Source organism: Coffea arabica, chromosome 11e (assembly GCF_036785885.1).
Source record: "Coffea arabica cultivar ET-39 chromosome 11e, Coffea Arabica ET-39 HiFi, whole genome shotgun sequence".
NCBI classification, from domain to species: domain Eukaryota; kingdom Viridiplantae; phylum Streptophyta; class Magnoliopsida; order Gentianales; family Rubiaceae; genus Coffea; species Coffea arabica.
In genome coordinates, this window is record NC_092331.1 from 48029793 (window position 1) to 48090740 (window position 60948).

General features: G+C 39.6%; 2 protein-coding genes and 1 non-coding gene across 3 annotated transcripts; 2 read left to right on the forward strand and 1 right to left on the reverse strand.

The window, feature by feature from the left end:
• Nucleotides 1-42070: 42070 nt before the first annotated feature.
• On the forward strand, nt 42071-43306 carry LOC113693049 (uncharacterized). The gene has a single exon (XM_027211634.2). The coding sequence runs from the start codon at nt 42071-42073 to the stop codon at nt 43304-43306; it is 1236 nt and encodes a 411-aa protein (XP_027067435.2).
• Nucleotides 42584-42690, reverse strand: LOC113694437 (small nucleolar RNA R71). Its single transcript, XR_003449387.1, has one exon. It is a non-coding gene; the product is annotated as a small nucleolar RNA R71 (small nucleolar RNA).
• Nucleotides 43307-47082: 3776 nt separating the features above from the next.
• On the forward strand, nt 47083-47472 carry LOC113693048 (uncharacterized). The gene is made up of 2 exons (XM_027211633.1): nt 47083-47278; nt 47342-47472. The coding sequence occupies exons 1-2, from the start codon at nt 47083-47085 to the stop codon at nt 47470-47472; spliced, it is 327 nt and encodes a 108-aa protein (XP_027067434.1).
• Nucleotides 47473-60948: the final 13476 nt, after the last annotated feature.

A 60948-nucleotide genomic window follows, 5' to 3' on the forward strand; every position in this document is an offset into this window, starting at 1 on the left:
GCCAAAATCGGCCGGATTCTGGCTATAATCTTCAACCTCAAACACACATCACTCACTAAAACACCACTTTTCACCATTTAATCTTCAAATAACCTTCACCAAATCACTTTCTCCCATCCTCTAGAGTGAATTTCATAGTTCATAGTTTTTCAAAAACAACTCTGAAGTGGTTTCAAGCATACCAATAGTTAGGGTTGCACTTTATTGAATCACTCAATTGAGGTCAAATTGGAGTAAGTTTCTTGGGGGTTTTCACATCATATTCATCTCTGAACATCACCAAACCACCTTGAGGTAACAAATCTTCACCTAACTTTGTTATTTGCATTTTGCCATGATTAAATATTTTCTATTTTTAGGCAATTTTTAATATGTGAAGTTAGGTGCATTAATTTGAGCTTATTGATGCTATTGGTGATTGTTAATGATAAATATATTTTGTGATTTGCATTTATTGTATTTATTTGGTGAATTCTTGATAGTTTTATGCTTAATTTGGTTTGGTAACAAAGTTACATATTAAGTAGCCAAAAGTAGCATTTTAATTAGCTTAGTGGGAGTTTTTGAAATTTATGTGAGTAACTTAGATTACCTAATGAATGAAAAGGTGCTTGATTGAATGATTTCTTGAATTTTTAGGTAATTCTAAAAGAAGAGGTGAATTGTGACAGCCCCACCTCCCCCTAAGGCGAACCAAAGGGTTCGGCGGACCGCCTGCCCAGTTCTCGCCGGGACTCAGTCGTTCACTTCCATCCTCAATCAAAACCAGCACAAACCCATAAGAATAAACATAACAACGATCCAAAACTTAAACAAAACTTATATACATTGCTATCTCAAAAGGAAGTACAACCATCGAATATACAAAGGTTCTCAATTCACCAAACAACCAGCCCGTGCCAAGCACTAGGGCGAGAATCATTACAGAAACCAAGAGCTAGACCAAGCCAGTCTATACAGAGCTCTCGTCCTTGCTCGCCTTCCCCTGTTAAGGAAAACAAAACAAAAGGGATGAGCTAAAGCTCAGTGAGGTTCCGAACACATAATCAAACAATCAATCCACTACATTAAACATAGAGCATCAATAACTCAGGAAATATTTACAATGGAAAGCTATAATAACACATTCATTAAAAGGATACGGGCTCACAGGGAGCCATTCGTTCTCCTGTCATTTCCCCTTATTCCTCCAATCATTTGAAAATGCATTTTTGTAAGTAAAACCCTCGTTCGTTCATTCATTTCATTCACCCCCTTCCTGGACGTTGGCCAGGCTCCACCAGAATTCAAGGTAATACTCGAGTATACCACTTTTACACCCAGGGTCACCATATCGCCCGACCGAGTCCGCTTCTGGCTCGAGACGATCGGTAACGAAGGGCAGGGCCCAGTTCAGCCAAAAGGCTTATAGGAGCATGTGCGGAAATGAAGGTTGAGTCAAGAAACAAAAGACAGATTTGACGTTGTTTTGCGTAACGGACACAACCGAAGCTACGCTTGTAGGATTGGGGTGAAATTTATACCGTTTCGAAACTAAGACAATGGCCTACAACTTTAATGAAGACCACTCAGTCCAGTTTATAGTGTATCTAAGTCAAAATCTCAAATAATAGAACCAGCATCTCACATTCGGGCTTGTTGACCGCCTTATGCGTAAATGACAATAACTCAGACTACCGAAGTCCAAACGAGGTGATTCTAGGGGAGTTGGAAATATAAGACATATACCTACATTTCTTATGAAGACCTCCAAAGCCAAATCATGCATTTTTATGGTCAAAAATCGAAAACTCCACGAAAACAAAAATCTGGGCGCGAAACAGGGTTCATGGGTATTTCAGTCATTTCACATGGTACAGTGCTCGGATTAAGCTGAAATTTTGTAGGAATCTTGTTAACACCATTTAGTACAACTTTCATGTTTTAACCTAAGCCTTATTTGGCCTCTAACATGCTCAAATAAATCCGGTCAGAACAGGGCAGATTAAACCCTAAAACTGAAATTTGACTACACAAACTGAAATTTTTCATAGGAAATCACATCTAGCATATACAAGCTTCACTTCACACACAACAAGGCTATCAATCCATGGCATATGCTTAAGCATCAAATAAGGGCAGAAAATTCCCATAAAATTGAAAAATTACCATAATACTACTTTAAACCATGAAATCTTCCACAAAACTACCTATTTAACACTATAAACCACTACTATGCAATTATAAAAAAAATAAAGTGAGGTTTTCTTGGAACCTTACCTTAGAACACTAGAAAGATGGTAACTTAGTATCTTTCCTCCCAAATTGACTCCACTAAAACCTTTAATCCTTCCTAGCAAGAAGTTTTTATGGAGTAATTTACAATTTTGATGGTTGGAAATCAAGATTGGAGAAAGAAATTGATGTACAAGATGATGGATTTTCTCTCTTCTCTCCGCTCTATGGTTCGGCCAAGCAAGCAAAAGAATGAAGGAAATTTTGGTCAATTTTGATGTTTAGTAAAGGTAAAGAAGGTTTGGTCAAAGTCCACACCCAATAGGTTCATGACACTTGGCTCCTTTAATGTTTAAGCTTATCTTCTTGTCTCTCCATACTAATTAATCTAGCTAACCTCTAATTGTCTCCTAGCACCTTGTAAAATAATATCACTTAATACAAAACTCCAATGAGTTGTCAAAAATATATTGCACTTAGCACACTAGCGGGTCCCACATCCATAATACACTTCAAATTTAATATGAACTAACTTAAACTAGGAAAATGATTTGAAAACTCAAAAATCTCTGGAAAATCAATATAATAGGGTATAATGAAGAAAATGCATGCGAGAAAATAAAATAAAAATATTATGAAATAAGGAAGATTTACGGTCCTCACACTCTCTCCCCCTTAAGAAATTTCGTCCTCGAAATTTTACCTTCAGTTGCTTCAGACGAGTCCGGAACTGTTTGGTTATCCAACGCATAGGCTTTTGCCGGTACACTAGTTCGTTTCCCTCTTTCGTTCGCTTGTTTTGATTTGGCTCCATCCAGTCGCGGAGTACTACCTTCACGTGACTGTCTACTCGGACAGTTGCTAACTTGATGATCCCCATTTCTGCAAATCAAACACTTCCGCCCTTTTCGCCAACAATCGGTCTTGGTGTGATTGGCATTTCCACAGTAGCCACAAGTCAAGTGAGAAGCCATCTTTTGGCTTTCTTGAGAAATTTCCTCAGGTCCGATTTGGCTCCCTTTTGTAGACCTTTCATCTACTGCCCCTAATGTCCATGGTGGCCGGGTGAACGGTTTCACTTTCTGCACTTTAGAGGGTGTTATCGATTCACCCGGTTCCTCAACCACACTGGCCGCGGCACTTCTTTTCCGGGTTTGGGAGGCTTTTACCTGTGCCTTTGCATTCTCGATTCGTTGGGCTTTCTCAAGGGCCTCTGTAAACGTATTCACTTGAACCGCCGCTAGAGCTTCTTGAATTTCCAAATTCAATCCCTGTATAAACCGTCTCACTCTTCTCGGTTCCGTGGCTAATAATTCGGAAGCAAACTTGGATAGTTTGGTGAATTTCGTTTCGTATTCAGCCACACTTAAGGTCCCCTGGCGTAGTCCAATAAATTCATCATCCCTCCTTTCTTGGACTAAAGGTGGGAGGTACTTCTCGTTAAATTCTCTTACAAAGTTCACCCACGTCCATACAGTCCGTTCTCTTTTCCACTTTGCTCTAATCACATTCCACCATGCGCGAGCCGGCCCTTCAAACTGAAACACTGCAAAGCTCACTTGTCTCTGTTCAGTTTAGTTCAAAGCTGTGAATATATTCACCATGGCCTCTAACCACTGTTCAGCGATATCCGGATCAGGCCCTCCAGCGAATTTTGGAGGTGCAAACTTTTCAAACCTCTCAAGAGCCCGATCTTCTCCTATTTCAGGGTTTTGGGGTTGATTCACGGGCATTTGACCTTGTTGGTCCACCAACCTCGCTAAAATGTTTGTCATTTGTTGAATTGTCGTTGCCATTTGGTCTCTGGCTTCAACCCTGGGTCCTTGTACTGGTTCAGCTGTTGTTTCCCTTTCTTCTATTGGCTCTTGGACTCGCTTAGTCCCACGGCCACGATCACGTCCGCGACTACGTCTTCCCTCCATATATATTTTCCCCCTCTTTTTTTTTCTTTTCCCAAAAAGATAATTTAGTGAATAAATGCAGTAAATGGACGAAAGTAATCAAATTCTAGCACACCAATACACAAATAGACATGTACACACATAACACACCAGATATCAAGAAGACAGACGATCAAATACATAAATTCATATCAAATTAGACAGATGATCATATGCACAAATACTCAAACCAATGTCATGTCATAACGGTATAAGGGCAAATCAAAAGTAAAGGCGATATCGTCCCAGTCTCAGTTAAATACCCCGTCTGGTCTCTCACGTCACTTACTATCCAAACTAGATATCCATTGACCTCTTGTACTCATTCTAGCCAGACAAAGCCTATTCATGGTCCCAAAATGAAAATCTCAAATACTTAACACCGTCTCAACTCTGGAGTACTCGGGCACAAGAATCTGAAATAAGACAATTCACATCTCGAGCTGGCCAGTTCCAAGAGTAAACTATCTACAATCGAGATTCCTACCTGACGTACCTATCTATGATCCTCAGATACCACGAAAAAGATTTAAAGCCTATAACATTCACAATTCAGAGCTTATGCTCGAACGAGCACTTAATCTTTCATACTTATTCACCACTTAATCCAGGCTCACTCCGCGCAGAGACCACGCGAACCTGGCTCTGATACCAACTGTGACAGCCCCACCTCCCTCTAAGGCGAACCAAAGGGTTCGGCGAACCGCCTGCCCAACTCTCGCCAGGACTCAGTCGTTCACTTCCATCCTCAATCAAAACCAGCACAAACCCATAAGAATAAACATAACAACGATCCAAAACTTAAACAAAACTTATATACATTGCTATCTCAAAAGGAAGTACAACCATCAAATATACAAAGGTTCTCAATTCGCCACACAACCAGCTCGTGCCAAGCATTAGGGCGAGAACCATTACAGAAACCAAGAGCTAGACCAAGCTAGTCTATACAGAGCTCTCGTCCTTGCTCGCCTTCCCCTGTTAAGGAAAACAAAAAAAAAAGGGATGAGCTAAAAGCTCAGTGAGGTTCCAAACACATAATCAAACAATCAATCCACTACATTAAACATAGAGCATCAATAACTCAGGAAATATTTACAATGGAGAGCTATAATAACACATTCATTAAAAGGATACGAGCTCACAGGGAGCCATTCATTCGTTCGTTCATTCGTTCTCCTGTCATTTCCCCTTATTTCTCCAATCATTTGAAAATGCATTTTTGCAAGTAAAACCCTCGTTCGTTCATTCATTTCATTCACCCCCTTCCTGGACGTTGGTCAGACTCCACCAGAATTTAAGGTAATACTCGAGCATACCACTTTTACACCTAGGGTCACCATATCGCCCGACCGAGTCCGCTTCTGGCTCGAGACGATCGGTAACGAAGGGCAGGGCCCAGTTCAGCCAAAAGGCTTACATCATGCACAACTAACGTTTCAATGATTAAATCATTGAAATTTCACATTCATTTAGGTCGAGTGCGATAAAGTACACACTCGCCTAGAAAACTCGTTTAAAATCATTGAGAGCACTTAACACTTTATCAAACAATAACATAAATCATGAAGTGAATGAAAATATAACAAACAGGGAACTCACCTATTTAAGCAAAATAACGTCCAAAGTTTCCTTCCGGATACACCCTCAAGCACCAAGGTATCCTAATATAATCAAATGAACACATTATGCTTCAACCATCAAAGATGTAAGTGAGTCAAAGACAAGTCAAATACGTACTAGTACAAAGTATAAAGATGGCTTTGGTAGTGAAAAGAGTACATTGAAACCAAAGGACATAAGTAAAATATTTGTAAAACTTAGACTCACTTGTTAAAACTTTAAAATCGCTATTTGAGTCGAAGTGGCAAAGAAAACGTAAATACCCTAGATGGTTCGCGTGGTATACTCTCTCAAGCCTTACTCAAGTCGCAAGTATATAGACCTAGTTCTCGAGCGTAAATTTGGGCAGCACGCCCTTTGTATTTACCTATTTTTCAGTCATTTATGGCTTTATTCTTTTCCTCAATCAAATCCAAAGTCATACACAAAATCATCTCATTTCAATAGCCATTCCATAGGCTCCAAGTCATACAAGTACAAAATCAAGCTAGGACCATGTGCGGAAATGAAGGTTGAGTCAAGAAACAAAAGACAGATTTGACGTTGTTTTGCGTAACGGATACAATCGAAGCTACGCTTATCGGATTGGGGTGAAATTTATATGGTTTCGAAGCTAAGACAAAGGCCTACAACTTTGATGAAGACCACTCAGTCCAGTTTGTAGCGTATCTAAGTCAAAATCTCAAATAACAGAACCAGCATCTCACATTCGGGCTTGTTGACCGCCTTATGCGTAAATGACAATAACTCAGACTACCGAAGTCCAAACGAGGTGATTCTAGTGGAGTTAGAAAGATAAGACATATACCTACATTTCTTATGAAGACCTCCAAAGCCAAATCATGCATTTTCATGGTCAAAAATGGAAAACTCCACGAAAACAAAAATCTGGGCGCGAAACAGGGTTCATGGGTATTTCAGTCATTTCACATGGTACAGTGCTCGGATTAAGCTGAAATTTTGTAGGAATCTTGTTAACACCATTTAGTACAACTTTCATGTTTTAACCTAAGCCTTATTTGGCCTCTAACATGCTCAAATAAATCCGGTCAGAACAGGGCAGATTAAACCCTAAAACTGAAATTTGACTACACAAACTGAAATTTTTCATAGGAAATCACATCTAGCATATACAAGCTTCACTTCACACACAACAAGGCTATCAATCCATGGCATATGCTTAAGCATCAAATAAGGGCAGAAAATTCCCATAAAATTGAAAAATTACCACAATACTACTTTAAACCATGAAATCTTCCACAAAACTACCTATTTAACACTATAAACCACTACTATGCAATTATAAAAAAAATAAAGTGAGGTTTTCTTGGAACCTTACCTTAGAACACTAGAAAGATGGTAACTTAGTATCTTTCCTCCCAAATTGACTCCACTAAAACCTTTAATCCTTCCTAGCAAGAAGTTTTTATGGAGTAATTTACAATTTTGATGGTTGGAAATCAAGATTGGAGAAAGAAATTGATGTACAAGATGATGGATTTTCTCTCTTCTCTCCGCTCTATGGTTCGGCCAAGCAAGCAAAAGAATGAAGGAAATTTTGGTCAATTTTGATGTTTAGTAAAGGTAAAGAAGGTTTGGTCAAAGTCCACACCCAATAGGTTCATGACACTTGGCTCCTTTAATGTTTAAGCTTATCTTCTTGTCTCTCCATACTAATTAATCTAGCTAACCTCTAATTGTCTCCTAGCACCTTGTAAAATAATATCACTTAATACAAAACTCCAATGAGTTGTCAAAAATATATTGTACTTAGCACACTAGCGGGTCCCACATCCATAATACACTTCAAATTTAATATGAACTAACTTAAACTAGGAAAATGATTTGAAAACTCAAAAATTTGTGAAAAATCAATATAATAGGGTATAATGAAGAAAATGCATGCGAGAAAATAAAATAAAAATATTATGAAATAAGGAAGATTTACGGTCCTCACACTCTCTCCCCCTTAAGAAATTTCGTCCTCGAAATTTTACCTTCAGTTGCTACAGACGAGTCCGGAACTGTTTGGTTATCCAACGCATAGGCTTTTGCCGGTACACTAGTTCGTTTCCCTCTTTCGTTCGCTTGTTTTGATTTGGCTCCATCCAGTCGCGGAGTACTACCTTCACGTGACTGTCTACTCGTACAGTTGCTAACTTGATGATCCCCATTTCTGCAAATCAAACACTTCCGCCCTTTTCGCCAACAATCGGTCTTGGTGTGATTGGCATTTCCACAGTAGCCACAAGTCAAGTGAGAAGCCATCTTTTGGCTTTCTTGAGAAATTTCCTCAGGTCCGATTTGGCTCCCTTTTGTAGACCTTTCATCTACTGCCCCTAATGTCCATGGTGGCCGGGTGAACGGTTTCACTTTCTGCACTTTAGAGGGTGTTATCGATTCACCCGGTTCCTCAACCACACTGGCCGCGGCACTTCTTTTCCGGGTTTGGGAGGCTTTTACCTGTGCCTTTGCATTCTCGATTCGTTGGGCTTTCTCAAGGGCCTCTGTAAACGTATTCACTTGAACCGCCGCTAGAGCTTCTTGAATTTCCAAATTCAATCCCTGTATAAACCGTCTCACTCTTCTCGGTTCCGTGGCTAATAATTCGGAAGCAAACTTGGATAGTTTGGTGAATTTCGTTTCGTATTCAGCCACACTTAAGGTCCCCTGGCGTAGTCCAATAAATTCATCATCCCTCCTTTCTTGGACTAGAGGTGGGAGGTACTTCTCGTTAAATTCTCTTACAAAGTTCACCCACGTCCATACAGTCCGTTCTCTTTTCCACTTTGCTCTAATCACATTCCACCATGCGCGAGCCGGCCCTTCAAACTGAAACACTGCAAAGCTCACTTGTCTCTGTTCAGTTTAGTTCAAAGCTGTGAATATATTCACCATGGCCTCTAACCACTGTTCAGCGATATCCGGATCAGGCCCTCCAGCGAATTTTGGAGGTGCAAACTTTTCAAACCTCTCAAGAGCCCGATCTTCTCCTATTTCAGGGTTTTGGGGTTGATTCACGGGCATTTGACCTTGTTGGTCCACCAACCTCGCTAAAATGTTTGTCATTTGTTGAATTGTCATTGCCATTTGGTCTCTGGCTTCAACCCTGGGTCCTTGTACTGGTTCAGCTGTTGTTTCCCTTTCTTCTATTGGCTCTTGGACTCGCTTAGTCCCACGGCCACGATCACGTCCGCGACTACGTCTTCCCTCCATATATATTTTCCCCCTCTTTTTTTTTCTTTTCCCAAAAAGATAATTTAGTGAATAAATGCAGTAAATGGACGAAAGTAATCAAATTCTAGCACACCAATACACAAATAGACATGTACACACATAACACACCAGATATCAAGAAGACAGACGATCAAATACATAAATTCATATCAAATTAGACAGATGATCATATGCACAAATACTCAAACCAACGTCATGTCATAACGGTATAAGGGCAAATCAAAAGTAAAGGCGATATCGTCCCAGTCTCAGTTAAATACCCCGTCTGGTCTCTCACGTCACTTACTATCCAAACTAGATATCCATTGACCTCTTGTACTCATTCTAGCCAGACAAAGCCTATTCATGGTCCCAAAATGAAAATCTCAAATACTTAACACCGTCTCAACTCTGGAGTACTCGGGCACAAGAATCTGAAATAAGACAATTCACATCTCGAGCTGGCCAGTTCCAAGAGTAAACTATCTACAATCGAGATTCCTACCTGACGTACCTATCTATGATCCTCAGATACCACGAAAAAGATTTAAAGCCTATAACATTCACAATTCAGAGCTTATGCTCGAACGAGCACTTAATCTTTCATACTTATTCACCACTTAATCCAGGCTCACTCCGCGCAGAGACCACGCGAACCTGGCTCTGATACCAACTGTGACAGCCCCACCTCCCTCTAAGGCGAACCAAAGGGTTCGGCGAACCGCCTGCCCAACTCTCGCCAGGACTCAGTCGTTCACTTCCATCCTCAATCAAAACCAGCACAAACCCATAAGAATAAACATAACAACGATCCAAAACTTAAACAAAACTTATATACATTGCTATCTCAAAAGGAAGTACAACCATCAAATATACAAAGGTTCTCAATTCGCCACACAACCAGCTCGTGCCAAGCATTAGGGCGAGAACCATTACAGAAACCAAGAGCTAGACCAAGCTAGTCTATACAGAGCTCTCGTCCTTGCTCGCCTTCCCCTGTTAAGGAAAACAAAAAAAAAAGGGATGAGCTAAAAGCTCAGTGAGGTTCCAAACACATAATCAAACAATCAATCCACTACATTAAACATAGAGCATCAATAACTCAGGAAATATTTACAATGGAGAGCTATAATAACACATTCATTAAAAGGATACGAGCTCACAGGGAGCCATTCATTCGTTCGTTCATTCGTTCTCCTGTCATTTCCCCTTATTTCTCCAATCATTTGAAAATGCATTTTTGCAAGTAAAACCCTCGTTCGTTCATTCATTTCATTCACCCCCTTCCTGGACGTTGGTCAGACTCCACCAGAATTTAAGGTAATACTCGAGCATACCACTTTTACACCTAGGGTCACCATATCGCCCGACCGAGTCCGCTTCTGGCTCGAGACGATCGGTAACGAAGGGCAGGGCCCAGTTCAGCCAAAAGGCTTACATCATGCACAACTAACGTTTCAATGATTAAATCATTGAAATTTCACATTCATTTAGGTCGAGTGCGATAAAGTACACACTCGCCTAGAAAACTCGTTTAAAATCATTGAGAGCACTTAACACTTTATCAAACAATAACATAAATCATGAAGTGAATGAAAATATAACAAACAGGGAACTCACCTATTTAAGCAAAATAACGTCCAAAGTTTCCTTCCGGATACACCCTCAAGCACCAAGGTATCCTAATATAATCAAATGAACACATTATGCTTCAACCATCAAAGATGTAAGTGAGTCAAAGACAAGTCAAATACGTACTAGTACAAAGTATAAAGATGGCTTTGGTAGTGAAAAGAGTACATTGAAACCAAAGGACATAAGTAAAATATTTGTAAAACTTAGACTCACTTGTTAAAACTTTAAAATCGCTATTTGAGTCGAAGTGGCAAAGAAAACGTAAATACCCTAGATGGTTCGCGTGGTATACTCTCTCAAGCCTTACTCAAGTCGCAAGTATATAGACCTAGTTCTCGAGCGTAAATTTGGGCAGCACGCCCTTTGTATTTACCTATTTTTCAGTCATTTATGGCTTTATTCTTTTCCTCAATCAAATCCAAAGTCATACACAAAATCATCTCATTTCAATAGCCATTCCATAGGCTCCAAGTCATACAAGTACAAAATCAAGCTAGGACCATGTGCGGAAATGAAGGTTGAGTCAAGAAACAAAAGACAGATTTGACGTTGTTTTGCGTAACGGATACAATCGAAGCTACGCTTATCGGATTGGGGTGAAATTTATATGGTTTCGAAGCTAAGACAAAGGCCTACAACTTTGATGAAGACCACTCAGTCCAGTTTGTAGCGTATCTAAGTCAAAATCTCAAATAACAGAACCAGCATCTCACATTCGGGCTTGTTGACCGCCTTATGCGTAAATGACAATAACTCAGACTACCGAAGTCCAAACGAGGTGATTCTAGTGGAGTTAGAAAGATAAGACATATACCTACATTTCTTATGAAGACCTCCAAAGCCAAATCATGCATTTTCATGGTCAAAAATGGAAAACTCCACGAAAACAAAAATCTGGGCGCGAAACAGGGTTCATGGGTATTTCAGTCATTTCACATGGTACAGTGCTCGGATTAAGCTGAAATTTTGTAGGAATCTTGTTAACACCATTTAGTACAACTTTCATGTTTTAACCTAAGCCTTATTTGGCCTCTAACATGCTCAAATAAATCCGGTCAGAACAGGGCAGATTAAACCCTAAAACTGAAATTTGACTACACAAACTGAAATTTTTCATAGGAAATCACATCTAGCATATACAAGCTTCACTTCACACACAACAAGGCTATCAATCCATGGCATATGCTTAAGCATCAAATAAGGGCAGAAAATTCCCATAAAATTGAAAAATTACCACAATACTACTTTAAACCATGAAATCTTCCACAAAACTACCTATTTAACACTATAAACCACTACTATGCAATTATAAAAAAAATAAAGTGAGGTTTTCTTGGAACCTTACCTTAGAACACTAGAAAGATGGTAACTTAGTATCTTTCCTCCCAAATTGACTCCACTAAAACCTTTAATCCTTCCTAGCAAGAAGTTTTTATGGAGTAATTTACAATTTTGATGGTTGGAAATCAAGATTGGAGAAAGAAATTGATGTACAAGATGATGGATTTTCTCTCTTCTCTCCGCTCTATGGTTCGGCCAAGCAAGCAAAAGAATGAAGGAAATTTTGGTCAATTTTGATGTTTAGTAAAGGTAAAGAAGGTTTGGTCAAAGTCCACACCCAATAGGTTCATGACACTTGGCTCCTTTAATGTTTAAGCTTATCTTCTTGTCTCTCCATACTAATTAATCTAGCTAACCTCTAATTGTCTCCTAGCACCTTGTAAAATAATATCACTTAATACAAAACTCCAATGAGTTGTCAAAAATATATTGTACTTAGCACACTAGCGGGTCCCACATCCATAATACACTTCAAATTTAATATGAACTAACTTAAACTAGGAAAATGATTTGAAAACTCAAAAATTTGTGAAAAATCAATATAATAGGGTATAATGAAGAAAATGCATGCGAGAAAATAAAATAAAAATATTATGAAATAAGGAAGATTTACGGTCCTCACACTCTCTCCCCCTTAAGAAATTTCGTCCTCGAAATTTTACCTTCAGTTGCTACAGACGAGTCCGGAACTGTTTGGTTATCCAACGCATAGGCTTTTGCCGGTACACTAGTTCGTTTCCCTCTTTCGTTCGCTTGTTTTGATTTGGCTCCATCCAGTCGCGGAGTACTACCTTCACGTGACTGTCTACTCGTACAGTTGCTAACTTGATGATCCCCATTTCTGCAAATCAAACACTTCCGCCCTTTTCGCCAACAATCGGTCTTGGTGTGATTGGCATTTCCACAGTAGCCACAAGTCAAGTGAGAAGCCATCTTTTGGCTTTCTTGAGAAATTTCCTCAGGTCCGATTTGGCTCCCTTTTGTAGACCTTTCATCTACTGCCCCTAATGTCCATGGTGGCCGGGTGAACGGTTTCACTTTCTGCACTTTAGAGGGTGTTATCGATTCACCCGGTTCCTCAACCACACTGGCCGCGGCACTTCTTTTCCGGGTTTGGGAGGCTTTTACCTGTGCCTTTGCATTCTCGATTCGTTGGGCTTTCTCAAGGGCCTCTGTAAACGTATTCACTTGAACCGCCGCTAGAGCTTCTTGAATTTCCAAATTCAATCCCTGTATAAACCGTCTCACTCTTCTCGGTTCCGTGGCTAATAATTCGGAAGCAAACTTGGATAGTTTGGTGAATTTCGTTTCGTATTCAGCCACACTTAAGGTCCCCTGGCGTAGTCCAATAAATTCATCATCCCTCCTTTCTTGGACTAGAGGTGGGAGGTACTTCTCGTTAAATTCTCTTACAAAGTTCACCCACGTCCATACAGTCCGTTCTCTTTTCCACTTTGCTCTAATCACATTCCACCATGCGCGAGCCGGCCCTTCAAACTGAAACACTGCAAAGCTCACTTGTCTCTGTTCAGTTTAGTTCAAAGCTGTGAATATATTCACCATGGCCTCTAACCACTGTTCAGCGATATCCGGATCAGGCCCTCCAGCGAATTTTGGAGGTGCAAACTTTTCAAACCTCTCAAGAGCCCGATCTTCTCCTATTTCAGGGTTTTGGGGTTGATTCACGGGCATTTGACCTTGTTGGTCCACCAACCTCGCTAAAATGTTTGTCATTTGTTGAATTGTCATTGCCATTTGGTCTCTGGCTTCAACCCTGGGTCCTTGTACTGGTTCAGCTGTTGTTTCCCTTTCTTCTATTGGCTCTTGGACTCGCTTAGTCCCACGGCCACGATCACGTCCGCGACTACGTCTTCCCTCCATATATATTTTCCCCCTCTTTTTTTTTCTTTTCCCAAAAAGATAATTTAGTGAATAAATGCAGTAAATGGACGAAAGTAATCAAATTCTAGCACACCAATACACAAATAGACATGTACACACATAACACACCAGATATCAAGAAGACAGACGATCAAATACATAAATTCATATCAAATTAGACAGATGATCATATGCACAAATACTCAAACCAACGTCATGTCATAACGGTATAAGGGCAAATCAAAAGTAAAGGCGATATCGTCCCAGTCTCAGTTAAATACCCCGTCTGGTCTCTCACGTCACTTACTATCCAAACTAGATATCCATTGACCTCTTGTACTCATTCTAGCCAGACAAAGCCTATTCATGGTCCCAAAATGAAAATCTCAAATACTTAACACCGTCTCAACTCTGGAGTACTCGGGCACAAGAATCTGAAATAAGACAATTCACATCTCGAGCTGGCCAGTTCCAAGAGTAAACTATCTACAATCGAGATTCCTACCTGACGTACCTATCTATGATCCTCAGATACCACGAAAAAGATTTAAAGCCTATAACATTCACAATTCAGAGCTTATGCTCGAACGAGCACTTAATCTTTCATACTTATTCACCACTTAATCCAGGCTCACTCCGCGCAGAGACCACGCGAACCTGGCTCTGATACCAACTGTGACAGCCCCACCTCCCTCTAAGGCGAACCAAAGGGTTCGGCGAACCGCCTGCCCAACTCTCGCCAGGACTCAGTCGTTCACTTCCATCCTCAATCAAAACCAGCACAAACCCATAAGAATAAACATAACAACGATCCAAAACTTAAACAAAACTTATATACATTGCTATCTCAAAAGGAAGTACAACCATCAAATATACAAAGGTTCTCAATTCGCCACACAACCAGCTCGTGCCAAGCATTAGGGCGAGAACCATTACAGAAACCAAGAGCTAGACCAAGCTAGTCTATACAGAGCTCTCGTCCTTGCTCGCCTTCCCCTGTTAAGGAAAACAAAAAAAAAAGGGATGAGCTAAAAGCTCAGTGAGGTTCCAAACACATAATCAAACAATCAATCCACTACATTAAACATAGAGCATCAATAACTCAGGAAATATTTACAATGGAGAGCTATAATAACACATTCATTAAAAGGATACGAGCTCACAGGGAGCCATTCATTCGTTCGTTCATTCGTTCTCCTGTCATTTCCCCTTATTTCTCCAATCATTTGAAAATGCATTTTTGCAAGTAAAACCCTCGTTCGTTCATTCATTTCATTCACCCCCTTCCTGGACGTTGGTCAGACTCCACCAGAATTTAAGGTAATACTCGAGCATACCACTTTTACACCTAGGGTCACCATATCGCCCGACCGAGTCCGCTTCTGGCTCGAGACGATCGGTAACGAAGGGCAGGGCCCAGTTCAGCCAAAAGGCTTACATCATGCACAACTAACGTTTCAATGATTAAATCATTGAAATTTCACATTCATTTAGGTCGAGTGCGATAAAGTACACACTCGCCTAGAAAACTCGTTTAAAATCATTGAGAGCACTTAACACTTTATCAAACAATAACATAAATCATGAAGTGAATGAAAATATAACAAACAGGGAACTCACCTATTTAAGCAAAATAACGTCCAAAGTTTCCTTCCGGATACACCCTCAAGCACCAAGGTATCCTAATATAATCAAATGAACACATTATGCTTCAACCATCAAAGATGTAAGTGAGTCAAAGACAAGTCAAATACGTACTAGTACAAAGTATAAAGATGGCTTTGGTAGTGAAAAGAGTACATTGAAACCAAAGGACATAAGTAAAATATTTGTAAAACTTAGACTCACTTGTTAAAACTTTAAAATCGCTATTTGAGTCGAAGTGGCAAAGAAAACGTAAATACCCTAGATGGTTCGCGTGGTATACTCTCTCAAGCCTTACTCAAGTCGCAAGTATATAGACCTAGTTCTCGAGCGTAAATTTGGGCAGCACGCCCTTTGTATTTACCTATTTTTCAGTCATTTATGGCTTTATTCTTTTCCTCAATCAAATCCAAAGTCATACACAAAATCATCTCATTTCAATAGCCATTCCATAGGCTCCAAGTCATACAAGTACAAAATCAAGCTAGGACCATGTGCGGAAATGAAGGTTGAGTCAAGAAACAAAAGACAGATTTGACGTTGTTTTGCGTAACGGATACAATCGAAGCTACGCTTATCGGATTGGGGTGAAATTTATATGGTTTCGAAGCTAAGACAAAGGCCTACAACTTTGATGAAGACCACTCAGTCCAGTTTGTAGCGTATCTAAGTCAAAATCTCAAATAACAGAACCAGCATCTCACATTCGGGCTTGTTGACCGCCTTATGCGTAAATGACAATAACTCAGACTACCGAAGTCCAAACGAGGTGATTCTAGTGGAGTTAGAAAGATAAGACATATACCTACATTTCTTATGAAGACCTCCAAAGCCAAATCATGCATTTTCATGGTCAAAAATGGAAAACTCCACGAAAACAAAAATCTGGGCGCGAAACAGGGTTCATGGGTATTTCAGTCATTTCACATGGTACAGTGCTCGGATTAAGCTGAAATTTTGTAGGAATCTTGTTAACACCATTTAGTACAACTTTCATGTTTTAACCTAAGCCTTATTTGGCCTCTAACATGCTCAAATAAATCCGGTCAGAACAGGGCAGATTAAACCCTAAAACTGAAATTTGACTACACAAACTGAAATTTTTCATAGGAAATCACATCTAGCATATACAAGCTTCACTTCACACACAACAAGGCTATCAATCCATGGCATATGCTTAAGCATCAAATAAGGGCAGAAAATTCCCATAAAATTGAAAAATTACCACAATACTACTTTAAACCATGAAATCTTCCACAAAACTACCTATTTAACACTATAAACCACTACTATGCAATTATAAAAAAAATAAAGTGAGGTTTTCTTGGAACCTTACCTTAGAACACTAGAAAGATGGTAACTTAGTATCTTTCCTCCCAAATTGACTCCACTAAAACCTTTAATCCTTCCTAGCAAGAAGTTTTTATGGAGTAATTTACAATTTTGATGGTTGGAAATCAAGATTGGAGAAAGAAATTGATGTACAAGATGATGGATTTTCTCTCTTCTCTCCGCTCTATGGTTCGGCCAAGCAAGCAAAAGAATGAAGGAAATTTTGGTCAATTTTGATGTTTAGTAAAGGTAAAGAAGGTTTGGTCAAAGTCCACACCCAATAGGTTCATGACACTTGGCTCCTTTAATGTTTAAGCTTATCTTCTTGTCTCTCCATACTAATTAATCTAGCTAACCTCTAATTGTCTCCTAGCACCTTGTAAAATAATATCACTTAATACAAAACTCCAATGAGTTGTCAAAAATATATTGTACTTAGCACACTAGCGGGTCCCACATCCATAATACACTTCAAATTTAATATGAACTAACTTAAACTAGGAAAATGATTTGAAAACTCAAAAATTTGTGAAAAATCAATATAATAGGGTATAATGAAGAAAATGCATGCGAGAAAATAAAATAAAAATATTATGAAATAAGGAAGATTTACGGTCCTCACACTCTCTCCCCCTTAAGAAATTTCGTCCTCGAAATTTTACCTTCAGTTGCTACAGACGAGTCCGGAACTGTTTGGTTATCCAACGCATAGGCTTTTGCCGGTACACTAGTTCGTTTCCCTCTTTCGTTCGCTTGTTTTGATTTGGCTCCATCCAGTCGCGGAGTACTACCTTCACGTGACTGTCTACTCGTACAGTTGCTAACTTGATGATCCCCATTTCTGCAAATCAAACACTTCCGCCCTTTTCGCCAACAATCGGTCTTGGTGTGATTGGCATTTCCACAGTAGCCACAAGTCAAGTGAGAAGCCATCTTTTGGCTTTCTTGAGAAATTTCCTCAGGTCCGATTTGGCTCCCTTTTGTAGACCTTTCATCTACTGCCCCTAATGTCCATGGTGGCCGGGTGAACGGTTTCACTTTCTGCACTTTAGAGGGTGTTATCGATTCACCCGGTTCCTCAACCACACTGGCCGCGGCACTTCTTTTCCGGGTTTGGGAGGCTTTTACCTGTGCCTTTGCATTCTCGATTCGTTGGGCTTTCTCAAGGGCCTCTGTAAACGTATTCACTTGAACCGCCGCTAGAGCTTCTTGAATTTCCAAATTCAATCCCTGTATAAACCGTCTCACTCTTCTCGGTTCCGTGGCTAATAATTCGGAAGCAAACTTGGATAGTTTGGTGAATTTCGTTTCGTATTCAGCCACACTTAAGGTCCCCTGGCGTAGTCCAATAAATTCATCATCCCTCCTTTCTTGGACTAGAGGTGGGAGGTACTTCTCGTTAAATTCTCTTACAAAGTTCACCCACGTCCATACAGTCCGTTCTCTTTTCCACTTTGCTCTAATCACATTCCACCATGCGCGAGCCGGCCCTTCAAACTGAAACACTGCAAAGCTCACTTGTCTCTGTTCAGTTTAGTTCAAAGCTGTGAATATATTCACCATGGCCTCTAACCACTGTTCAGCGATATCCGGATCAGGCCCTCCAGCGAATTTTGGAGGTGCAAACTTTTCAAACCTCTCAAGAGCCCGATCTTCTCCTATTTCAGGGTTTTGGGGTTGATTCACGGGCATTTGACCTTGTTGGTCCACCAACCTCGCTAAAATGTTTGTCATTTGTTGAATTGTCATTGCCATTTGGTCTCTGGCTTCAACCCTGGGTCCTTGTACTGGTTCAGCTGTTGTTTCCCTTTCTTCTATTGGCTCTTGGACTCGCTTAGTCCCACGGCCACGATCACGTCCGCGACTACGTCTTCCCTCCATATATATTTTCCCCCTCTTTTTTTTTCTTTTCCCAAAAAGATAATTTAGTGAATAAATGCAGTAAATGGACGAAAGTAATCAAATTCTAGCACACCAATACACAAATAGACATGTACACACATAACACACCAGATATCAAGAAGACAGACGATCAAATACATAAATTCATATCAAATTAGACAGATGATCATATGCACAAATACTCAAACCAACGTCATGTCATAACGGTATAAGGGCAAATCAAAAGTAAAGGCGATATCGTCCCAGTCTCAGTTAAATACCCCGTCTGGTCTCTCACGTCACTTACTATCCAAACTAGATATCCATTGACCTCTTGTACTCATTCTAGCCAGACAAAGCCTATTCATGGTCCCAAAATGAAAATCTCAAATACTTAACACCGTCTCAACTCTGGAGTACTCGGGCACAAGAATCTGAAATAAGACAATTCACATCTCGAGCTGGCCAGTTCCAAGAGTAAACTATCTACAATCGAGATTCCTACCTGACGTACCTATCTATGATCCTCAGATACCACGAAAAAGATTTAAAGCCTATAACATTCACAATTCAGAGCTTATGCTCGAACGAGCACTTAATCTTTCATACTTATTCACCACTTAATCCAGGCTCACTCCGCGCAGAGACCACGCGAACCTGGCTCTGATACCAACTGTGACAGCCCCACCTCCCTCTAAGGCGAACCAAAGGGTTCGGCGAACCGCCTGCCCAACTCTCGCCAGGACTCAGTCGTTCACTTCCATCCTCAATCAAAACCAGCACAAACCCATAAGAATAAACATAACAACGATCCAAAACTTAAACAAAACTTATATACATTGCTATCTCAAAAGGAAGTACAACCATCAAATATACAAAGGTTCTCAATTCGCCACACAACCAGCTCGTGCCAAGCATTAGGGCGAGAACCATTATAGAAACCAAGAGCTAGACCAAGCTAGTCTATACAGAGCTCTCGTCCTTGCTCGCCTTCCCCTGTTAAGGAAAACAAAAAAAAAAGGGATGAGCTAAAAGCTCAGTGAGGTTCCAAACACATAATCAAACAATCAATCCACTACATTAAACATAGAGCATCAATAACTCAGGAAATATTTACAATGGAGAGCTATAATAACACATTCATTAAAAGGATACGAGCTCACAGGGAGCCATTCATTCGTTCGTTCATTCGTTCTCCTGTCATTTCCCCTTATTTCTCCAATCATTTGAAAATGCATTTTTGCAAGTAAAACCCTCGTTCGTTCATTCATTTCATTCACCCCCTTCCTGGACGTTGGTCAGACTCCACCAGAATTTAAGGTAATACTCGAGCATACCACTTTTACACCTAGGGTCACCATATCGCCCGACCGAGTCCGCTTCTGGCTCGAGACGATCGGTAACGAAGGGCAGGGCCCAGTTCAGCCAAAAGGCTTACATCATGCACAACTAACGTTTCAATGATTAAATCATTGAAATTTCACATTCATTTAGGTCGAGTGCGATAAAGTACACACTCGCCTAGAAAACTCGTTTAAAATCATTGAGAGCACTTAACACTTTATCAAACAATAACATAAATCATGAAGTGAATGAAAATATAACAAACAGGGAACTCACCTATTTAAGCAAAATAACGTCCAAAGTTTCCTTCCGGATACACCCTCAAGCACCAAGGTATCCTAATATAATCAAATGAACACATTATGCTTCAACCATCAAAGATGTAAGTGAGTCAAAGACAAGTCAAATACGTACTAGTACAAAGTATAAAGATGGTTTTGGTAGTGAAAAGAGTACATTGAAACCAAAGGACATAAGTAAAATATTTGTAAAACTTAGACTCACTTGTTAAAACTTTAAAATCGCTATTTGAGTCGAAGTGGCAAAGAAAACGTAAATACCCTAGATGGTTCGCGTGGTATACTCTCTCAAGCCTTACTCAAGTCGCAAGTATATCGACCTAGTTCTCGAGCGTAAATTTGGGCAGCACGCCCTTTGTATTTACCTATTTTTCAGTCATTTATGGCTTTATTCTTTTCCTCAATCAAATCCAAAGTCATACACAAAATCATCTCATTTCAATAGCCATTCCATAGGCTCCAAGTCATACAAGTACAAAATCAAGCTAGGAGCATGTGCGGAAATGAAGGTTGAGTCAAGAAACAAAAGACAGATTTGACGTTGTTTTGCGTAACGGATACAATCGAAGCTACGCTTATCGGATTGGGGTGAAATTTATATGGTTTCGAAGCTAAGACAAAGGCCTACAACTTTGATGAAGACCACTCAGTCCAGTTTGTAGTGTATCTAAGTCAAAATCTCAAATAACAGAACCAGCATCTCACATTCGGGCTTGTTGACCGCCTTATGCGTAAATGACAATAACTCAGACTACCGAAGTCCAAACGAGGTGATTCTAGTGGAGTTAGAAAGATAAGACATATACCTACATTTCTTATGAAGACCTCCAAAGCCAAATCATGCATTTTCATGGTCAAAAATGGAAAACTCCACGAAAACAAAAATCTGGGCGCGAAACAGGGTTCATGGGTATTTCAGTCATTTCACATGGTACAGTGCTCGGATTAAGCTGAAATTTTGTAGGAATCTTGTTAACACCATTTAGTACAACTTTCATGTTTTAACCTAAGCCTTATTTGGCCTCTAACATGCTCAAATAAATCCGGTCAGAACAGGGCAGATTAAACCCTAAAACTGAAATTTGACTACACAAACTGAAATTTTTCATAGGAAATCACATCTAGCATATACAAGCTTCACTTCACACACAACAAGGCTATCAATCCATGGCATATGCTTAAGCATCAAATAAGGGCAGAAAATTCCCATAAAATTGAAAAATTACCATAATACTACTTTAAACCATGAAATCTTCCACAAAACTACCTATTTAACACTATAAACCACTACTATGCAATTATAAAAAAAATAAAGTGAGGTTTTCTTGGAACCTTACCTTAGAACACTAGAAAGATGGTAACTTAGTATCTTTCCTCCCAAATTGACTCCACTAAAACCTTTAATCCTTCCTAGCAAGAAGTTTTTATGGAGTAATTTACAATTTTGATGGTTGGAAATCAAGATTGGAGAAAGAAATTGATGTACAAGATGATGGATTTTCTCTCTTCTCTCCGCTCTATGGTTCGGCCAAGCAAGCAAAAGAATGAAGGAAATTTTGGTCAATTTTGATGTTTAGTAAAGGTAAAGAAGGTTTGGTCAAAGTCCACACCCAATAGGTTCATGACACTTGGCTCCTTTAATGTTTAAGCTTATCTTCTTGTCTCTCCATACTAATTAATCTAGCTAACCTCTAATTGTCTCCTAGCACCTTGTAAAATAATATCACTTAATACAAAACTCCAATGAGTTGTCAAAAATATATTGCACTTAGCACACTAGCGGGTCCCACATCCATAATACACTTCAAATTTAATATGAACTAACTTAAACTAGGAAAATGATTTGAAAACTCAAAAATCTCTGGAAAATCAATATAATAGGGTATAATGAAGAAAATGCATGCGAGAAAATAAAATAAAAATATTATGAAATAAGGAAGATTTACGGTCCTCACACTCTCTCCCCCTTAAGAAATTTCGTCCTCGAAATTTTACCTTCAGTTGCTTCAGACGAGTCCGGAACTGTTTGGTTATCCAACGCATAGGCTTTTGCCGGTACACTAGTTCGTTTCCCTCTTTCGTTCGCTTGTTTTGATTTGGCTCCATCCAGTCGCGGAGTACTACCTTCACGTGACTGTCTACTCGTACAGTTGCTAACTTGATGATCCCCATTTCTGCAAATCAAACACTTCCGCCCTTTTCGCCAACAATCGGTCTTGGTGTGATTGGCATTTCCACAGTAGCCACAAGTCAAGTGAGAAGCCATCTTTTGGCTTTCTTGAGAAATTTCCTCAGGTCCGATTTGGCTCCCTTTTGTAGACCTTTCATCTACTGCCCCTAATGTCCATGGTGGCCGGGTGAACGGTTTCACTTTCTGCACTTTAGAGGGTGTTATCGATTCACCCGGTTCCTCAACCACACTGGCCGCGGCACTTCTTTTCCGGGTTTGGGAGGCTTTTACCTGTGCCTTTGCATTCTCGATTCGTTGGGCTTTCTCAAGGGCCTCTGTAAACGTATTCACTTGAACCGCCGCTAGAGCTTCTTGAATTTCCAAATTCAATCCCTGTATAAACCGTCTCACTCTTCTCGGTTCCGTGGCTAATAATTCGGAAGCAAACTTGGATAGTTTGGTGAATTTCGTTTCGTATTCAGCCACACTTAAGGTCCCCTGGCGTAGTCCAATAAATTCATCATCCCTCCTTTCTTGGACTAAAGGTGGGAGGTACTTCTCGTTAAATTCTCTTACAAAGTTCACCCACGTCCATACAGTCCGTTCTCTTTTCCACTTTGCTCTAATCACATTCCACCATGCGCGAGCCGGCCCTTCAAACTGAAACACTGCAAAGCTCACTTGTCTCTGTTCAGTTTAGTTCAAAGCTGTGAATATATTCACCATGGCCTCTAACCACTGTTCAGCGATATCCGGATCAGGCCCTCCAGCGAATTTTGGAGGTGCAAACTTTTCAAACCTCTCAAGAGCCCGATCTTCTCCTATTTCAGGGTTTTGGGGTTGATTCACGGGCATTTGACCTTGTTGGTCCACCAACCTCGCTAAAATGTTTGTCATTTGTTGAATTGTCATTGCCATTTGGTCTCTGGCTTCAACCCTGGGTCCTTGTACTGGTTCAGCTGTTGTTTCCCTTTCTTCTATTGGCTCTTGGACTCGCTTAGTCCCACGGCCACGATCACGTCCGCGACTACGTCTTCCCTCCATATATATTTTCCCCCTCTTTTTTTTTCTTTTCCCAAAAAGATAATTTAGTGAATAAATGCAGTAAATGGACGAAAGTAATCAAATTCTAGCACACCAATACACAAATAGACATGTACACACATAACACACCAGATATCAAGAAGACAGACGATCAAATACATAAATTCATATCAAATTAGACAGATGATCATATGCACAAATACTCAAACCAACGTCATGTCATAACGGTATAAGGGCAAATCAAAAGTAAAGGCGATATCGTCCCAGTCTCAGTTAAATACCCCGTCTGGTCTCTCACGTCACTTACTATCCAAACTAGATATCCATTGACCTCTTGTACTCATTCTAGCCAGACAAAGCCTATTCATGGTCCCAAAATGAAAATCTCAAATACTTAACACCGTCTCAACTCTGGAGTACTCGGGCACAAGAATCTGAAATAAGACAATTCACATCTCGAGCTGGCCAGTTCCAAGAGTAAACTATCTACAATCGAGATTCCTACCTGACGTACCTATCTATGATCCTCAGATACCACGAAAAAGATTTAAAGCCTATAACATTCACAATTCAGAGCTTATGCTCGAACGAGCACTTAATCTTTCATACTTATTCACCACTTAATCCAGGCTCACTCCGCGCAGAGACCACGCGAACCTGGCTCTGATACCAACTGTGACAGCCCCACCTCCCTCTAAGGCGAACCAAAGGGTTCGGCGAACCGCCTGCCCAACTCTCGCCAGGACTCAGTCGTTCACTTCCATCCTCAATCAAAACCAGCACAAACCCATAAGAATAAACATAACAACGATCCAAAACTTAAACAAAACTTATATACATTGCTATCTCAAAAGGAAGTACAACCATCAAATATACAAAGGTTCTCAATTCGCCACACAACCAGCTCGTGCCAAGCATTAGGGCGAGAACCATTATAGAAACCAAGAGCTAGACCAAGCTAGTCTATACAGAGCTCTCGTCCTTGCTCGCCTTCCCCTGTTAAGGAAAACAAAAAAAAAAGGGATGAGCTAAAAGCTCAGTGAGGTTCCAAACACATAATCAAACAATCAATCCACTACATTAAACATAGAGCATCAATAACTCAGGAAATATTTACAATGGAGAGCTATAATAACACATTCATTAAAAGGATACGAGCTCACAGGGAGCCATTCATTCGTTCGTTCATTCGTTCTCCTGTCATTTCCCCTTATTTCTCCAATCATTTGAAAATGCATTTTTGCAAGTAAAACCCTCGTTCGTTCATTCATTTCATTCACCCCCTTCCTGGACGTTGGTCAGACTCCACCAGAATTTAAGGTAATACTCGAGCATACCACTTTTACACCTAGGGTCACCATATCGCCCGACCGAGTCCGCTTCTGGCTCGAGACGATCGGTAACGAAGGGCAGGGCCCAGTTCAGCCAAAAGGCTTACATCATGCACAACTAACGTTTCAATGATTAAATCATTGAAATTTCACATTCATTTAGGTCGAGTGCGATAAAGTACACACTCGCCTAGAAAACTCGTTTAAAATCATTGAGAGCACTTAACACTTTATCAAACAATAACATAAATCATGAAGTGAATGAAAATATAACAAACAGGGAACTCACCTATTTAAGCAAAATAACGTCCAAAGTTTCCTTCCGGATACACCCTCAAGCACCAAGGTATCCTAATATAATCAAATGAACACATTATGCTTCAACCATCAAAGATGTAAGTGAGTCAAAGACAAGTCAAATACGTACTAGTACAAAGTATAAAGATGGTTTTGGTAGTGAAAAGAGTACATTGAAACCAAAGGACATAAGTAAAATATTTGTAAAACTTAGACTCACTTGTTAAAACTTTAAAATCGCTATTTGAGTCGAAGTGGCAAAGAAAACGTAAATACCCTAGATGGTTCGCGTGGTATACTCTCTCAAGCCTTACTCAAGTCGCAAGTATATCGACCTAGTTCTCGAGCGTAAATTTGGGCAGCACGCCCTTTGTATTTACCTATTTTTCAGTCATTTATGGCTTTATTCTTTTCCTCAATCAAATCCAAAGTCATACACAAAATCATCTCATTTCAATAGCCATTCCATAGGCTCCAAGTCATACCAGTACAAAATCAAGCTAGGAGCATGTGCGGAAATGAAGGTTGAGTCAAGAAACAAAAGACAGATTTGACGTTGTTTTGCGTAACGGATACAATCGAAGCTACGCTTATCGGATTGGGGTGAAATTTATATGGTTTCGAAGCTAAGACAAAGACCTACAACTTTGATGAAGACCACTCAGTCCAGTTTGTAGTGTATCTAAGTCAAAATCTCAAATAACAGAACCAGCATCTCACATTCGGGCTTGTTGACCGCCTTATGCGTAAATGACAATAACTCAGACTACCGAAGTCCAAACGAGGTGATTCTAGGGGAGTTGGAAATATAAGACATATACCTACATTTCTTATGAAGACCTCCAAAGCCAAATCATGCATTTTCATGGTCAAAAATGGAAAACTCCACGAAAACAAAAATCTGGGCGCGAAACAGGGTTCATGGGTATTTCAGTCATTTCACATGGTACAGTGCTCGGATTAAGCTGAAATTTTGTAGGAATCTTGTTAACACCATTTAGTACAACTTTCATGTTTTAACCTAAGCCTTATTTGGCCTCTAACATGCTCAAATAAATCCGGTCAGAACAGGGCAGATTAAACCCTAAAACTGAAATTTGACTACACAAACTGAAATTTTTCATAGGAAATCACATCTAGCATATACAAGCTTCACTTCACACACAACAAGGCTATCAATCCATGGCATATGCTTAAGCATCAAATAAGGGCAGAAAATTCCCATAAAATTGAAAAATTACCATAATACTACTTTAAACCATGAAATCTTCCACAAAACTACCTATTTAACACTATAAACCACTACTATGCAATTATAAAAAAAATAAAGTGAGGTTTTCTTGGAACCTTACCTTAGAACACTAGAAAGATGGTAACTTAGTATCTTTCCTCCCAAATTGACTCCACTAAAACCTTTAATCCTTCCTAGCAAGAAGTTTTTATGGAGTAATTTACAATTTTGATGGTTGGAAATCAAGATTGGAGAAAGAAATTGATGTACAAGATGATGGATTTTCTCTCTTCTCTCCGCTCTATGGTTCGGCCAAGCAAGCAAAAGAATGAAGGAAATTTTGGTCAATTTTGATGTTTAGTAAAGGTAAAGAAGGTTTGGTCAAAGTCCACACCCAATAGGTTCATGACACTTGGCTCCTTTAATGTTTAAGCTTATCTTCTTGTCTCTCCATACTAATTAATCTAGCTAACCTCTAATTGTCTCCTAGCACCTTGTAAAATAATATCACTTAATACAAAACTCCAATGAGTTGTCAAAAATATATTGCACTTAGCACACTAGCGGGTCCCACATCCATAATACACTTCAAATTTAATATGAACTAACTTAAACTAGGAAAATGATTTGAAAACTCAAAAATCTCTGGAAAATCAATATAATAGGGTATAATGAAGAAAATGCATGCGAGAAAATAAAATAAAAATATTATGAAATAAGGAAGATTTACGGTCCTCACACTCTCTCCCCCTTAAGAAATTTCGTCCTCGAAATTTTACCTTCAGTTGCTTCAGACGAGTCCGGAACTGTTTGGTTATCCAACGCATAGGCTTTTGCCGGTACACTAGTTCGTTTCCCTCTTTCGTTCGCTTGTTTTGATTTGGCTCCATCCAGTCGCGGAGTACTACCTTCACGTGACTGTCTACTCGTACAGTTGCTAACTTGATGATCCCCATTTCTGCAAATCAAACACTTCCGCCCTTTTCGCCAACAATCGGTCTTGGTGTGATTGGCATTTCCACAGTAGCCACAAGTCAAGTGAGAAGCCATCTTTTGGCTTTCTTGAGAAATTTCCTCAGGTCCGATTTGGCTCCCTTTTGTAGACCTTTCATCTACTGCCCCTAATGTCCATGGTGGCCGGGTGAACGGTTTCACTTTCTGCACTTTAGAGGGTGTTATCGATTCACCCGGTTCCTCAACCACACTGGCCGCGGCACTTCTTTTCCGGGTTTGGGAGGCTTTTACCTGTGCCTTTGCATTCTCGATTCGTTGGGCTTTCTCAAGGGCCTCTGTAAACGTATTCACTTGAACCGCCGCTAGAGCTTCTTGAATTTCCAAATTCAATCCCTGTATAAACCGTCTCACTCTTCTCGGTTCCGTGGCTAATAATTCGGAAGCAAACTTGGATAGTTTGGTGAATTTCGTTTCGTATTCAGCCACACTTAAGGTCCCCTGGCGTAGTCCAATAAATTCATCATCCCTCCTTTCTTGGACTAAAGGTGGGAGGTACTTCTCGTTAAATTCTCTTACAAAGTTCACCCACGTCCATACAGTCCGTTCTCTTTTCCACTTTGCTCTAATCACATTCCACCATGCGCGAGCCGGCCCTTCAAACTGAAACACTGCAAAGCTCACTTGTCTCTGTTCAGTTTAGTTCAAAGCTGTGAATATATTCACCATGGCCTCTAACCACTGTTCAGCGATATCCGGATCAGGCCCTCCAGCGAATTTTGGAGGTGCAAACTTTTCAAACCTCTCAAGAGCCCGATCTTCTCCTATTTCAGGGTTTTGGGGTTGATTCACGGGCATTTGACCTTGTTGGTCCACCAACCTCGCTAAAATGTTTGTCATTTGTTGAATTGTCATTGCCATTTGGTCTCTGGCTTCAACCCTGGGTCCTTGTACTGGTTCAGCTGTTGTTTCCCTTTCTTCTATTGGCTCTTGGACTCGCTTAGTCCCACGGCCACGATCACGTCCGCGACTACGTCTTCCCTCCATATATATTTTCCCCCTCTTTTTTTTTCTTTTCCCAAAAAGATAATTTAGTGAATAAATGCAGTAAATGGACGAAAGTAATCAAATTCTAGCACACCAATACACAAATAGACATGTACACACATAACACACCAGATATCAAGAAGACAGACGATCAAATACATAAATTCATATCAAATTAGACAGATGATCATATGCACAAATACTCAAACCAACGTCATGTCATAACGGTATAAGGGCAAATCAAAAGTAAAGGCGATATCGTCCCAGTCTCAGTTAAATACCCCGTCTGGTCTCTCACGTCACTTACTATCCAAACTAGATATCCATTGACCTCTTGTACTCATTCTAGCCAGACAAAGCCTATTCATGGTCCCAAAATGAAAATCTCAAATACTTAACACCGTCTCAACTCTGGAGTACTCGGGCACAAGAATCTGAAATAAGACAATTCACATCTCGAGCTGGCCAGTTCCAAGAGTAAACTATCTACAATCGAGATTCCTACCTGACGTACCTATCTATGATCCTCAGATACCACGAAAAAGATTTAAAGCCTATAACATTCACAATTCAGAGCTTATGCTCGAACGAGCACTTAATCTTTCATACTTATTCACCACTTAATCCAGGCTCACTCCGCGCAGAGACCACGCGAACCTGGCTCTGATACCAACTGTGACAGCCCCACCTCCCTCTAAGGCGAACCAAAGGGTTCGGCGAACCGCCTGCCCAACTCTCGCCAGGACTCAGTCGTTCACTTCCATCCTCAATCAAAACCAGCACAAACCCATAAGAATAAACATAACAACGATCCAAAACTTAAACAAAACTTATATACATTGCTATCTCAAAAGGAAGTACAACCATCAAATATACAAAGGTTCTCAATTCGCCACACAACCAGCTCGTGCCAAGCATTAGGGCGAGAACCATTATAGAAACCAAGAGCTAGACCAAGCTAGTCTATACAGAGCTCTCGTCCTTGCTCGCCTTCCCCTGTTAAGGAAAACAAAAAAAAAAGGGATGAGCTAAAAGCTCAGTGAGGTTCCAAACACATAATCAAACAATCAATCCACTACATTAAACATAGAGCATCAATAACTCAGGAAATATTTACAATGGAGAGCTATAATAACACATTCATTAAAAGGATACGAGCTCACAGGGAGCCATTCATTCGTTCGTTCATTCGTTCTCCTGTCATTTCCCCTTATTTCTCCAATCATTTGAAAATGCATTTTTGCAAGTAAAACCCTCGTTCGTTCATTCATTTCATTCACCCCCTTCCTGGACGTTGGTCAGACTCCACCAGAATTTAAGGTAATACTCGAGCATACCACTTTTACACCTAGGGTCACCATATCGCCCGACCGAGTCCGCTTCTGGCTCGAGACGATCGGTAACGAAGGGCAGGGCCCAGTTCAGCCAAAAGGCTTACATCATGCACAACTAACGTTTCAATGATTAAATCATTGAAATTTCACATTCATTTAGGTCGAGTGCGATAAAGTACACACTCGCCTAGAAAACTCGTTTAAAATCATTGAGAGCACTTAACACTTTATCAAACAATAACATAAATCATGAAGTGAATGAAAATATAACAAACAGGGAACTCACCTATTTAAGCAAAATAACGTCCAAAGTTTCCTTCCGGATACACCCTCAAGCACCAAGGTATCCTAATATAATCAAATGAACACATTATGCTTCAACCATCAAAGATGTAAGTGAGTCAAAGACAAGTCAAATACGTACTAGTACAAAGTATAAAGATGGTTTTGGTAGTGAAAAGAGTACATTGAAACCAAAGGACATAAGTAAAATATTTGTAAAACTTAGACTCACTTGTTAAAACTTTAAAATCGCTATTTGAGTCGAAGTGGCAAAGAAAACGTAAATACCCTAGATGGTTCGCGTGGTATACTCTCTCAAGCCTTACTCAAGTCGCAAGTATATCGACCTAGTTCTCGAGCGTAAATTTGGGCAGCACGCCCTTTGTATTTACCTATTTTTCAGTCATTTATGGCTTTATTCTTTTCCTCAATCAAATCCAAAGTCATACACAAAATCATCTCATTTCAATAGCCATTCCATAGGCTCCAAGTCATACCAGTACAAAATCAAGCTAGGAGCATGTGCGGAAATGAAGGTTGAGTCAAGAAACAAAAGACAGATTTGACGTTGTTTTGCGTAACGGATACAATCGAAGCTACGCTTATCGGATTGGGGTGAAATTTATATGGTTTCGAAGCTAAGACAAAGACCTACAACTTTGATGAAGACCACTCAGTCCAGTTTGTAGTGTATCTAAGTCAAAATCTCAAATAACAGAACCAGCATCTCACATTCGGGCTTGTTGACCGCCTTATGCGTAAATGACAATAACTCAGACTACCGAAATCCAAACGAGGTGATTCTAGGGGAGTTGGAAATATAAGACATATACCTACATTTCTTATGAAGACCTCCAAAGCCAAATCATGCATTTTCATGGTCAAAAATGGAAAACTCCACGAAAACAAAAATCTGGGCGCGAAACAGGGTTCATGGGTATTTCAGTCATTTCACATGGTACAGTGCTCGGATTAAGTTGAAATTTTGTAGGAATCTTGTTAACACCATTTAGTACAACTTTCATGTTTTAACCTAAGCCTTATTTGGCCTCTAACATGCTCAAATAAATCCGGTCAGAACAGGGCAGATTAAACCCTAAAACTGAAATTTGACTACACAAACTGAAATTTTTCATAGGAAATCACATCTAGCATATACAAGCTTCACTTCACACACAACAAGGCTATCAATCCATGGCATATGCTTAAGCATCAAATAAGGGCAGAAAATTCCCATAAAATTGAAAAATTACCATAATACTACTTTAAACCATGAAATCTTCCACAAAACTACCTATTTAACACTATAAACCACTACTATGCAATTATAAAAAAAATAAAGTGAGGTTTTCTTGGAACCTTACCTTAGAACACTAGAAAGATGGTAACTTAGTATCTTTCCTCCCAAATTGACTCCACTAAAACCTTTAATCCTTCCTAGCAAGAAGTTTTTATGGAGTAATTTACAATTTTGATGGTTGGAAATCAAGATTGGAGAAAGAAATTGATGTACAAGATGATGGATTTTCTCTCTTCTCTCCGCTCTATGGTTCGGCCAAGCAAGCAAAAGAATGAAGGAAATTTTGGTCAATTTTGATGTTTAGTAAAGGTAAAGAAGGTTTGGTCAAAGTCCACACCCAATAGGTTCATGACACTTGGCTCCTTTAATGTTTAAGCTTATCTTCTTGTCTCTCCATACTAATTAATCTAGCTAACCTCTAATTGTCTCCTAGCACCTTGTAAAATAATATCACTTAATACAAAACTCCAATGAGTTGTCAAAAATATATTGCACTTAGCACACTAGCGGGTCCCACATCCATAATACACTTCAAATTTAATATGAACTAACTTAAACTAGGAAAATGATTTGAAAACTCAAAAATCTCTGGAAAATCAATATAATAGGGTATAATGAAGAAAATGCATGCGAGAAAATAAAATAAAAATATTATGAAATAAGGAAGATTTACGGTCCTCACACTCTCTCCCCCTTAAGAAATTTCGTCCTCGAAATTTTACCTTCAGTTGCTTCAGACGAGTCCGGAACTGTTTGGTTATCCAACGCATAGGCTTTTGCCGGTACACTAGTTCGTTTCCCTCTTTCGTTCGCTTGTTTTGATTTGGCTCCATCCAGTCGCGGAGTACTACCTTCACGTGACTGTCTACTCGTACAGTTGCTAACTTGATGATCCCCATTTCTGCAAATCAAACACTTCCGCCCTTTTCGCCAACAATCGGTCTTGGTGTGATTGGCATTTCCACAGTAGCCACAAGTCAAGTGAGAAGCCATCTTTTGGCTTTCTTGAGAAATTTCCTCAGGTCCGATTTGGCTCCCTTTTGTAGACCTTTCATCTACTGCCCCTAATGTCCATGGTGGCCGGGTGAACGGTTTCACTTTCTGCACTTTAGAGGGTGTTATCGATTCACCCGGTTCCTCAACCACACTGGCCGCGGCACTTCTTTTCCGGGTTTGGGAGGCTTTTACCTGTGCCTTTGCATTCTCGATTCGTTGGGCTTTCTCAAGGGCCTCTGTAAACGTATTCACTTGAACCGCCGCTAGAGCTTCTTGAATTTCCAAATTCAATCCCTGTATAAACCGTCTCACTCTTCTCGGTTCCGTGGCTAATAATTCGGAAGCAAACTTGGATAGTTTGGTGAATTTCGTTTCGTATTCAGCCACACTTAAGGTCCCCTGGCGTAGTCCAATAAATTCATCATCCCTCCTTTCTTGGACTAAAGGTGGGAGGTACTTCTCGTTAAATTCTCTTACAAAGTTCACCCACGTCCATACAGTCCGTTCTCTTTTCCACTTTGCTCTAATCACATTCCACCATGCGCGAGCCGGCCCTTCAAACTGAAACACTGCAAAGCTCACTTGTCTCTGTTCAGTTTAGTTCAAAGCTGTGAATATATTAACCATGGCCTCTAACCACTGTTCAGCGATATCCGGATCAGGCCCTCCAGCGAATTTTGGAGGTGCAAACTTTTCAAACCTCTCAAAAGCCCGATCTTCTCCTATTTCAGGGTTTTGGGGTTGATTCACGGGCATTTGACCTTGTTGGTCCACCAACCTCGCTAAAATGTTTGTCATTTGTTGAATTGCCGTTGCCATTTGGTCTCTGGCTTCAACCCTGGGTCCTTGTACTGGTTCAGCTGTTGTTTCCCTTTCTTCTATTGGCTCTTGGACTCGCTTAGTCCCACGGCCACGATCACGTCCGCGACTACGTCTTCCCTCCATATATATTTTCCCCCTCTTTTTTTTTCTTTTCCCAAAAAGATAATTTAGTGAATAAATGCAGTAAATGGACGAAAGTAATCAAATTCTAGCACACCAATACACAAATAGACATGTACACACATAACACACCAGATATCAAGAAGACAGACGATCAAATACATAAATTCATATCAAATTAGACAGATGATCATATGCACAAATACTCAAACCAACGTCATGTCATAACGGTATAAGGGCAAATCAAAAGTAAAGGCGATATCGTCCCAGTCTCAGTTAAATACCCCGTCTGGTCTCTCACGTCACTTACTATCCAAACTAGATATCCATTGACCTCTTGTACTCATTCTAGCCAGACAAAGCCTATTCATGGTCCCAAAATGAAAATCTCAAATACTTAACACCGTCTCAACTCTGGAGTACTCGGGCACAAGAATCTGAAATAAGACAATTCACATCTCGAGCTGGCCAGTTCCAAGAGTAAACTATCTACAATCGAGATTCCTACCTGACGTACCTATCTATGATCCTCAGATACCACGAAAAAGATTTAAAGCCTATAACATTCACAATTCAGAGCTTATGCTCGAACGAGCACTTAATCTTTCATACTTATTCACCACTTAATCCAGGCTCACTCCGCGCAGAGACCACGCGAACCTGGCTCTGATACCAACTGTGACAGCCCCACCTCCCTCTAAGGCGAACCAAAGGGTTCGGCGAACCGCCTGCCCAACTCTCGCCAGGACTCAGTCGTTCACTTCCATCCTCAATCAAAACCAGCACAAACCCATAAGAATAAACATAACAACGATCCAAAACTTAAACAAAACTTATATACATTGCTATCTCAAAAGGAAGTACAACCATCAAATATACAAAGGTTCTCAATTCGCCACACAACCAGCTCGTGCCAAGCATTAGGGCGAGAACCATTACAGAAACCAAGAGCTAGACCAAGCTAGTCTATACAGAGCTCTCGTCCTTGCTCGCCTTCCCCTGTTAAGGAAAACAAAAAAAAAAGGGATGAGCTAAAAGCTCAGTGAGGTTCCAAACACATAATCAAACAATCAATCCACTACATTAAACATAGAGCATCAATAACTCAGGAAATATTTACAATGGAGAGCTATAATAACACATTCATTAAAAGGATACGAGCTCACAGGGAGCCATTCATTCGTTCGTTCATTCGTTCTCCTGTCATTTCCCCTTATTTCTCCAATCATTTGAAAATGCATTTTTGCAAGTAAAACCCTCGTTCGTTCATTCATTTCATTCACCCCCTTCCTGGACGTTGGTCAGACTCCACCAGAATTTAAGGTAATACTCGAGCATACCACTTTTACACCTAGGGTCACCATATCGCCCGACCGAGTCCGCTTCTGGCTCGAGACGATCGGTAACGAAGGGCAGGGCCCAGTTCAGCCAAAAGGCTTACATCATGCACAACTAACGTTTCAATGATTAAATCATTGAAATTTCACATTCATTTAGGTCGAGTGCGATAAAGTACACACTCGCCTAGAAAACTCGTTTAAAATCATTGAGAGCACTTAACACTTTATCAAACAATAACATAAATCATAAAGTGAAGGAAAATATAACAAACAGGGAACTCACCTATTTAAGCAAAATAACGTCCAAAGTTTCCTTCCGGATACACCCTCAAGCACCAAGGTATCCTAATATAATCAAATGAACACATTATGCTTCAACCATCAAAGATGTAAGTGAGTCAAAGACAAGTCAAATACGTACTAGTACAAAGTATAAAGATGGTTTTGGTAGTGAAAAGAGTACATTGAAACCAAAGGACATAAGTAAAATATTTGTAAAACTTAGACTCACTTGTTAAAACTTTAAAATCGCTATTTGAGTCGAAGTGGCAAAGAAAACGTAAATACCCTAGATGGTTCGCGTGGTATACTCTCTCAAGCCTTACTCAAGTCGCAAGTATATCGACCTAGTTCTCGAGCGTAAATTTGGGCAGCACGCCCTTTGTATTTACCTATTTTTCAGTCATTTATGGCTTTATTCTTTTCCTCAATCAAATCCAAAGTCATACACAAAATCATCTCATTTCAATAGCCATTCCATAGGCTCCAAGTCATACAAGTACAAAATCAAGCTAGGAGCATGTGCGGAAATGAAGGTTGAGTCAAGAAACAAAAGACAGATTTGACGTTGTTTTGCGTAACGGATACAATCGAAGCTACGCTTATCGGATTGGGGTGAAATTTATATGGTTTCGAAGCTAAGACAAAGGCCTACAACTTTGATGAAGACCACTCAGTCCAGTTTGTAGTGTATCTAAGTCAAAATCTCAAATAACAGAACCAGCATCTCACATTCGGGCTTGTTGACCGCCTTATGCGTAAATGACAATAACTCAGACTACCGAAGTCCAAACGAGGTGATTCTAGTGGAGTTAGAAAGATAAGACATATACCTACATTTCTTATGAAGACCTCCAAAGCCAAATCATGCATTTTCATGGTCAAAAATGGAAAACTCCACGAAAACAAAAATCTGGGCGCGAAACAGGGTTCATGGGTATTTCAGTCATTTCACATGGTACAGTGCTCGGATTAAGCTGAAATTTTGTAGGAATATTTTTAACACCATTTAGTACAACATAATACACTTCAAATTTAATATGAACTAACTTAAACTAGGAAAATGATTTGAAAACTCTACTCACTTATAAAAATCTCTAAAAAATCAATATAATAGGGTATAATGAAGAAAATGCATGCGAGAAAATAAAATAAAAATATTATGAAATAAGGAAGATTTACGGTCCTCACATGAATTGAAGATGGCCTTAATTGATGAAATTCATAAATGCTGTTACCATTTTTGTGGTTCAGTGGTTTTAGTTATTTCATGAATTCTCACGAAGGTCATTTATATTTTGGTTTGATGTGTTTGCCTCCATTTTGAGATTACTTTTGTACTTGAGGGGATTTGATCATTGATGACAAAATGTATAAATGGAACTTACTTTCGTGATGGCGGATTTATTGTGTGAAATTAGCTTCCCTTTGCTTTGGATACTAATGCATATATTTGATTAGCAAAGATTAGCTCATTTCATGTTTTTATCCCTTGAACATTGTATGGTTCCGCATGCTTGATCATTTTTCCTTTTTCCTTGAATTGCATGTTTTTGTTGATTGCAACATTTTATTTTTAAGAAATTTATTTGTTTTGATTTTGTCTTTTTCAGGGTGCAATAAGTGAACTCTCCATTCTTTCTCAAATACGGTTGGAAATTCATCACTTGGACATGGATTCGGATTGCGCAAGTTCAATTTAGCAGTATTTTCTTTTACTCTTTATTTATTTTCCTTTTCTCACATTGAGGATAATGTGAAGTTTAAGTGTGGGGGAGGAAATATTTGAACTTGCATTTTAAGGCTATGTGATGATATTTTGTGGATTTAAATGCTTAGAAATGTTGGAATTGTGTTTGAAATGCTTGTCATGTGGATAATTTGCTAGAAAATAGGTTTGTTGGCAGAGAGTTTTCATCAATTTATAAGGAGAAACTCTGTAAAAATTTTGCTAAAATCTTTTCCAGTATTTCACTATGGCCCAAAAGTTCTTCAAATTTTTGCATTTTCATTCAAAAAGGGCTAATTTGTTCCAACTTTAAATGTTTAAATTCTTCCAATTGTTGAAACTTTATGTGTATTTTGGAAAGTTTAGTCCTCATTTAACTTGAAAATGGTTATTATGCAATTAGGATTTTTACATTTTAGAAAGTATATTTGGTAAGGTGAAGAAAATTATGCTTATAATTTTACATGTTTAATGAGATTTCTTCTATTTACTTAATTTTGCAAGTAAGCAATTGATATAGTCAATAAAAGCTATACTCCTCCTTTGATTTAATTTTCTATGAGGAAAAATCTATTTATTTTCTGATAAAAAAAAGAAAAAAAAGAGAAAAAAAGAAGAAAAGAAAGTAAATAAAAATTGTTCTATTCCAATGATTCTCGTACCAAGTAACTGGGAGAGTTGGCATCTACAAATGTCGACATTCGCGTAAAAAGGTATTTGAATTAAGAGTATGCATAGCAACTTGAATAAGTGAAATGTCGAGTAACCGGAGATCTTCACCTAAAAGTGTCGATTTTCGCGTAAAAAGACATTTTCACTATTTAAGTAAAATTAGTATGAATAAATCCCTCTTAGTTGTAAAATTTTGAGAAAAAAATGATTATAGGAGGAGGAATGCTATAAATTGACTATGTGATTTGTTTATTTGTGAAATTAAGTTAGGGTGAGAGATTAAATTTAACTTGTTAAATTAGGGTATAATTATCTTTCCTTTACTTGATATTATGAGTATTTAGTGTAATTAGAATAACTGTATAATGATTATTTTCCAGGTCTTGAGGAATTAAATTTGACAATAGTGCGTATATTGTTTCATCTCTTGAATCAATGTAGTTGATTATGTGTGGATTGCTTGAGGACAAGCAATTATTTAAGTGCGGGGGAGTTTGATAAGCAACTAATTTACGTAATAATTGTATGATATTTTATATTATTTTTATTCACTTTGGGTATATTATTGGAAGAAAATGAATGATTTTGGCTATAATTGGTGAAAAATACTTTGAAGTGATTAAATGAGGTTTTTATCACTTTCTACTTGGATTTTGTGTATTTTGACAGTTTTGACACATTTTCGTATTTCAGCTATAATTTGAGCTACAATAATCGGATTGGGATGATTATTAAATCCATTTGAAGATAAGAGATAGATATATAACTTTGATGAAGACATCTGAATCCAGTTTGAAGGTTTTCCAGGTCAAAAAGCCGAATAACAGTAGCAAATTTGTATTGGTCGAAGCTGGAACAGGGCAGTGAGCAGTCAAGGGTATTTCAGTCATTTCTCAGCCTACACAGATCCAAATGAGGTTATTCTTGTTGCATTGGAAAGATAACTCAAAGGGCTACAAGTTTTATGTTTTGATCAAGAGCTAAATCAGCTTTTATCATCAAGAAAAGTTCAGTTGAAATTGATGCAAAATTGGAGCAGAACTGGAAATTGAACCAGAAGTGACCAAATGATCACTGTAGCAATCCGGCCGGATTTCTGGCCGGATTGTGGTCAGAAAAAGGCTGCTCTGTATGCGGAAAACTCAATTTCAGTCCCACCAACTCACATGCGTTGCTAGACATGTGAGAAACATTCCCAGCTGTAAAAGGAAGATGGAGGCCTAATTTCTTGACCAATTTTCATCATTAAATAGCCAAATTCATTGCAAGAGAAGGGATGGGAGACCATAGAAGAAAAATAGAGAGGAGATACGGGAGAAAGCTTGGAGTGCAGAAATGTAGCTCTTTTATCTTCCTAGTGTTTGATAGAGCAGTTATTTGGCACATTTTGCATTGTCATCTTGTCCTAATTTTGGCTATTCATGGTGCTAAGAAATGGAATTTCGCTCATTTTTTATATTTGTGTGAATTGTAGGTGGTTAGCATTAAAAATGATATATCGAGGTAAATTTCCAGAAGACCTTTCATTTCAGGGCGTGGCCACGCTAGACAAGGTAGACGTTACCGAAAAGCCGGACCCCGGTCCACGTGAACCTGAAGCGTGGGATCAGCGCCCCTTTGGCAAAAGCCTCCTCCTGGGAGGTGACGGGTGTTTACTATAAGTGCAAGTTTAATTCCGAATTATACCCGTTTTTCTGCAAGTATACAGGCCAAAATCGTAATATTGGGTATGTATCGGGTCGATCCCACGAGGAGCAATTAAAACAATTATTAGATACTAATTTACTCTATTATTTAGACGCACAATAAAATTAAGCAGAAAATTTAGAATTAAATTCAACTACAAGAGTTCTTAACTAGAAAATTGCAATATCTCAAGGGGAGTAGAATTCACTAAATATTAAGATCTAGGGATGTAGATTCCACTTATGACACAAAAGATCTAAAATGAATTAATTCAACACTTGTTACTACTCTTGTTTAACCAATGATTCATTTCCAGAAATACCAAAATCACATTCTCATGATAATAATGGGTTAAAACAGATTAGTTTGTCCTAATCTCTTGGTAATACTAAATCTGCTCTTATTCACACATGAAATGCAAATTTCATCCACTTGAATGTATTTCTATTCTCATGAATATACAACTCAAGTTCTACTTGTGTCATTCCATTATTTTTACCATTTCTTAATGAATAAAAACAACTATAAACCTGTTATTGGTGATCAAACAACAACAAGTAATCAAGCATACACAAGTAGACAAGTTAATACAACATATAACAAGAATGAATAACAATCAATTCATATCATTTGGCCATAAGCTTCATCTACTCCCTAGATAAAGAAAATTAGCTACTCATGAATGATAAAACACTCATAACTTCATTAATGTAAATCATCATGAATTACAAATACAAGAGGAGTAAAGAAAGCCTTAGCCAAGATATGGTGAAGCCTTCAAAAATCTTCTTTGTTCTTCAACTTAGATGATTACACAATGAGATCCCAATTTTTCTTGCAATTCCTAGGTAGAGAGAATATGTTTTTCTGTAAGAAGCTAAGCTACGAATGAATATCCAGACCTCTCCCTATATCTCTGCATAAAAAACACTCAAAAGGCTTCTTTTTCCAAGTCAAATTCCAACTTTTGATTCCCCAAATCTAACTTTGTTATAATTGTCAATAACCAATGTTTTTGACTTGAAAATAAGCCACCTTTGCCCTTTTGACTTCTGAAGCATGTGCACCGGATTCCCTTGCATCTTATAGCTGGAAAGTGGTATGAACACAAGAGAAAATAGCTGAGCAATTTGCAGAATTTTGGCTACAAAACGCGCTTACACAAAACGCGGCTACAACTCGCGTTTTTTGTACTCGCGTTTTCACTTTGACCTTATTTCAACTGCGATTTTCTCCATGATACAGGCCGAACTGGTTTTTGTGTAAAACACCAAAGTTGTAACCCTTTGAGTTAGCTTTCCAATGCTTTAAAAATCATCCAAATCAGAGTTTTGTAGCCTGAGATATGATCGAAATACTGAAGCGTGTCAAAACTGTCTTGAAGTGCAATTCTTCATTTGAACGTTTTTCACTTCATTTTTCTTTTCACCACTTAATTTCATCACCAAATCTCTATTTTTCACCTCATTTGCCATCCTTTGGTGATTGAGTCATCATTCCTGCATAAAAATGAAGGTTTTACCATTAAAATCACTAAAAATGCAATATTATCCACTTTTACCAAAAATATATAATTTTACCAAAAACCTCTTTATTTTAATTATAAAACTAAATAATCAACTCAAAATTAACTAATAAAATGCACTTAAAATAACGTAAAATAAACTCTTATCAGGAGGAATACTACTGATGGCAGATATAAAAAGGAGGAAAAAGCAAGATACGGGGGGATCACTTCTTTTAGCTTTAGTTTTACTTTTTGCAATTTTTGGGGTTAGACGTTTTTCTTTTGTTTCTTCTGCGGCTTTGGGTCAGACATTGGAGACTTTCTTCTTTTCTGTAGTTTTTGGCTTTATGCGACTCTGACTCTTGAATTTGTTCCTTCCGCCTGTGACAATTCTTCGTGGCTCTCTGCTTTGAGATTGCGGCTCCAAAACGAATGCGAAGTCAGGGCCCCCTCGGTTGTTCCTTCAATTAATTACCTTCCCAATTCTTCGGCAGTTAATTGAATGAACTCAATTAAATCACGCGGGATTGACGCGATGAGGAGCGGCTAATTTTCTCCTCTACCCAAAGGTTGACGCGAGGGCGCGGTCCATAATATCTGTGAGATCTAATCGAATCTTCATTATTTCTTCCAATTTACTGCTATTCGTGCGTTTCCTGGCTTAATTGTTCATGGGTATTTTATTAATTGAATATCAACGGCCGGGTATTTGATTTAATTTAATAGCCTACTGTCACATTAACTAAATTGAATCCGTAATTGTTTTTTTAGTTGATACCTAGTGACAACCACTATAATTGGCTTTATGTTGGGGAAACGTAAGATCTAACTTAAATAAATCCTCTTAGCGTGTTTATTAGTTAGGGTTGGGTTCTTCTAGCTTTAATGCAATTGGGTAATTAAATTCCTACGGTCGTACCTAGGGTTGTTATCTGGTTAGGGAAGCAGTCAATGGTCGTACCTTGACTGTCGAAAAGGTAAGGAAGAACTGGTTGTCAGAGCTTGTTGATAACTATAACCAACCTAGTGATGAATGGATGAAATATCTTTGCATCGATGATCATTTAATTGAACCGTGCCTGAACAGTTGATCCTTTGGGTAGAATTTTATTAATTGCTACTTTTAGTAACTTGTGCTTTGTGAATTAGTTTCGAACCTAGTTTGCTTTATTTTTATTCTTATTTTTTTTTATTTGCCTCCCATTAAAAATCCCCCAATTTATTCTATTGGTTTGGAAAGAAATAATTTCCTACCCGCTCCCTGTGGAATCGACCCTACTTGCTATTGTACGCAAAATTAATATTTGTATAGACAAATCTAGTATATCGGATCAAGCAAACTCTTCGGGAACAGGGTGAATCAAGTAACCCATTGCACACCTAGGGTCCCTACTCCAGTACTTGGATTTGCTCTATAATTAATTGTGGTGGTAGTTAGGACTTTTTAGTAATTATTATTGTACAGGTTCAGCACCTGTTAATTTTTGGCGCCGTTGCCGGGGAGCTGGCGTTTGGATTATTTGTTTCTTTTCAAATTCAGCTTTCATTTTTTTTTTATTCTTCTTGGTATTTTTACTAGTTTATGCCTAGTTCTTCTCGCACAGGTGAATTGATATACGACCCTGAGGTTGAGAAGATAGCGCGTAGGCGGAGCCAAGAGACCAAGAGACGAAAAGAAGGGCACTCGTTTATTGCAAACGAGTCAGTAGAATATGAAGTAAGTATGGCCAACACTCAAACATTAAGGGAGCTGGCTGCCCCGGAGCTAACTCATCAGCCCTTATGCATCACATTCCCCACTTTGGCTGAGAATACTGCTTTCGAACTGAATTCGGGGTTGATTCACCTCTTACCTTCTTTCCATGGTCTCTCTGGTGAAGAACCCCACAAACATGTCAAGGAATTCGAGGTGGTTTGCTCTAGTATGAAACCTCCTGGGGTCACTGAGGAGCAGATAAGACTTAGAACTTTCCCCTTCTCTCTCAAGGATGCAGCAAAAGATTGGCTATACTACCTACCAGCGGGTAGTATTACCACATGGGCACAGTTGAAAAAGAAATTTTTGAAAAAATTCTTCCATGCATCCCGGGCTGCAAGTTTGAGGAAGGAGATCTGCAGCATTAAACAGTATCCCGGTGAGTCCTTGTATGAATACTGGGAAAGGTTTAACAAGTTGTGCACTAGATGCCCGCATCATCAAATTAGTGAACAACTGTTAATCCAATACTTCTATGAAGGGCTCCAATCAACCGATAGGAGTATCATTGACGCTGCGAGTGGGGGAGCACTGGCAAACAGGACACCGAAGGAAGCGTGGGAGCTTATCGAAGCCATGGCAGAGAACTTCCAGCAATTTGGCTTCCGTGAGAGCAACCCTCCCCGTAGAGTCAACGAGGTAGAGACTTCATCCATACAGCAGCAACTGTCAGAGTTGACGTCTGTTGTTAGGCAATTAGCCATGAGAGACACGCCGCAAGCAAAGGTGTGTGGAATCTGCACTAGCATGGACCACTGCACGGACACGTGCCCCATTTTGCAAGAGGACGGGGCGGAACAGGTAAACATGGCCGGAGGCGTGCCCGCGCCCCTCAGGCAGTATGACCCGTACTCCAACACATACAACCCCGGTTGGAGAGACCATCCCAATTTCAGTTATGGAAACCGACCGCAAAATTCACTCTCCAATCGTCCACCAGGGTTTCAGCAACCATGGCAACCGAAACCCCAACCTTCATCCTCCAACACAGGGAGTTCTTTGGAGGATATTGTCAAAAGTCTGGCTACTACTACCTCCCAGATCCAGCAAGAGACAAGATAGCTCCAGCAGGAGACCAGATTATTGACCTCGAATATAGCTCAGTTCCAGCATGACACCAAAACAGGCATGAAAGACATGGAGACTCGTATGAGTCAAATGGCAACTGCCATTAATCGCCTGGAGTCCCACGTCTATGGAAAATTACCATCGCAATCTGAGGCAAACCCCAGAAATGTAAGTGCCATGACATTAAGGAGTGGCAAGGAAGTGGAGGGGCCAAAGGTCACGAACTTGAAGAGTAAAAGTGAAGACGAGATCGAGAAGGAGATGGATGAAGAATGACACATTCGTGGAGATCCTGAGATAACTCGTACACCATCAATACCCGTTAAATATAATTTACCCCCTTTCCCATGCAGGTTGGCAAAGACGAAAAAGACAGAGAAGGAAAAAGAGATCCTGGACGTATTCTGGAAAGTGGAGATCAACATCCCCTTGTTAGAAGCAATTAAGCAAGTGCCGAAATACGCGAAATTTCTCAAGGACTTATGCACTCATAAGAGGAAATTGAGAGGGGATGAAAGAGTAGCGGTGGGAGAAAACGTATCAGCCATTCTCCAAAGAAAGCTCCCACCCAAGTGTGGAGATTCAGGTATGTTCACGATCCCATGCAAAATAGGAAATACACCGATTAGAAAAGCAATGTTAGATTTAGGGGCGTCAATTAATGTGATGCCAAAGACCATTTTTGCTTCTCTGAACCTTGGGCCACTAAAAGAAACAGCCATCATAATCCAACTAACTGATCGCACAAATGCTTATCCAGAGGGGCTAGTTGAGGATGTTTTGGTTCAGGTAAATGAATTAGTCTTTCCTGCAGACTTTTATATCTTGGATATGGGAGATGAGAAATCATTAAATCCATCGCCTATCTTGTTGAGTAGACCGTTTCTTAGCACTGTCAGGACCAAAATAGATGTGAATGGGGGTACTTTATCAATGGAATTTGATAGTGAAACTGTGAATTTTAACATTTTTTAGGCAATGAAATATCCAGAGGAATCTAACTCAGTCTTCGCTTTGAGTGTTATTGAGCCGTTTGTGCAAGAAACTTTTGAATTGGATGGTGAAGATGCATTAGAAGTGGCCCTAACCAAGTATCTTGAGTTGGGTGTGACTCTTGATGTGGACATGAGGAATGAGCTACACCACACAGTTGAAGCCCTGCACTCACTTCCAACCGTACCTCCAAGGCACGAGCTTACTTCTCTTTTTGTGCTAGAGGCTCAGACAAAGTCGCTTCCTTTAGTTGTGCAGGCACCGGAGTTAGAGCTCAAACCCCTCCCGAAGCATTTGAAGTATGTATTCCTGGGAGACAGAGAGACACTTCCTGTGATTATCTCTGCTCATCTGTCTCTAAGTCAGGAGGAAAGACTGGTGCGACTCCTTAGAGATCACAAGGAGGCAATCGGGTGAAGCATAGCCGATATAAAAGGGATAAGCTCGTCCTTGTGCATGCATCGGATAAGACTCGAGAATGATGCAAAACCGGTGAAGCAAGCACAGCGAAAACTGAATCCCTTAATTATGGAGGTTGTGAAGAAGGAGATACTCAAACTCCTGGAGGTAGGGATCATTTTCGCCATTTCAGACAGTCCCTGGGTGAGCCCAGTTCCGGTGGTCCCGAAGAAAGCGGGAGTAACCGTAGAGGAGAACCAGGAGGGTGACATGGTTCCGGTTAGGAAAGCTATTGGCTGACGTCAGTGCATCGACTACCGGAGGCTAAATTCTGTGACTAAAAAGGACCATTTCCCCCTCCCTTTTATTGATCAGATGGTAGAACGATTAGCGGGTCGTGTTTACTATTGTTTCTTGGATGGCTTTTCAGGTTACTTTCAGATCGCGATAGCACCAGAAGACCAGGAATAAACTACATTCACATGCCCATTCGGTACATTCGCTTACTGTCGGATGCCTTTCGGTCTCTGCAATGCTCCAGCAACCTTTCAAAGGTGTATGGTAAGTATTTTCTCCGAGTATGTAGAAAAAATTATTGAGGTGTTCATGGATGATTTTAGTGTATACGGGAATAGTTTTGATGAATGTCTTGATAATTTAGCTCTAATTTTAAAAAGATGCATAGAGACGAATTTGGTTCTTAACTGGGAGAAGTGTCACTTTATGGTAGAACATGGCATTGTCTTAGGGCACGTTGTGTCGGCTAAGGGGATAGGGGTAGACAAAGCTAAAATAGATCTTATTTCTGCTCTGCCTTACCCCGTTTGTGTACAGGAAGTACGTTCCTTTTTAGGCAATGCAGAATTTTACAGGAGGTTCATCAAGGATTTCTCAAAGATTGGAGCACCCCTGTTCAAGTTGCTGCAAAAGGATGTGATATTTGATTTCACCAATGAATGCAAGATGGCTTTTGATAAACTAAAGGAATCGTTGACATCGCCGCCTGTCATTCAACCTCCGGATTGGAGCCTTTCGTTTGAGATCATGTGTGACGCGAGCGATTATGCCGTGGGAGCCGTGTTGGGGCAAAGGATAGGAAAAGCGGCACACGCAATCTACTATGCATCGAGAGCATTAAGTGGAGCCCAACTAATTACTCCATGACGGAGAAAGAACTATTAGCAGTCGTTTTTGCACTAGAGAAATTTAGATCATATTTATTGGGTGCAAAAGTAATTGTTTTCTCTGATCATGCAGCCCTGAGGTACCTGCTGGCGAAGAAGGATGCAAAACCGAGGCTGATCAGGTGGATCTTGCTCCTGCAAGAGTTCGATCTAGAGATCAAGAACAAGAGCGGGGCCGAGAATTTGGTGGCTGACCATTTGAGCCGGTTGCTCACAAATCAAGAGGATCTACCGTTGAGAGAATCATTTTCTGAGGAGCAATTATTAGCCATGGATTCGTCAATACCTTGGTACGCTGATATTGTCAATTTTTTGGTAACGAATCAATTGCCTGCAGGTTGGTCAAAAGCTAAGAGAGAAAAATTGAAGAGTGATGCCAAGCACTATATCTGGGATGACCCGTACCTGTGGAGGCAATGCGCGGACCAAATGGTAAGAAGGTGTGTAAGTGCAAGTGAGTTCCAGCCTATTTTGACCTTTAGTCATTCATTTGCATGTGGAGGGCATTTTGGTCCAAAGCGGACGGCTCGTAAGGTGTTAGAAAGTGGTTTCTATTGGCCTACTCTTTTTAAGGATGCATATTTGTTCTGCAAATCTTGTGATAAGTGTCAAAGGGTGGGGAATATCTCTCGTAGAGACCAAATGAGTCAAACCCCCATATTATTTGTTGAAATTTTTGATGTCTGGGGCATAGATTTCATAAGTCCCTTTCCCTCATCCTTTGGTTTTCTATATATTATACTTGCTGTCGATTATGTTTCCAAATGGGTGGAGGCGAAGGCCACCCGGACTAATGATTCGAGAGTGGTTGCAGAGTTTATAAAATCTAACATTTTTGTTCGTTTTGGAATGCCGAGAGCTATAGTGAGTGACAGGGGCACCCATTTTTGCAATAAGACAATCACTGCATTGTTTCGTAAGTATGGCGTGCTCCATAAAGTGTCCACTCCATATCATCCGCAGACGAACGGTCAGGCCGAAGTATCGAATAGGGAAGTTAAGTCAATCTTGGAGAAGATGGTGCGGCCTGATAGGAAAGACTAGAGCTTGAAGCTGGAAGATGCTCTCTGGGCTTACCGCACCGCATACAAAACACCAATTGGGATGTCCCCATACAGGTTAGTCTTTGGTAAGCCGTGTCACCTCCCAGTGGAATTTGAACACCGAGCGTTCTGGGCGCTTAAACAGTGTAACATGGACCTTATGGAGGCCGGAGGGCAGAGAAAGCTCCAATTGCAAGAGTTGGAGGAGCTAAGGCATGAAGCTTATGAGAACGCTGCAATTTATAAGGAGAAAAGCAAAATTTTTCATGACCAACAAGTTTCAAGAAAGTCATTTGTCGTAGGGCAAAAAGTCCTACTCTATCACTCGAGACTTGAGCTTTTTCCTGGTAAGCTGCGTTCCCGTTGGATTGGTCCATTTGTTGTTTCTAATATTTTTCATTTTGGTGCAGTGGAAATCCAAAGTCTTAAGACAGAGAAAAGGTTCGTAGTCAATGGTCACCATCTAAAGCTTTATTATGAAGGGTTTAATAGTGAGCAAGTGGAGGTTCTATTCCTTGATAATCAAAGTGGTGAAGTCTAAACAATTGAAGGCCATGTCTAGCCAAAAACATTAAAAAAAGGCGCTGCTTGGGAGGCAACCCAAGGATTACAGTATTAGTTGTGATCATTCTTCATTACTTCGCGATTTTTCAGTTTTATTTTTCAGTTTTGATTGTTTTTGTAGTGATAGACAGAAGAATAGGTGTTCCAAGGCGTGCCCGCGCCTTGACAAAAAATTCGTTTGAGTATCATTAGGATGCGATGGTCAGAAGACCAGGTCCTCCAAGGCGTGCCCACGCCTTCTAATCCTTCAGATAGCGAAAGTCAAAAAAAAAAAAATTGACCAAGACCCTACTTCTTCCACTTTTCCTTCTTCTTTGACCGGTCTTGGCCTTTATCCTCCAAATTTCTTTTTGCTACGCTGCAACAACTCCTTCTCCCTGTTTTGGTCAAGCCGTCGCCGCTGCTGCCGTCGCGCGCCTCTGCTCTCTTCAGCGCCGCGCGGCCCCCATCTCGCGTCGTACCACCACCCGCCTGTGCAGCCCAGTACGCCTACGCCCAGATCCAGCTACCTGCGCAGCACAACCCCTGCTCTCCTCAGCAACAGGCACGCTCAGCCAAGCGCGCGACCTCCACAGCGCGCGAGCAGCCCCAGCAGCGCGCTGATTACCTCCTGCACGGCTGCCCGTGAGCCAAGCGCGCGACCAGCTGCCTGTGTGCGAGTCCTCAGCGCGTGCCCTCGCGCGCGACCCCCTGCCTGCGCACGACCACCGCGCCTGTTCCACGCTCAGCCCGTGCACCCGACCAGCCACCAGCTCTCTTTTCTCCGCCATTTTCCTCTCTAGCGTGGACCAAGAGTAAAAGTGGTACCCCTATTTGCCTCTCTTGTTGACTTAATGACTTCGATTTGGGACTTTTAATTGCTAAATTTTTGCCTCCTGTCGGGTTGACATACCTGTTGATTTTGGTTGGGGGACCATTTGACTGTTGCCTGGACGTGGGAGACGTCATATCTGCCTTTTGTTGATTATCAATTTGGGATACATTTGTGGGCTCTGGTGTTTTTGATATTGACTATTATTGACTGCTAGTGCAATTTTTGAGGTGTTGGTGCTGTTTTCTTTATTGTTGTCTACCACGTGACGCCAGTAGGGAATTCTTGTGTTTGTTGACTTGTCGTTGGTTGTTGAGGTAATTGTGTTCCCTCTTTGCTATTAGACGACTGTAGTTGCATATTAACTGTTAAGTGTGGTCCCCTGTTTGCTTTTGGGTAATTGATTAACTGTCTCTGGGCTGATTTACACCTTGCCTGTGGTATCCGAATGCCCCCGAAACAGGCAACAATTGCTGGGCCATCTGGGTCCCAACCTCGTAAGAGGCGAGCACCGGTTCAACCCCCCATTCGGTCCCGTTTGGGTCTGAATAAGAGCACTATGTCTCCTGGGGAATGGGGGGAACCGGTCACTAACCTTACAAGGCCGCAACAGGACCGGTTCAATAACTTGGTCCACCGTCCTTTTGCCCCCTGTAAGTGTTTCCATGCTCCAACCCTGGACCATTTGCAAATTGCGCGAGAAGTTGAACAGTTGTTCTCGGCAATAGGTTGGGGGAAGTACCTGACCATTGATTACCCTACGTTTGAGGAGCTGTGTTGTGAATTCTTCTCCACTTTCGAGTTCATCGTCAATGAATTCATCACTCTGGATGAGCCGGAGATTGTTAAATTTCGACTAAGAGGGATCCAGTATGGTATGTCCATTAATGAGTTTAATCTGACTTTGGGGTTTGTTGGTGAGGGTACCATTGCTTCCGGAGCATATATAAACAGTGCGTGTGACTACACCCGACCGTTTTCGACTGACCACATTGACATTTGGAGGGAGTGGTCCACAGATCGTCAAGTTTACAATCCGAGTCAGTCCAAGGCCTCTCATTTGAAGGATCCGGTCTTAAAGGTCATCCACAGGTTCCTGGCTATCAATTTCTCGGGGCGGAAAGATTCTTCCGGCACTCTTACCAAGGCAGAATTTTATTTCCTTTGGTGCATGCGCAACAATGTTCCGGTTAATTTTGGATGTTGGGTAGCCACTCAAATGCAAACAGTCATCCAGAAGCGCAATAAACCGATCATTGTGGGCTCACTCATTACCCACTTGGCCATTCGATTGGGTTTGCTTGACCTCGACAAACCGCACAACTTCGCTCTAGCTCGGGAAATTGAGCCTCTGGATTTGCGCAGTTTGGAGCGGATGGGGATTATTTTCAAGGTGGGGGATGCCTATCAATTTACGCCCCCTGGCGAGGGCGGGCCACGACCTCGGGTGCCTCCAACTGCACCCTCCACTGACTCTCCACCCCATCCGGATCAGGCGGGTCCGTCCTCCTATCATGCTCCCCCTGCTTGGGAGTCCCAATATCACTCTCTCCATGAGTCTATCCATGCGCTAGGGGGGCGAGTTGATGGACTAGAGGACCGTCTTAGAGCACTACAGGTATTCGCCCGTATTCAGACAGAGAATCAAGCGGCTTTCTATGCTCATATTGGATTCCGACCACCACATCCTCCGCCTCCTTAGGCTCTCGCTGCACCGCCCCAGTAGTCAGGGAAGTTTTGCTCCATTTTTCTTTGCACTTTATTTATCCTTGCTACATTGGGGGCAATGTAGGTTTTAGGTGTGGGGGGGATGGTTTCTATTATTTCTCTCTACAAAAAAAAAAAAAGAAAAAAAAAGAAAAGGGGGGTAGTTAGTTGACTTTTTGTTTGCTATGATGAATTTTACAATCACAGTGCTTGGGTGTGTGGTTAATTATACTAGCTATGCATTTTTGTCTTCCCTTGACTGTGTTGTTAGATATTGAGTATACGGGACTTGACCCATTCTTGGAAACTCTTGTGAGCTTTTGAGCCATGTATGAGCACACTATTCTTATTTGCTTTATTTTTGTTTGATTGAGTGGGTATCACACATGGTATTGGCATTCTAGAATTTGCTATTTTATGCATGTCAAGGCTATATTTTGTTGAACTAGATGCATTGAAAATGAAGAGGGCATTTAGGATTCAACCCTCTTTAGCTGTCTCAAAATCAAGCCCCCATCCTATCTTCCAATAGTGAACCAATTTGAGCTTGTATCCGTCGAGTTGTTGTCATCTATGTGAGCACCCAAGACCTCTTTAGACTTTCTTGTTCACCCCTGTGTTGTAAAGGTATGTCTAAAATTCATTACTTATACAAGGCAAATAAATCTATGGTCGCAAGTGTTTCAGAGTAGATGCTGTATGGTGATGTTCCTGTATATCTGAGATCGGAAAAAAAAAAGAGGCTTGTGAACAGAAGACTCCAGCCTACAAGGCGTGCCCACGCCTTGCAAGCCGTCTAAAAAAGAAAAAAAAAAGAGAAAAAAAAATTCGCGACACTTGCACAGTGTGTACAGCAAATGAAAACTGCCTTGTTTGATATGGTGGGTTTCGGACATTCTCTTGACTCATTATCCCCTATTTTTACCTTCTTATCCCACCTTTCACCTGAACCCCATTACAACCCTATCGAAGTCCTTTGATTTATGTATTTAGTTTACTTTTGAGTGGTGGAGATGCGATAAATGTGCAAGCCTATGGTAATGGCATTCCGTGATGTTGATTTGAGCGTCCCTAGTATTCATATATTTTCTTTGACTTACAACCTGTCCGGTGTATTCTCATTTTGGCGACACGGTCAGGGATCTGAGGTGCTTGTGTTAGTATAGTTTATTGCATGACCTTTGCTCTCTCGGTTGCACTTCTGAGCTCCGAAATGCTTGAGGGCAAGTATTGTCTAGGTGTGGGGGGATTTGATAGAACAGTTATTTGGCACATTTTGCATTGTCATCTTGTCCTAATTTTGGCTATTCATGGTGCTAAGAAATGGAATTTCGCTCATTTTTTATATTTGTGTGAATTGTAGGTGGTTAGCATTAAAAATGATATCTCGAGGTAAATTTCCAGAAGACCTTTCATTTCAGGGCGTGGCCACGCCAGACAAGGTAGACGTTACCGAAAAGCCGGACCTCGGTCCACGTGAACCTGAAGCGTGGGATCAGCGCCCCTTTGGCAAAAGCCTCCTCCTGGGAGGAATACTACTGACGGCGGATATAAAAAGAAGGAAAAAGCAAGATTCGGGGGGATCACTTCTTTTAGCTTTAGTTTTACTTTTTGCAATTTTTGGGGTTAGACGTTTTTCTTTTGTTTCTTCTGCGGCTTTGGGTCAGACATTGGAGACTTTCTTCTTTTCTGTAGTTTTTGGCTTTATGCGACTCTGACTCTTGAATTCGTTCCTTCCGCCTGTGACAATTCTTCGTGGCTCTCTGCTTTGAGATTGCGGCTCCAAAACGAATGCGAAATCAGGGCCCCCTCGGTTGTTCCTTCAAATAATTACCTTCCCAATTCTTCGGCAGTTAATTGAATGAACTCAATTAAATCACGCGGGATTGACGCGATGAGGAGCGGCTAATTTTCTCCTCTACCCAAAGGTTGACGTGAGGGCGCGGTCCATAATATCTGTGAGATCTAATCGAATCTTCATTATTTCTTCCAATTTACTGCTATTCGTGCGTTTCCTGGCTTAATTGTTCATGGGTATTTTATTAATTGAATATCAACGGCCGGGTATTTGATTTAATTTAATAGCCTACTGTCACATTAACTAAATTGAATCCGTAATTGTTCGTTTAGTTGATACCTAGTGACAACCACCATAATTGGCTTTATGTTGGGAAAACGTAAGATCTAACTTAAATAAATCCTCTTAGCGTGTTTATTAGTTAGGGTTGGGTTCTTCTAACTTTAATGCAATTGGGTAATTAAATTCCTACGGTCGTACCTAGAGTTGTTATCTGGTTAGAGAAGCAGTCAATGGTCGTACCTTGACTGTCGAAAAGGTAAGGAAGAACTGGTTGTTAGAGCTTGTTGATAACTATAACCAACCTAATGATGAATGGATGAAATATCTTTGCATCGATGATCATTTAATTGGACCGTACCTGAGCAGTTGATCCTTTGGGTAGAATTTTATTAATTGCTACTTTTAGTAACTTGTGCTTTGTGAATTAGTTTCGAACTTAGTTTGCTTTATTTTTATTCTTATTTTTTTTTATTTGCCTCCCATTAAAAATCCCCCAATTTATTCTATTGGTTTGGAAAGAAATAATTTCCTATCCGCTCCCTGTGGAATCGACCCTACTTGCCATTGTACGCAAAATTAATATTTGTATAGACAAATCTGGTATATCGGATCAAACAAACTCTTCGGGAACAGGGTGAATCAAGTAACCCATTGCACACCTAGGGTCCCTGCTCTAGTACTTGGATTTGCTCTATAATTAATTGTGGTGGTAGTTAGGACTTTTAATTAATTATTATTGCACAGGTTCGGCACCTGTCAGTGTTAGTTTAGCTTAGTGTAGAGTGGTATAGATCATCCATTCTTGTGTCTTGGCTAGATTAGGATGAATATGGAGATGAAGATGAAGATGGAGGAGTTGAAACTCAAGTGACATGGGTTATCTCTTCTCCAACTCTTTATCTTTTGTATCAAATTCTTAAGTTTGGTTAATATACAAGTTCTGGATTTTGTGTTTAATATGTATCTTTAAAGTTTATGCCTTGAGTTTGGTTGAACTTTCTATGATTGTTAGTGTTTATTATTTGGTTATTTGATTGCTATGATTTGAGCAAGTTATTTAGCACTTTGGCTCTTTAAATCATGATTAATCTGGTACCATTAATTGTGATTATCTAAGGTGTTGTTTCTGCAATGAAAGTTGAGATTTATCACTAGTTCAAGAAGTGCTAAACATAGGGAGTACACTCACGAAAGTAGAGGTGCATCTATGTGGTTTTAGTGATTGATTTCATGTAATTTCACTGAAGAAATGAACTTGTAGCTAATTTCATAACCATGAGAATATGTATGGATTAGTTATAAGTATAGTTGATTCACTTCGAAAGTAGGTTTCACATGTTTAAGCAAATTACACCATAACTAGCCTTGATAGTAGTACTCAATGATCTAAATATAGCACTTGCATGAGTAGTTAGGGATACCACAACGTAAGGAGCTTTCATTTGTTATTTTGTATAATTTCAGTAGGTTTAATTTGTTATAATTCACTGATAGTCTAAATAATAGAGAAGCTATAGTAGTGCCGGTAATTGCAATCTTCCTTGTGGGATCGACCCTTAATACCCTATACTCGCTCACGATTCGTATACTTGCGATAAATCGCATGTGGGGTATTTAGGAGTTTGTAAATGTAAAACTTGATTAGATGAGCTTAATATTATATGTATACCCTGAGCACGTCATTTGTAAAGGAAGCTTCAAGAGCCTATGAAGCAAAATGACTTGAATTTGAAGCTAGGGCCATGGTTGATCAAAATGCATCTGAGAAGTGTTCTAATGTCAATCATGAATATAATAATCAGTCTAGCTCAATGGCGGTTTCCCAGCCACATAATGAAAATGACATTCCTTCTTGTGTATTTGAGGACTCTACTGAAAGCCTGGTCTCGCGTACGTCACCGGCATCTTTCCTCGAGTTGGAGTGAGACGGATCTGCTACTCCGGCTATGGCTTCTGTGGATGGTGATAAGCAAGATGAAGAAGAAAAGGTGAAAAATGAAGAAGCAGTGAAGTGCCCGAAATACCCCTGCTTAGTTGCTCAATTAATAGGTTAATCGAATTTACATGGTGAAGCCACTGCGGCGTTCCTCAATTGGTACCGCAAAATAAGTATAGGTATCAAATTGGCCAAAAAAATTATATAGGAACTGAATTGACACTATAAAAAAGTATAGGGACGAAATTGGCCATTTTCCCCCTAATAAAAATAGAAAGACTATCTATTGGTCAAAAGTTTGATTATTGCGACTTCAATTTAAAATTAGAGACCACGTGTCAAATTCCAAACTTTCCAAATATACAAAGTTAGACTTTGATGGGTCCATGCTAATTTGAATAGAAGTTCCATTAATAATTACATTTTTAATTTCTTTTTACTTTAGATCCCTACAACCATAACCAATTACTAAATATAAGTAGAATCAACCAATTAATGCAATATTTGACTAAAAACAAGGGGAGAACATTCATAAATTTAATAACAAAAATTGCAACCTATCAATTGGGTGACTTTAAGGAATTTTTTAAATGTAAGTGGAAAGTTTCGAACTCAAAATATCTCATTTATACTCCCTTCTTTGTACTAGATTTGACTTCCCTTTAGTGGAATCTCTCTCCATTTTTCACAATACATAACTGGATGTATAACATATGTTTTCATTTAATAGACTGAAACATGATTATTTTAAATTTGACTAATCCTAACCCTTGTTAATAAATAAAAACGCGTGTCGTGCATTCAGATATGCACTACGAAAAATAGAAAAAGAATTTACTAGAGATGAGTGAAGTTTCCTCCAACCCATCCCTCTTCCCAGGAGATTTTAAGAGTTTTTTATTTGACTCATTTGCTATCCCCCTATTCCCACCACTCCTCTCCCGCCCTTTAAAGATTTAAAATCTACCTTCAACCAAACAAATAAAATTGCTTCATGCGAAGAATAAACCGAAAAGATCCCTGCTTATGCTAATGCTGAGTAAGGAATTCTTTAGGGTTAGAACTTGGCTAAAAAATTTAAGAATTAAACAGTAGTATGCTTTTAGTAAACTTTAGACCCCGTTTGGCAAGTGAGTTTTTTGGGTATTTGTCTAAAACTTTACTGTAACTTACTGTAGAAGTTTTTAAAAAAATTTTTGAAGTGTGTTTGTTTTGAATATTTTGAAGTGTATAGTTTAAAAATTTTTGAAATTACTGTAACTAAAGTTTTTAAAAAACTTGTAGCAGACAAACTTGACAAAAAACTTGTCTTATAAAAACTCGTTTATACCCAAATTTGAAGGGGGCCCGGGGGGTGAGATAAATACTGGAAATGAAACATACCCTGGCCTGTAGACTCATAAAAATTGCTGAAAAGCTTCGGACAACACAGAGGAGCAGAAGAAGCAGTGAGAGTGAAACTGAAAACCAAGAAGGAGCTGAAGTCCTGAGAGCAGAACTCTACTATGAATGATCAGAATTCATCGTTTTGACTACAACGCCCCTTCTTCTCTCCTCAATCATTCCCACTCCGGCTTCCTATCTCCTGCCCCATCAGTAAGGCCTCTCTTCCCGTCCCTCCTATGTAGAAAGTTTTTCTTTAATTTTCTGTTTTGTTATTTTCATACTTCATTCGCATTTATTTATGGAATTTGCATCTGGGTTTTTGAAAATTTTGAATTTCATTATTTGGGTTAGTATGGGCAATATGGTGATTGGAAAGAAAAAATGTTTTCTTTGTTAGCGGAGAGGGAAAAGAGTACAACAAAAGAAGCCACTTCAATTCTTGAAAGGGTAATAACTTCTGCTATCTTAGTTCTTTCCAGTTTTCAATGCCAAAATAAGGAAATTTTAGACATAAAGAAAATTCATGCTGACTTAAGAATCAGGACAGTTGAATTGGATTACTGAAGTTGGTTTTGTGGGATTCTTAATTTCTGGCCAAGTTTGGTAACTTGGGATATTTGTAAGTGAACGAGACTATATTGGACTTGAATTGCCTGTATAATGTGTTTGCAGCCAGGGGCGGAGAGAAGGGGGGCTAGGGGGGCAACCGCCCCCCCCCCAATTGTTAAAAAAAAATTTCTAAGTAAAAAAAAATTTATTATTATGTTTTGCCCCCCCCAAAAATTGATCAAAAAATTCACTTTGCCCCCCCAAGGGCCCAAACAATAATGTTTGAAAGTTATTTGGATTTGGTCCAAATAACAGAGAATTGCCACTTTTCTTAACGGACTTCATACAAGTACAAAGAAAAGATAGCTAGTTAACCTGGCTATTGACTCTGCTACAGTTCTTCTTCCTAGAAAGTAGAAACGTCAAAATCTTCTCACCTTGTTCCGCAGAGATGTATCAAATCTGCTCAAACGATACATCATTAATTACTGGAATTGATCTTCTCCTGTGAAGACCTTCCCTCGCACATGACTAAGGATTGTACCATTGCATTTTGCATGGTCTAGGTAATTTTTCTTTTAGCATTTGCTGAACGTGTCTTTTTTTTTCAGGAAGTAAAGGGGTTGTTTCATATTATTGTATCATCAGAGCAGGTTAATGAATTAGGCATTGGTTGCTTAAATTGACCTGTAAGTTGCAATGCCAGATAAACTAACACTGATCATCAATACCATTTCAGACTATTGTAGCTATTACCATTTACCAGGTTAGTTTGACATTGCATTTATTTAGTGAAATGTGGGTGTAAAAAGTTCGCCCGCCCGTTGTTTGATGAATTGCTCGAGAGGGACTTCTATTGTTTTTCGTACTTGGCCTTCTGAATTTGGGTGATAAGCATTTATTTTAGTTGATTCTGAGAGTGGTTTTCTTTTCCAATTTTCATACTAATTTTATTTTAAGGATCCTGTTGGCTTCCTTGGGTGATGGCCGGACTTTTCAGTCAGGCTGAATGGCCGAAATTTGTAAGGGAATTAGGGAAACCAGTCTTTTGCATTGGTCAAATTCCCATCTCTCTAGGCCATAACCAGCATTTCTCAATCAATTTTATTTCTATTACAGGTTGTTGTTTTGTTACAAATGTAGTGGTAATGGCCAATAGGACAATTGATTCTTTTTTCATCCATAGAACGTGATCCTGGAAAGCGAAAATCCATTTGGGAATATCTAGAGCATCAAAGGGATGAGGTACGGAGAGCATATATTAAGTTTGGGCCATACCAACCTGAGCTTCCGATTGAATCAATGGTTGTTGACAAGAAGGGCCGACGTTTCCTTTTCTCTTGGTATAAATTGTTTCCAGATTGGTTGGAATTTTCTCCAACAAAGAATGCTGCCTTTTGTTTTCCTTGCTCACTTTTTTCCAAGCCAACGGACCGTTTTGGATCAATGGCCTTCACAACTAGTGGATTTAGATCATGGAAGAAGGTAAATGATGGAAAAAATTGTTCTTTTTTAAATCACATTGGAAAAGATCCTAACTCATCACACAAAGTGGCAATGCAATGCTATCATGATTTGGGAAACTCATTGCAACATCTTGATAAAATTATTGAGAAGCAAAATTCTGAGTAGGTTGCAAAAAATCAGTTGCACCTTCAAGTTTTCATAGATGCTGCAAAATGGTGTGCATTTCAAGCGGTGGCTTTTAGGGGTCATGATGAAAGTTTAGATTCTAACAATCGAGGTAATTTTATTGAGTTGATCAAGCATGTGTCTTCTTATAATGAAAAAGCGGCTGCTGTAGTCCTTGATAATGCTCCTCAAAATGCATCTTATACTTCTCCTGCGATCCAAAAGGAGATATTGTCCATTTGGTCGAGCAAGATACAAAAGTATATTCGAGAGGAGATTAGTGATTCAAAATTTTCTATACTTGTTGATGAGGCTCAAGATAGATCAAAAAGAGAGCAAATGGCTATTGTTTTTAGATTTGTGGACAAGCAAGGCTATATTCGAGAGAGATTTTTTGACATTGTTCATGTGCACGAAACCAATTCCTTGACTTTGAAGAAGGAGTTATGTGATGTCCTTTCTCGTCATAATCTTAGTGTGCAAAACATTCGTGGCCAAGAATATGATGGAGCTAGTAACATGCGTGGAGAATGGAATGGACTGCAAGTATTATTTATTCAAGAGTGCCCCTATACATATTATATTCACTGTTTTGCTCATCGACTGCAATTAACATTGGTAGCAACATCTCAAGAGGTAATTCCTGTGGAACAATTCTTTACATACTTATCTCTTCTTATAAATTTAATTTCATCTTCTTGCAAATGGGTGGACCAACTTAGAGTTGCTAGAACTGCTAGAATTGCTGAATTGATTGCTATTGATGAACTTGAATCAGATTGGTATCTTAAAACGGCCAGGGACTACAAGATGGGGGTCTCATTTTAGTTCTATCTGTAGCTTATTCACAGAATATGAAGACATTTGCTCTATCCTAATTGATGTTATCAATTATGGAAATACATCAACTCAAAGAAATGAAGCTGACAGAGTTTACGATTTCATGACATCCTTTGATTTTGTTCTTGTTATGCATATGATGAGGGACATTTTAGGATTTGCACAAGTACTTTCTCAATCTTTACAATGCAAATCTCAAGATATTTTGAATGCCCTTAAGTTGGTTTCAGTAACAAATGATCGACTTCAAAGTTGCAGAGATAATGGATGGAATGAGTTGTTCACCAATGTAAAGACATTTTGTGATGCACGAAATAAAGAGATGCCTGGTATGAATGTCATTTATAAAGCAGGTCGAGGAAGAATTCGAAAACAAAATGATCCAATTACCATGGAGCATCACTACAGGATTGATGTGTTTTTGGCAACGGTTGATTCTCAAATACTTGAAATGAAGAATAGGTTTAAGGAAGATGTAATAGAGTTGCTTATTCTTAGTTCAGCATTGCATCCCAAAGATAATTTTCAGGCTTTCAATATTGAACAAATTTGTCAACTTGCAAACAAGTTTTATTTAGCTGACTTCACAGATCAAGAGAAGTTACACTTAAGAACTCAATTAGAGCTTTTCCAGATTGAGCTTTCCTGTAATTCTCAGTTTCAAAATTTGTCATCACTTCAGGAGTTGTGCCAAGTGTTAGCAAAGACAAGAAAGTCAATGTGCTATACTCTTATTAATAGATTGATTCGTCTTATTTTGACTCTTCCTGTTTCAACAGCCACAACAGAGCATGCATTTTCTGCTATGAAAATCATCAACACCTGTTTGCGTTCTAGGATGAAGGAAGACTTTCTTGCCAACTCTATGATAATGTATATTGAGAAAGAAATTGCTAGAACTTTTGATATAAATTCAATCATTGATGACTTTGATAAAATTAAAAGTCGTCGTGCACAATTTCATATGTCCCACACAGTCAAACAGATTTGTAAATATGATGATATTTTTGTATATGTGAAGCGTATAAGTAATTTTCATTCTATATAAGGTTGTTTCTAATCTTGTGGTATATATGTTCACATTGTTTTTTTTGTAAATATATTTTACTTTCATTGCTATAGACTCGCCCCCCCAAAGTTAATTCCTAGTTCCGCCACTGTTTGCAGCTGTAAATGTTTTGGTGTAAGATGAAAAGCAGCAGTGTTATGGAATTGGTTTCTAAACAAAGAGATATTGAATTATCAAGCATAAGTAAACAGCAAATGGGATGGCAACTAATAGATAAAACTTATGAAGTTTGGCGAAGTGGGTGAGCTATGCAGCAGGTAGGCACAGACATATTGTGTTGTTCGAATGTGTTAGGTATTAAGGAGGGGGGAAAAACAAACAATTTAAAGTTGTTTACTATTTTAAATGTGAGAAGTGTTTGGAACTGAAGTGTAATGCTAATAGCCTTCATTTGAGAGAAAACTGAGAAAATAATGCAGTCGACACAGTTTCCTTCTGTTATGATTTTTGGGTTCTAAACTTGATTAAGATTTCAGTTGGCAGACAAACGAAAGGACAAGATGTCAATCATCCTGCCAATAGGTTATTAACATCTGAGTCTAGTAACTGGCTTGAAATTTTTTTGCTTATGATCTTCCACTTCATCCATTTATTTGTAATTAGTGCATCGTTAGGTCACAGATTAATATGGTTTATTCCTTGTTTACATGTCTTATTCCCCTTGCATTGCTCACTCTGTCATTTGTCACTTGGTTCAATCAAATGACTCCATTTAAGTCTGCTGTGCCTTCTTGACTAACTGACATGATTCATCATCCAAAATGCAACACTGGTTAAGTTCTTTATTACCCATATCTTTCCAGTGTATATATATGAATTAGTTACCATTTTCCTCAAATTTGGAGAGGCTTATGGATACATAGTTAGCTTAAGCTTGTACACAACTCATTTCGGTTAAGAAGAAATTCACCTTACTAATATGGAAGCTTTGCATTGTTTTCTTTGAAAATAAAACAAAAACAATAGATATAAGATATGCAATATTTTCTACTGTAAGAAAAAATTTATAAATATAAAAGCAAATTAATAAGGGTATGATTATATTTCTCTAGAGAATGACATGGTCTTAAGTGATCATAATTCTTGGAGGAGAAAACGTTGAGTTCAATTTTGTAAGTGATTTGAGTCATCAGATATCACGTGCATGTATTATATACTCCACTGATTGCCAGTCATGTAGCATGAGCTCTTGAGAAGTAGATATGTAAGCATCATTTTTGCTTTTAACAATAGAAAGGCATTCTTCGTTGCAGCAGCTTTGGATGATTGTCTTTTGTTCATACTTAAAGGAGCTTGTATAAGCATGAGATGTTGCACTATTCTAGGGCTATAAGGAACCAAATAATAGGTGGATGATTTAGAGTTAGCTTAAAAACTTGTGGCAGATGATTTAGGAATTGTTTTTGGATATATTTACACCAGAAGCCAAGCATTGCTGAGGCT

Excerpts from the sequence above, each read along its gene's own strand:
- LOC113693049 (XM_027211634.2), top strand. The coding sequence starts at position 42,071 with ATGCCTAGTTCTTCTCGCACAGGTGAATTGATATACGACCCTGAGGTT.
- LOC113693048 (XM_027211633.1), top strand. The coding sequence starts at position 47,083 with ATGGACCTTATGGAGGCCGGAGGGCAGAGAAAGCTCCAATTGCAAGAG. Across the intron at positions 47,279-47,341 it reads GAGACTTGAGCTTTTTCCTG|TGGAAATCCAAAGTCTTAAG; the intron begins GTAAGCTGCGTT and ends ATTTTGGTGCAG.